Source organism: Asparagus officinalis, chromosome 3 (genome assembly GCF_001876935.1).
Source record: "Asparagus officinalis chromosome 3, Aspof.V1, whole genome shotgun sequence".
Classification (NCBI taxonomy): domain Eukaryota; kingdom Viridiplantae; phylum Streptophyta; class Magnoliopsida; order Asparagales; family Asparagaceae; genus Asparagus; species Asparagus officinalis.
In genome coordinates this window covers 95335984-95408072 of record NC_033796.1, presented here as the reverse complement: position 1 = coordinate 95408072, position 72089 = coordinate 95335984, and the positions used below count along the sequence as shown (strand labels likewise).

The 72089-nt window shown below is 40.1% G+C and overlaps 2 protein-coding genes across 2 annotated transcripts; both read right to left on the bottom strand.

Moving 5' to 3' along the window:
- LOC109835447 lies at positions 21972-22427 on the bottom strand. The gene has a single exon (XM_020403429.1). The coding sequence runs from the start codon at positions 22425-22427 to the stop codon at positions 21972-21974; it is 456 nt and encodes a 151-aa protein (XP_020259018.1).
- Positions 22431-44962, bottom strand: LOC109835446. Its single transcript, XM_020403428.1, has 3 exons — positions 44949-44962; positions 42660-42735; positions 22431-22748 (listed from the first exon to the last, which is right to left on the bottom strand). The coding sequence occupies exons 1-3, from the start codon at positions 44960-44962 to the stop codon at positions 22431-22433; spliced, it is 408 nt and encodes a 135-aa protein (XP_020259017.1).

Sequence of the window (72089 nt, the reverse complement as noted above, 5' to 3'; positions counted from 1 at the left end):
GAGATCCTGTTTTGCGGTCTCTCACTTTTGTGGGTTCTTTGCCTGCGCCGGGGTTAATCCGTGGACCAGCGCGCGATCTTGATCCGGTCGGATCTACATGGTATGACGGGTGCTATTTCACAAAGGAAATAACAGCCGGGGGTACTATTTCACCAAGGAAATAATAGCCTTCTCGGGATCAAAAACCAAGTTTTAATCCGGAGTATTACCGTGTAGATCTCAGATCTGATCTCTATCTCTCGAACTCCTGCCTTGTTTGACGTGGATGCTCGCCAAGAATCAGATCTGAAAATGTCCAAGTCTTCAAAGCTTTGAAAATCCGAAGGTGAGTTCTCAATCCAGCAGAGTTTCGACTCCAAAATTCCAACCTCAAACAATGAGCCATAAGGGTCTAATTATAGGCAATCAAAGCAGATCTGGGCTCAGATCTGGGCCCAGATCTGCCCGTGGCTCGGCCAAGTGGCTCGGCCACTTGTGGTGGTGTCTGTTTTTCGGTTTATCGGTTTATCCGAGCTTCGTCGTTGATCTGAACTCTGATTTGGCAGTCTGGATCCCGATTTGGCAGTAAATCCGCTTCGGTGTTCGAGTTCGAATCCGTTCTACGGTTGGATGACTCGTTGACTCACCGAACCGTTAGCTTGATTCTGCACGCGAGTGGATGTATTCCGTTGTTTGCGTGCTGTTCGTTAACCTCGTCGCCTCGTTAATTCGCTTCGTCGCGTATCACTTGGCTTCGGTGTTGTGGACTAACGATCGCGTTTAGATACGTCACCCGATGGTTCGTTGGTTTGTCGAAATCACGTGCCGAGCTTTGTTAAGGGACCCATAAGCAGTTTTATACGCCTACAGATACCCCCTCCAAAGTATTTTTTGAACTTGAAGTCGATTCTTGATTTTCTGATCTTTAGCTCGTGTTTGTTGGTTCAACATAGAACTGACCATCGATTGTTGGCGTTGAGTCCATATTTGCGACGCGTTGTCCGGCGTAGTGTTGTTGAGTTATCCTTAAGAATATTTTTAGAAAAATATTTTCCAGGAACTGCTCAACAAAAAATAGGGAATAGTTTATACTCGTATACCTTATTGGAGTATTTTCATGTCCGAATGAACCGAACCGGCCTAATAATGACCCAAAAAAGGCAGTAATTAGGCTCAAAAAATCTTCCGACCCTTCCGAATGTGTGGGAGAGGAATGAATAAACAAGGGACTGAACCCTCGGTCGATTTGAAGTCGTTTCGATACTTGGTTCAGCTTCAATTTGAATTCTGGTTCAAATCTGGTTCAAACTGGTTCAACCTGGTTCAAGACTGGTTCAACCTGGTTCAAGGCTGGTTCAGGACTGGTTCAAGACTGGTTCAGACTAATTTATCCTGGTTTGGCCTGGTTCAGCCTGGTTTGACCTGGTTCAGCCTCCTTTGAACTGATTTAGACTGGTCTGGTCTGGTTCAACCTGGTCCGGTCTGGTTCAAGGCTGGTGCAACTATAAAAGAACCTCTTTTTCCCCTCTTTAGGGCCGACCACCATCTCCTCCAATTTTTTTTGATTTCTCTTCCCTCGTGCATCCTTTCCCCTTCAAACCTTCAAATTTGTCTTAGATCTACATTTCCTCTTGATCTTAGACTGAAAAATCCCTCAAAATCTCCATATTTAAAGTTTCTCTCAGGCCCCTCGAGCACGTGGTTCGAGTCTCTTTCAAGATCTAATTTTTTGTCGGATCCTTGAGCTTTTCCTCAGGTAAATCCTCCATAATTTTGGCATATTTCATGTTTAATTTAGTACATGAATTTGTGGGATTGCATATGAGGGTTAGGGCTTGTGATTTGGCGCATCGAGCTCATCTTTCAGGGGGTAAAATTTGGGGATCTGAGGGGTTTAATTATAAAAAAAGAGGGGATAAAATTTTAGGGTTAGAGTTTGTCACCCTAACTAAATTTTTTTCTGTATCTAACCCCTTGATTTACTTTGCAGATCATCATGTCGCATATCCCGCGAGGTCGATCCCCTACTGCGTCGGCTGATGGCGTGCTTCCCTCGTATGCTGGTGAGCTTTTTTCTGGTGTATTTTCAAAATTTGCAAATTAATCCTTTTTCCCCATTTTGTTCTCCTTGGTGAGGCAATTGGGAAGAGCCTTGATTCTCCTTGGTGAGGATCGACGCTTTAAAGATATGTTTTGCTTGGTCAAAACCATATCTCAAAATAAATAAAGGGGGCGTTTTGACGCTGCATTGTGCCTTATAAGGCAGGGATATGTTTTTTTGATATATCCTACCTTATAAGTGCATAATGTGGCCAAATCGTCTCACCCTTTATAAAGTAGTGACTCTATCTTACCCATTCGTAAGATGAGTTCAACTTCCTTTTATAACTGAGACTAACAAACGCTTAATTGCTTGTTTCAAGTGGAATATCCCTCTAGAGCATTCTCATCTCATGCCGTGGACGGAAATCGTGACGAGTATTATTCAACCTCCGATGATTTTTCACCTATTCCGCTTACTCTTCAGTTTGCTCCGAGCACGTCGATAGAGGTTGCCCAAGTGGTGAAGGAAGGTGGACATCGAGCTCTTCGACAGTTGATTACAGATGCGCCTTTTGTGAAGGATGCCAGCTCTGTTCAGCCTCTCAGGAAGACTGACTTTTTATTTGGCGACTCTGTCAAAGATCCTAATGCAGTGTTTATTGATGCCAAGCAGTGGCTTCATAAAAATGGTGGTGGTTTCATATATTTGCCGAAGATTCCTCGACACCGCTTGTTGACTGAGCTCAGGCGTCAGGCTGTGACACGGGAGATGTCGTGGCGCTTGACGGAGGAGCATGAGAGCGTTCATTGTGGCTATATCAATCATCAGGCAGCTCCAGGTTCGAGCAGGAGTCATATCATTAGATTGCGTCCTGGAGTATTGGGGCTGGATGCACCGCCACGTAACCAATTTCTTGCTTCTGCTTCCACTTTGAAGAATCGCCTTGCTGACTTAGGACGGGAGATGCCTGTGGCGCGCCATAGATTCTACGGCTGGGTCCATTCTTTAGACAAGCTTTGGTGGGCTCGTATGACGAAGTACGTCTCAAGCCGATGGAGCGAGGAGTTGCATGCTTGTGATCTATATGCAGCTGTTCGTTCCACCATGTATGGTTTACCCGTCAGCGCTAAGTATTTCTTTGCTTTGTACGAGCTCTATAACCCGGATTCGAACACTTTTCTGACCCGGCAAGGGGAGTTGAGCTTGGCTCTCCATGAGATGCACAGGATTTCTGGTTTGCCCATGGGTCAGATGCTATATCAGGAATACTTTCCCTCCAACCATGAATTGAGTCAGCTGAAGGATCGCATGCCCGACCGCTACGAGACTTTATGGGACCTCACATGTCACTATCATATTGCTTTGGCGCAGTCTGAGCCTTTAGCGAAGAGGACTAAGTCACATGTGAGTCTGAAGCAGTTTGCGTGTTATTTGTTCAGGAATCTAGAGAGCAATTGTGGCGAGGCTATTTGTGAACTGGCAACGCTTACTCCTTCAGAAGTTAATGGTCTGTTGAAGAAGATCGACGCTCACTCTTATACCATTAGCAGTCCCGAGAATGGCTTTCCTGCAGGGAACAAGTTTAAATCGTTCTTATGGCATGCGACCGCATCGATTCAGCCGATGACCCTTTTCGCCGGTTACCTCGCTATCTTGTTAAAGAAGTCCGTGGTTCCGTATCAGTTCGGTGACATTATGCCATTGGAAGTGCTCTACCCAGCAATTCAGCTTGCCTATAAGAAGGAACTTTCGCTTCTTCCGGTGATGGTAGCTAACATTCATCGAGGGCTTCGCCAGATTTCTAGTACCTTCACACAGAAAGAAGATGCACCGTCGGCTAAGATTCCTCTCTCTAAGGTGGAGCTCCCATATACTTATTTGATGGCTTGGTTTGTCCTTCATCGTCCTGATATGATGTCGATACCTAGCACCGTAGACCGCTCTGTTCCCCTACTACAGTTGTTCGAGAATGGCAGGTGGGAGGGGCGAGGATTCCCTAACATCAGAAAGCAGCTACAGGTCCATAAATATTGGGCATTTTCCACTTGCTTTCCGCAGTTCTTCAGCCGATACGGTGAGTGTTTGATTGATGAGGAGAACTCGAGGGCGTATCGAACTCATTTAGATATCGGCTGCTTTAATTGGCTAGTGAACATTAGGCCAGGTTATCTGACCTTCCGGGTGAGGAATCAGTGTTTTATAGAGCCATATCTACGCCTGCGATTCGCCGCCAGTTGGTTATGAATCAGCCTTTATGGTCCTAGGGAATCTACGTCAGCGAGCTTCGGTACTTCGATGGCGGTTTGCGTGGTACGGGCTCCGGGCATGGCTGTGGACCGTGACAGGCTGTACTGGTGCTAAGTTCAGTCTCCCGAGTGCTGAGCGGAAGTTGAATCTCACCTTCTTAAGCTGCAGGTGGCTGTTAGCAGCTAATAAAACTGTCCCCGTAAAGCCGATTGCAGAGCTAGTAGCCGAGGAAGCTTCTCAGGCTAATTCTCGTGTGATTTGGAAAAATGCTCGGTCACAGAGGACACGAAACAAGACTCGTCGGATTGACGAAGAGGGAAAGAAGATCTTCCATTCTGCTGATGAGGCTTCAGGCGGAGATCTTGAAGATGACAAGGACTATTCCGAGCGAGGTTAGCTACCTATTCTTTCCTTCTGTCTTCCAGAATTATTAATCTTGACAGTTGTTTGATGTTTCAGGGACCGCAACTGACAAGGATGAAGAATTTCGTCCTTTTTCCCAGGCGAGACCTTCGATTGTTGTCCCTACTGCCAGGCGGAAGAGATTAGCCCACAAGCCGCATGCAGATTCGCGAGCATCTGAGATGGATTTATCTGGTGATGGTCCTGCTAGCGACGGAGGTAACATCTACCCTATAGATCATCCTCTTGATCATTCAGAGCTTCGACTCATGCTTTTCCATCTCTATGTAGGAGAGCGTGGGGATAGCGAGATGAGTCCTGATCCTGCTCCTCATGATTGTGTATTTTCTGGTGAGCGTGACTCACCATATCAGGTAGAAAAGCCTGCAGAAGCTACCGACGTTTGGGAGACCATCAATGTAGGACCCGATTCAGCGAATCCATGTACATCTACCATTGACAATGTACTCTTTAGATGGCACACAAAGGAGTTGAACGGTCCAGAATTCGTGCATTCCCTAATTGTCTCTATGCTTCTTGATCTTTTAGACAAATTGCAGGAGACAAACGTGGATCTTGGGAATAGAGAGGCTAACTCACCCATAAGAGGTAACTCATTTCCATTGGTCATAGTCTCTTTATTCTTCTTTTGCACTTATATTTTCTTGTGTCAGATTTCTCGACTAATGATTTTGACGAGGAAGGTTTGCTTGTGGACACTCCTATGCTCCACTTCATATATGGTTCTCCTCAGATTGACGACCAATTGCCTGGAGATATGTTTCCTGAGTCTACACTCCCCAAGAATCCCGAGGATGGTTCTTTTGAATGTACGTGCCTCTTCTCAAGTTAATTATAGGACTAGCCAATTTTTGACTAATGCAGCTATAATGTGATGCATCTGAGAATTCTGTTTTGTGTTTGACAAAAGCTTTTGTCGAGACTGATCCTGTTGAGCCGGCTGTGAGACCAACTACACCAGCTGATACATCCACTGCCGTTACACCTCCACTACCCCCAGTGGCTCAAGGGGAAAGAGGTATAAATTAAGCAACTGAGAAATGTCATCTATTCCTCATTAAGGCTTTAGACGAATTTCTCCTTTTTGTGTAGGGCTTTCTTCTCGGCTTCATGTCCTTGTGAAGGAATTGTTATCAGACAACGACCCTGAGAAGATCGTTATCTGTATAGAAGTCTGCTCCTTCTTCTCCTTCGTGAATGCTATGATTGGCAAGCTTTTCCACGGCGGACTTTTCCTTCACCAGTTTAAGCCTTTTCTTGATTCTAGAATAAATTCAATGAGGGATGCAGGATACCCGGATCTGGCGAAGGCTATAGTTGATGACCTTGATTTCTTAGAGCATGAGCTTCAGATGTTTTGCGAGCTCCGGGATGCAGGTGCCTCTTCATTCATTGCTGCCCATTTGGATACTCGCTTACAGACATGGCGCGATACTCGGATTTTTTCTGAGCTCGAGATTCAGGTGCAGCGGGATCGGGTAGACCGAGTTGAGGCCAACCTTGCTATTAGATAATCTTCACTCAACAAGCTTGATTTTTTCATTACCTCTTGTGAGACCAAGATAGACCAGCTCAGAAGAGAACTCCATGAAGAAGAGGAGACTTTGAGTATTCTTCAGATGACGAAGGTACAGGATCAGCAAGCCCACACTGCTTTATCTGATGAGTTGAAATCCCTGAAGAAGAAGTTGGTTGAGACGGAGGAGATTGCTGTGAAGACTTTAGCCTCCACTGAAGAGTCCATCAGAGCTGAGTTGCAGGATGAGCTTAGGCAAGCTTATGATGAGAAGCTGTCTAAGTTTAGTCAGCAGATTTTTAGCCAGATTGTTCGCGGTGAAAGTTGCTTTCATTGAATTCATTGTTCGCGGTGTATCTTTATCTTTATTATGATTCCTCATTCTGTTTGAAATGATTGACCATAATACTCATAGGATTTTTGGCAAACCCTCAGCCTTCAACGGGTTTGATTGGCCTTTACCGACTACCGTTTGAGTCGGGCTAGCATGCGGATTGTCTAAATCCGTTCCGCATGTAACGTTGTGCTAAGAGAGTGAATTCTCTGAGACTTTGTGCTACGACTTCGAATACGTAGACTTCGCCCTTGTTACGGGAATAGGCTACCCGGCGACACATTTTAGGTGATGACTTTAGGATTTTTGGCTAACCCCCAGCCTTCAACGGGTTTGATTGGCCTTTACCGGCTACCGTTTGAGTCGGGCTAGCATGCAGATTGTCTAAATCCATTCCGCATGTAACGTTGTGCTAAGAGAGTGAATTCTCTGAGACTTTGTGCTATCGACTTCGAATACGTAGACTTCGCCATTGTTACGGGAATAAGCTACCCGGCAACACGTGTTAGTTGTTGACTTTATCCCTACTTAGGTTTCGGGATAAAATACCCCAGAATCAAACTCTGGTGTCTTTTTCTACGGAGAAAGACTAAACCGGCAGAGCGTGTTAGGCGCAGACTTATCCCTGCTTAGGATTCGGGATAAACTTCCTAAGATGAATCCTAAATTGATAAATTCTTAGAAAAGGCTGGTGTGGGAAAGGAAGAATTTTATATTCTATTTCCCGGTTTTCTTTTAGGGTGAAGACGAACCCGAATACAAGGAAGGAAGAATTTCATATTCTATTCCTTGATTCTGGAAAGGAAGAATTTTATATTCTATTTCCAGCGCAAAAGAAACTAGAAGTGGGATCTCCACTCCGAGAATCTGGAAAATCTAGATAAACTTACCTTTTATAGGATTGGTTATCTAATCTGAAGATGAGTTTCTCGTTTATCGAAATGAAATTTCAACTTAGGTTATAACCATGAGAAGGCTTAACCAAAGAGAAAAAGAAGGAAGTTCTTTCGTTTATCGAAAGGGGACTCTGAACTGAAAGTGGACCTCTTGTTCATGGAAAGAATCAAGAGGGCCAGAAAGACACTTTTGGTGGACTCACTGTCAATTGAAATTGATTAGTGAGGGATTTTGGTGGTGAAAATGATTTTGGGTTATCCTCTAGAATATTAAGTGTAATATTCTTCAAGGAACTTCCCGGTAAATGGGTTATCCTGAATGTACTAGGGATAGTACTTTTTCAGGAACTTCCCATTTATTGGCATTAATTGCCTGGTGCCTTCTTGAGTAATCAGGCGATATGCACCGTTTGAGTAGACTGTGTCTATCACAAACGGTCCTTCCCATTTGGGTTCAAATTTACCTTTCTTCTTGGAGTTGAGGATTATCGGTCGGCGAGCAGCGAGGACCAGATTTCCTTCCTTGAAGCTTCTCTGTCCAGACTCTTTTGTTAAAAGCCCTAGATTTCTGGCTTGATAAAACTCAATGTGTTGTTGAGCTTCCAAGCGCCTTTCATCCAACATTTCGAGTTCTTCGAGACGTTTCTGATGTTGTTCTTCTGTCGTCATCTCGGTTTCTAGAGCGATCCGAAGGGATGGGATTTGGATTTCCAACGGTAACACAGCTTCACATCCGTATACCAACGAATATGGGGTGGCCCCCGTAGGTGTGCGTATGGTGGTACGATAAGCCCAGAGTGCTTCACCGAGTTTATCGTCCTAGTCTCGTTTATTGGTCTTAACGAGCTTTGACAGGATCTTAATGATCGTCTTGTTAAACACCTCAGCTAATCCATTCGCAGCGGGATAATAAGCTGTTGATGAAACATCTTGAATTTTGAACTTGTCACAAAACCTGACGAAGACGTTACTTATGAACTGTGGACCGTTGTCATGAATGATCCGTCTTGGCACGCCATGTCGGTATATGACATGATGTTTGATGAAATTGATGACGTTGTTCATCTTCACTTCTCTAAGCGGAATTGCTTCAGCCCATTTTGAAAAGTAATCCGTGATTGCGAGAATGAATAGATCACCTTTGACTGAAGGGGGAAAATAGGACCGACAATGTCCATACCCCATGTCTCGAACGACCAAGACGTGGTTGACGTGTGTAAACGCTCTGGTGGTTGGTGCATATAATTTGCATGTACTTGAAAAGCATGACACTCTCGGGCGTATTCGATTGCGTCACGAACCATTGTTGGCCAAAAATATCCCATTCTCCTGATGCGATCATACAGCTTGGGACCAGGTTGATGCGCACCACATTCTCCTTCGTGTGCTTCCTTAAGAACTTCTTCTGCTTCTTTGTTCGAAAGGCATCGGAGTAACAAACAATCGTATCCTCTACGGTATAATGTATGGGTCTCGGTATTATAGAAGAATCTTGGTGCTCTTCGGCGGATTGATTCCCTTTCTTTTACATCCTCGGGCAAAATACCATATTGGACGTAGTCAATGATAGGAAAACGCCAATCTCGGGACTCAGACCCAATTTGAGTTGAATTCACCTCCTTGGCGCTTATGTTTCTATCATCTTCCTCCTCAATATCCATATCGTATATGAGTATGCAGAGCTGATGCGTCCTTACTGTGACTAATAGTTCAGTTTTGGGAGGCTGCGCAAGTGATACCGCTAGTGCTGCCAGTGCATCCGCATAAGCGTTCTGGAGGCGATGGATGTATTCAATAAAGAATTCTTCAAAAGAATCCGCCATTTTGATGTCCTCCTGGTGGTACGGAATCAAGTCTTGGTTCATGACTTCATACTCTCCACGGACTTGGTTGACTATCAATTGAGAATCCCCAAAAGCTTCGAGATATTTGACCCCCAGCTCTTTGGCGAAACTGAGTCCAATGAGAAGCGCGTTGTACTCTGCTACGTTATTGGAACATGGACTAGTCAGTGAGTAAGCCTGAGGCATCACATGCTTCCCTGGGGAAATTAAGACAACTCCAACTCCGGAGGAAACTATAGAACATCCGGGGGTTATTGCCTTATTAACTGCCCTCGAAGCACCATCGAAATATAATTGCCATACTTGTTGGTGCGACGTAGTGTTAACCTCGTGGGTTTCATCCGGCAAATCATCATATACTTCTGCCGTTGCAACGAGAACAGGAGGATTCGTCAGATATGTTTTGATATCTTCGAATGCTTTTTGGCAGGCGTCGTCCCAGATAAATGACACCTCTTTCTTGTTTAGTTTAGAGAATGGTTGGCATTTCCCAGAAAGATTCGAGATGAACCGCCGGATGTAAGCTAAACGTCCTTGCAATCCTCTGAGTTCTCTTAGATTTCTGGGGGGTTACAGTTCATGTATCGCCTTCACCTTATCAGGATCGATATGTATACCTTTGGTGGTGACGACGAATCCAAGGAATTTTCCGCTGGACATTCCAAGGAAGGATTTAGTGGGGTTCATCTTCAATTGATGACTCCGCATGAGATCGAACATCGTCTTCAAGTCCTTGATGTGATCTTTGTTATGGCTTTTTACAACCAAATCATCAACGTAGCACTCGACTGTTTTCCTGAGATGTTCTTGGAAAATCTTAGTCATTGCTCGCTGGTATGTGGCGCCTGCATTCTTTAGACCGAAAGGCATCACCGTGTAGCAAAAGACACCAAGGGGCGTTCTGAACGCTGTATGCTTCTCGTCATCTGGGTGCATCTTGATTTGGTTATATCCTGAAAAACCATCCATAAAAGACATTCTCTCAAATCCACATGTATTGTTGATAATGACATCTGTGATTGGGAGAGGAAAGTCGTCTTTTGGACATGCCGTATTCAGGTCCCTGAAGTCGATGCAGATCCTGATTTTACCGTTCTTCTTCATGACTGGCACAATATTGGCTAACCAATCTGGATGTTGCTCCTCTCGGATAAATCCTGATTCGATCAATTTCTTAACCTCTGCCTCAATGGCTTCCATAATCTGCGGACGAAACCGTCTTTGCTATTATTTGACAGGTTTGGCATCCGACTTGATATAGAGGCGGTGCATTGCCACATTGGGGTCGAGCCCTGGCATGTCTTCATAGTTCCAAGCGAAGACGTCAATGTATTCCCTGATGAGAGCAATTAATTCCTCCTTTTCATTTGAGGGAAGACTATCGCTGATGAATATCGGCTTTGGGTTGGCCTCATCGCCCATGTTAACTTGGATTATTTTATCTTCAGTGGGGGGTTCCCTCTGTTCAAACCTATCACCATACTGCATGTTCAGGTGATGAACCTATGGGTCTTCCCATGTTGGCATTTGATCGTCGTTCTCCATTGTGGAAAGATCAGCTGTAGCCATGTTCGCCATTAGGGCTTTGAATGCTTCCCCCAGACTTGTATCGGAATCCCATTCCGAGGAATCTGACGAGTACCCATTTTTGTATTGCCCAGATGATTGGTTATTGATTAACCAGCAACATTCGTCTTCTGAAGAGGATTCATACCCTAACCCTCGTCCGTATTTATAATATTGGCTAGAATACGGGGACCTCGATCGAAGTATAAACCTTCTCCGAGTGTGAAATCATATCCCTGTTTTTCCATGAGCTTGCGCGCTTCCGGACTATACTTAGATAGATGCTGACCAGGTTTGTCATCATTCTCATCCTCCCTTAAGAAATGATCTGGTAATGGAAAACCCTCTCCTTTACCGTAAATCACTTCTCTTTCACCTCCTATTTTGGTAGGAACGACCAGGGTTGTTCCGAAAGAATGCTGGAGGCGTTTCTTCGCTACATAGGACGATCGAAGCGGCGCATATAAATCGGGATTATCATACAATCCCTTTATTACATCATCAAGAGACAGTGAGTACTCTAAATCGTCATTTATTTCATTATTGGCAAGTTGCCAGTTACAACTGCCATCAGACGATTGATCATCGTCAAGATTGATTACTAAGGGTACAATATCGTTTAAAATAAAACCTCCATTGTAATCAAATCCGGCTTCGGTATCAGCTTCCTCTTCGCTGTCCGTGCCATGGGCCGATGATTCAGTATCGGATTCGTTACCATAAAGGAGAGAATCAGTGAAATAATTCTCATACCCTTTGAATGGTTGCTTATCCGCAACCACTGTCCTAACCTTGTTATCAGTGTCACCATATTTCAAACACTGATGGAGAGTGGAGGGGATTATAATGTTACCATGGATCCAAGGCTGACCCAATAGTAAGTTATATGAAGTCTCGGCATCGATCACATAACATGTGACTTCTGTCTTCAAATCTCCCATTTGACATTTTACTCGGATCTTACCCAAGGGTCTTGACCCGCTAGTATTGAATGCCGAGGAAATGCATCAAGCGAAGCGGCATAATACTCACAGCAGAACCCGGATCCACTTGGATTCGGTTGACTTTGTTGGAGCCAATGTACCAAATGAAATATAGGAGTCAATCGTGGTTTGAATTCTTCGTCTGCATATCCTCTTTGGTGAAGGTAATGCAGGGAAGGTTTTTGGCCGCTATGTTGCAGTGTTGAATTAACTGTCCTGACTCTTCAAGTGCCGGCTTGATCCGAGTAAGGAACACTTCTGAATTGGCCAAGGCTTCTTGCAAGGCTTCCCTTATTTCTTTGGACAACCGTAGCAACTCATACAATGTTATCCGCGCTGGAATGTTAGCCAGTTGAGCCATAATATCGAAGACGTGCGGAGTGTTCGATTTTTCCGGTTTATCTCTTCCAATCGGGCGATTGAAACGAGACTGCTTCAGATTCTGAACCTGCTGGGGCCTCTTTTCTTTCTGTTTATCAACCGGCTATCGTCGAGCTTCTTCAACTGGTCTAGGAGTCATAATCACACCCAGCTCCGTGAGAGTTTTGGCTGGTCCCCGTTTAGTCACCCCCTGCTCAGCTAACTGATCACTAGGTGATGGGTAGTTGAAGTGATACTCATTTCCGCTTCTAGTGGCAAAGACTTCTTGTTCTTCTTCGGAGAGCGGGAAGGTAGGAGCTTCATTACCATCTTCTTCGAAGATCGTGAAGGTAGCATTGCAGGACTTGCCTTTATCCTTTCTGGTCGAGAAAGTCGTCCACTGGTCGTCTTCAATTAGATCAGGATGGACCCAGAGGATTTCGCCGTTTGGGGCTGTGTGTGGCACAAGTCCTTTTCGGCGCTGTCCATGTGGGTCGTCGTTCACTATCTTCATTCCTACTTTGGTGATGCGTTCTGGTTTAAACCATGTTGTGGGCACCGATCCAAAACTGATTGAAACCGCATTTGCTCCAACATTCTTGGACGGTTTCGGGGTTATGACGCCTACATCAATTAACGCCTGGATCTTATCCTTGAGATGGTAGCATGACTTGGTAGGGTGATGGACTGCTCTATGGTATGCGCAATACTTCGGATCCGTCACTTTGCTAGCCCCTTCTTGATCCACGATCGCCGGCAGCTGGATTTTGTTATTATCCAACAGGTACTTAAAGATGTTGGGAACTTCGTCATCTTTGAAGGAGTACACTTTAGGAAATCGTGGCTCCGAAGACTTCTACTTCTGAGTCCGTTGTTGCTATTGCGACCGAGGTTGTTGTGGTGCTTGTTGCTATGGCTGTTGCTGAGGTTTCAATTGGAAAGTTTGATTAGCATCAACTGCATTAGCATGTGCCTTACCTTTCCCTCGTGGGATGAAATTCTGTTGCGGAGCATTCATCGCCTATTGGCCTCTTTCCGCCTTCTTCCTTCTGAGGAATCGCTCGGTTTGCTCTCCTCGGACCTTCAAATCCTTCCATGTTTTGGACGGTGCTGTCCCCATTGCTTCCAACACGTCTAATGCGAGGTTGTTGTGGCAAGTCTGGAGAATGAACTCCTCAGTGATCGGGTCCCGACAGTTCATCGCCTTGTTCCGGAACCTTTTGACGAAGGTATCGACCAATTCTCCGTCTTTTTGTTTCTCGTCAAGCAATGACCCGATGGATATCTCAGTGTCGTCATCGAAGAAGTTAGCGAGGAATTTAGTCTCTATGTCGTCCCAGCTATTCACGCTTCCTGGCTTGAGGCGGCGATACCAATCGAAAGCGGCTCCACGAAGAGTGCCAACGAAGGACCGTACCATCAGAGGCTCATTACCAGAGATAACCCCCAGGTGTGATTTGAAGTAAATCAAATGCTAAGTGGGTGAACCCATTCCATTAAACGGCGTGAAGTTAATTAGATTGAACTTCGCCGGATATGGGATTGATTCCCATTCTCTTGGGTATGGACAAGGAATGCCTGTCTTTTTCATCTCTTGAGCGGAAATTAATGTATTGATTTTGCTCTCGAGGTTTTTAATCTTCACACTTTCACATGTGTTTTCACTAGCATTCTCGTTACCACCCCCTGCATTGACGGGAGGATTATTGGCATTATGAGCTTCATTCGCATTTGTATCCTCACCTTCCTGATTAACCTGGTTACGACGACTTGGTTCGCCTTGCTGGTTTGTCAGTGCTTGGATCTGTTAGTCATGCATTTCTCTCATATTCTGCATGGCCATCTGCATTTCGAACCTGAAGCTCTCCTGTTGTTTAGCCATGGCTTCTTCAAGCATCTTGGCCACTTGTTCCGTACTTATCATAAGTGCCTCGCGGGGTTGTCCCTCGCTGGATACCGTATTATCTGATGCGACTGCAGAGCCGGCATCCGATTCTTCATCTTCCGAAGGTAATCTTGTCCGAACCCTACCGTAAGTTCCTCGTTTGATGGCTCCAGACAGCAGACGGGTTATGCGCCGGGATGCTTCCGGAATCGACTTGGGATTATCCCGTGTCGATGTCCCTTTGCTGGTCATGTTAGTGGTGACCCTTGGAAATTCTCCATCTTCAACCACCGTTCTCCTTCGTCGGAAACGCCTAGGCCTTGGTTTTGGCGTTTCGTTACTGAGTCTTTCGAAAACCAAAACTCTTTCAGGAACTGTCTTGATGCAGTTGCACTCGGACAATACTGCCCGAATGAGTTTAGAACAGGGGCATTGAGTCTCTTGTCCTCGAGGACTCCTTTTTCTGGTTTTACTCGTACCCCCAACACGATAGTACAACTCGTCTGCTTGAAGGTCAGAGTAATCCATCGTGTGTTAGCACGACTTCTCAGGTATAACATTATCACTATCAGATGACAATGTTTCCTTCTGAGGGCAAACTGCCTTCTTAGGGCCTTCAAGAGTCACGCGCCTCGAAACATGCCTTTTTGGGCATGAGTTCTCAGCGGGCTCCTGGAATTCGATGCGTAAATTAGTACGCGCAGCTACCATGAACTCCTTGTCATGTTGAAGGTGGCGGCGACCCCCAGCATGTTGAGTCGTTCGGGGCTTCTTCATCGGGCCCAAGCGTTCTCGAACTGGAGCTTTGCATCGTCCATCGGAAAGTGGACCGAGGCGCTCCAAAACTGACTTCCTTCTTCAGGATGATTCTGCGTGATCTCCCGGAGTAACTATTGGAATTATTGGCGATTTGGAGTGGTTCGCCGGAGGTTGAACTTTTGCTGAAGGCTGCAAAGGTTGCTCTTTAGCCTGAATCACCGCTTCAGACTTTGGCCTCCAGACTTGGCGGGTTGGTGGCGGCTTTTTGGCCACTTCCTTCTGCAGTCTTCTGCGGGCTTTCTGGACTTGAGCCCGTGCTTGCGCTGACAGTGCGTGGCGCTTGCGAATGCGCTCATCAAGTGTCGAACGATTCCATTTGACACGGACCCATTCATTCGTTGGCGGCTTGGAGGAGCTGCCATTCATTGTTTGTTGAGGCTGCTTGCCTCTCCTGTTCTTCAGATCCGCGTTATAGCGGACTCCGTCAGTAGACTCCATCGCTTGCGAGTTGCCGCGCCAGCGTTGACTAAGCCTCTGGCGCTCCTGGAGACACACTACCCTGAGTGCGGAGGAGTGGCCAGAACAGGCCTTGACCTGGTGGGAGCGTGGAGTTCACCCGTATGCAACTGGCATCAATTTGGGTGAGATCCGTTCGTGATCCAACTTCTTCATACCAACAACTTTTCTCCTGCGAGGAGAACTTTGGACTTGGGGGGGAGGGCATGCGGAGCGGATGACAGATACCCTCAAACTTTTTGCTGGCGAATTCATACTCGACCTCCTACTCGACCGGCATTGAGATCCTCCGCTGCAGTTAACGCATCTCGGCAGCGAGATCGTGTGGCTCCCACTGTGGTCGCAGATTGTTCGCGGAAATTACACTCATGATTCCATTGCGTTCTCAAGTATAGTTTCGATTACAAAGATCCGGTCTGTTTATGAATCGTACAACAAAATCAAAAAGAAACTAAAAATTACAACTTTCTTTATGTCGAACGAATGCGCGAGATCCTGTTTTGCGGCTTCTCTCGCTTTTGTGGTTCTTTGCCCGCCGGGGTTAATCTCGTGGACCACGCGCCGATCTTCATCGGTTTGAGTCTACACGGTATGACGGGTGCTATTCACAAAGGAATATAACCACCGGGAGCGTACTATTTCACCAAGAAATAATAGCCTTCTCGCGAGATCAAAACAAGTTTTGATCCGGAGTATACCGTGTGGATCTCAGATCTGATCTCACATCTCTCGAAACTCTGCCTGTTTGACGTGGATGCTAGCCCAAGCAATCAGATGAAAGATGCCAAGTCGATTCAAAGCGTTCGAAATCGAACAAGTGGAGTTCTCAATCCGAGCACCAGTATTCGGCCCTCCAAAGTTCCAACCAAACAATGACGCATAGGGTCATTATATAGGCACATCAAAGCCGATCTGGGCTCAGATCTGGCCCAGATCTGCCGTGATCGGCCAAGTGGCTCGGCCCACTTAGGCGTCGCCTGCCGAGCCACACAAGTGCTCGGCCGGCCCCAAGTGGCTCGGCCACCGAGCCAGTGGTCCGCTCCGAGCCACAATTGGTGGCTCGGAGGTTGGCCGAGCACCTAGAGTGGCCGAGGCACCTGAGGTGCCCCACGGCTCGCCAATGAGCTGTGGCTCGGAGGTGCCGACCACCACAAGTGGCTCGGCCGAGCCACCACTTGGTGGCCGCCTCGGCCACCGAAGCCACCTCTGGTGCTCGGTGAGCCGCCTGAATAGCTCGGTCTTGGCCGAGCTCTCCCGGGTGTGCCGTTGTGTCCGTTTCTACGGTTTTGCGGTTTATCCGAGCTTCGTCGTTGATCTGAACTCTGATTTGGCAGTCTGGATCCCGATTTGGTAGTAAATCCGCTTCGGTGTTCGAGTTCGAATCCGTTCTACAGTTGGATGACTCGTTGACTCACCGAACCGTTAGCTTGATTCTGCACACGAGTGGATGTATTCCGTTGTTTGTGTGCGGTTCGTTAACCTCGTCGCCTCATTAATTCACTTCGTCGCGTGTCACTTGGCTTCGGTGTTGTGGACTAACGATCGCGTTTAGATACGTCACCCGATGGTTCGTTGGTTTGTCGAAATCACCGTGCCGAGCTGTGTTAAGGGACCCATAGGCAGTTTTATACGCCTACATCGTTGGTTTGTCGAAATCACCGTGCCGAGCTGTGTTAAGGGACCCATAGGCAGTTTTATACGCCTACAAAACCCGAAAGCTATTGGATGCTGCTTGAGACGCGAGGCAAGATATCTACCCCGGGATTCTTAAAATCCTACTATTTCCTCTTACTCAAAGATTGATAGAGTTTAGTAAGAGGTATAGCTCTCTTGTTTTTTCTTATGAAAATTTAATTTTAATTAGCCTTTCATGAAGAGAGAGAGCTCATATTTATAGAGTGAAATGTGTTCATGACATGAATGACTCATCCTATGAGTCATGCAATGAATCATCAGAAATTAATGATTAATCAAGTGAGTCATGCAATGAATCATCTTATAAATCATTACATTTCAAAACCATGTGCTAATAAACCAAATGCTCAAACCATACCACTAAGTGACTCATCTCATGACTCATTATACATGGTATGTGTATTTCATAAATGAGAATATCAAATTATTATTACTAATACAGTATTTTATAAATACGATATATAATATTATTCCAATCTTTAACTAATTAGTCAGTATATGACCAAATAAATCAAGAGTTGACCAAAAGTCAACCGTTGACCAAAAAGTCATCTGTTGACCAAAAAGTCAACTAGTTGACTAAAAGTTAACTTTACGGGTAAAATACTAGAATTCATTTTCTAAGCACATAGCATTCTGATTTTACCGATATACATAACCGTTTATGTGTATCCGGTAAAAAAATCATATATGTGTATCAATCATACGCATCACTCTATAAATTGTGTTTCATAGGATTCAAGTACGCGCTTGGTGTGACTCTAGGGCCCAACTCAAAAACTTAGTAGTGGATCATATCCACAAGTACAACAGAGGTGCTAGCTGCACATGAAGACTATCCGGGTATGAGTTGTGATAAAGGTCTACAAGATGCTTATCCAATTTTATCAAGACCACTCAGTGATAATGCCGTACAGTCCGATCTCTTCGTCAAGACATCTCAAACTATTGAGCCTAGGGAATGGAAAATTGTCAAACCCTAATTGCTCAATTAGTGTTTGTTGATATTAAACTCATAACCTATAAGATCAAACTGACACTTAGTTTATCTTATTTACCTCGGCCAAGGATTTCTAGGTTATAGTTATATCAAACAATCTTATGACATTAACCCCCTATACCGGGAGAGACGAATCTCATATTGGCATCTTAATATCTACTTATGCCTCGGGATGTACCCAACAAGAACCGTTATGCCTAACTCGATGAGAACTGTGATTAGGTAAAAGTCTAAGTACACCTATACTGACATGTAAGATATTGCACTCATTCCTCAGGTCAAGAGACTACTATATACTATATCACTTGAGAACTTCTATTTGACAGTTAAGTATAATTACCAACTAGATGTTCTCAGTGAGTCGTTCAGTCAACTCATTCATTAATGAGTCACCTGTATACTATATATTGATGTCTCACATTAATGATCCAAGAGATGGATTATCATCCTACCAAAGGAGAAATTGAGTATACACTAGTCTTTCCAAAGTGATGATGTCTCATTTCAACACTTCATTGACTAGGAACATTTTAGAATATACGTTAACGATAAATCAGATCTCTTCATTACGATCATATCCGAAATGTCTGATAGTCTGGTATCATTCTAAGGACTTTATCTGTATGAAAATACCAGATAAATCTGACCAAAATAGCATACTATTATTTTGAACAAGGATGTTATATTCATATAGGTCCTGTTACAATATACAATTATTGCCTGCAGGGCACATATATCTAACAAACTCCCACTTACACTAAGGCCAATCATTATAGTATCTAATACCCAATAGCTCAACAAGTTTTTCAAATTGTGTACGAGCAATTGCCTTTGTGATTGGATCTGCTATATTATCTTTTATGTCTACTCTTTCAATCTTGATCTCTTAGCGGTCAACTATCTCCCTGATCAAGTGATACTTCCTCAGAATATGTCTGGACTTATGGTGAGATTGGGGTTCCTTTGTCAGAGCTATTGTAGCATTATTATCACAGTATAAAGGTACTGGATCTTTAATGGTGGAAATAACTTCCAGCTCTGAAAGGAACTTCCTCATCCAGACAGCTTCTTTGGCTGCATCATTTGCTGCAATGTATTCGGCTTCCATAGTAGAGTCTGCTACTGTGTCCTGTTTGGAACTTTTCCAACTGACAGCTCCTCTATTGAGGGTAAAAACATATCCTAAAACAGATTTACTATCATCGATATCGCTCTAAAAGCTTGAGTTAGAAAAAGCCTCTATTTGTAGGTCACTTTTACCGTATATCAAAAATAACTCTTTAGTCCTTTTCAGGTACTTAAGTATATTTTTGACTGCTTTCCAGTGGAGATTGGTATCTACTTACCATACTAAGTGAATAAGCGATATCCGGTCTAGTACATAACATGGCATACATGATTGATCCTACTACCGAGACATAAGAAATTAGACTCATGCGATTCCTCTCTTCATCAGTCTGGGGAGACATCTTTTTAGAGAGGGAGATTCCAGGAGATGCAAGTACGAAACCTTTCTTGGAATTTTCCATGCTAAACCGTTTTTGCACTTTGCCAATGTATCTAGATTGAGATAATCCTAATATCCATTTAGATCTATCTCTATAAATCTGAATACCCAGTATACATGATGCTTCATCCAAATCTTTCATGGAAAATCTTTTTGATAGCCAAATTTTTACCGCTTGTAATGATGGTATGTCATTACCGATTAAGAGTATATTATCTACATACAAAATAAGAAACGATACTATACTCCCAATTATCCTTTTATACACACATGGTTCATCTGGATTTTTGATGAAACCAAACTCTTTGATAGCATCATCAAAACAGATGTTCCATCTCCGTGACGCTTGCTTCAGTCCATAAATGGATTTAAGCAACCTACATGCTTTTCCACTGCTCCCACTGACTACAAATCCCTCTGGTTGAGACATATATATGCACTCTTCTAAATCACCATTTAGAAGTGCAGTTTTGACATCCATTTGCCAGATCTCGTAGTCATAGTGAGTAGCTATAGCAAGTAGGATCCGAATAGATTTTAGTATAGCCACTGGAGAAAAGGTTTCATCGTAGTCCAAACCATGTCTTTGACGAAAACCTTTAGCTACCAGTCTAGCTTTAAAAGTCTCTACTTTCCCATCTACACCCATCTTTTTCTTAAACAACAATTTGCAACCTATGGGTATCACCCCTTTAGGAGTATTATCTAAGATCCATACTTTATTGGTGTACATAGAGTCTATTTCGGATTTCATTGTATCATGCCAAGCAACAGAGTCCCTACTTTGAGAGGCTTGCTGATAACTCAATGGTTCGTTATTATCTATGACGTGATCTAACATGCTACCTTCAATGAGAAAATCATATTGTCTCTTAGGTGCATGAGATCGCCACGGATACCTGTGGAGTGGTTGAGGTTCTTCTTGTATAACTGAATTTGCTAGTTCTACTAAATTATTAGTATTAATTTATATCTCTGAAATTTCTTCCAGTTGTATCATGCTCCTACTAATTTCTTTTTCAATCCAAGAAGGTAGCATACCGAGAAACAATTATCTTTTGTTCATCGATGTGGTAGAATTGATATCCATGGGAATTCCTTGTCGATGTGGTAGAATTGATATCCATGGGAATTCCTTGGATATCCTACAAGTTTACACAATACTGAACGTACCTCTAACTTTTTAGGATCTTGCTTTTTTATATAAGCATGACATCCCCAAATCTTAATATAATTAAGATGTGGTTTTATCCTATACCATATCTCATATGGAGGTTTAGGCACTGCTTTATTTGGAACCCTATTCAGTAAGTATGCTGTTGTTTCCAACGCATACCCCCAGAATAAAAAAGATAACTCAGCGTTACTCATCATAGAACGTACCATATCTAATACGGTACGATTCCTCCTTTCTGACCCGCCGTTAAGCTGTGGTGTAAAGGGTGGAGTAACCTGAGAGAGAATCCCATTATCTTTTAAAAAACCCAAGAATTCCAAGCTTAAGTATTCACCTCCTCGATCCGATCGAAGAATTTTAACTTTCTTACTCGTTTGGTTCTCTACTTTATTTTTATACTCGATAAATTTCTCAAATGCTTCAGACTTGTGTTTCATTAAAAACACATGTCCAAATCTTGAAAAATCATCAGTAAAAGTAATAAAGTTGGAGTAGCCACCTCTATCCATTGTAGACATAGAACCACATACATCACTATGTATCAGTCCTAAGAGTTCTGTAACTCTTGCTCCAGTTCTCGTAAATGGAGTCTTGGTCATTTTGCCTTTAAGACATGACTTGCAAGTATCATAAGACTCAAAGTCAAACGGATCTAAATATCCATGTTTATGTAGCTTGGCAAGTCTTTCTTTATTAATATGACCAAGTCTACAATGCCATAAGAAAGCATCGTTCATAACTGAGTGCTTTCTTTTATTAGCGTGATGAGTATTCAGAATTGTATTTTGATTAAGAATATAGATGCCATTACACAATGTTCAATAAGCAATCAACTTTTGATTATATATGATATTCATAACATTGTTCTCCAACTTGAACATATATCCATCTTTATCTAATAAAGATATGGATATTATATTACACATCATAGTTGGTACAAAATAGCAGCTATTCAAAATCAAAATGTTTCCATTTGGTAAAGCTAGATGAAAATCCCCAACTACAACTGCTGCAACTATTGCACCATTATCAACTTGTAGGGTCATCTCTCCAGCATCAAGCTTTCTATAACTTCTCAACCCCTGTAACAAATTACAGATGTGAGATCCTAATCCGGTATCTAATACCCAAGATGTAGGATTTAAGAAAAACAATTCTGAGTAACCAACGCACCTGAAGATGAAGCAACAACTTGCTTCTTCTTGATGAGTGAGGCTAGAAATTCAGGACAGTTTCTTTTCTAGTGTCTTGACTTGTGACAATGGAAGCATTCTACAGTCGTCATTTTTGCCTTCCCTTTGTCCTTCTTGACAACCTTCTTAACACCTTTCTTTGGTTTAGTAGTTTTCTTCATTCCCTTTTTCTTGGTAACCAGTTTGCTAGAAGTGGAAGAATATTTTCCTATAACCAAGGCTGCTGTTTGTCCCTTTTTCATAGAACTCTCCTCCCGTCTTAACAAATTAAGTAAGGCAGGAAGAGTGGGCTCCAGATCCATCATCCAGATCTGTGATATGAATCGGGAGTAGGCTGGTGTTAAGGACCGCAGAACAATATCTGTATTTCTATCTGCATCTAGGCATGCATTTAAAAGTTCAAGCTCATTGATATAGGCGATCATTTTGAGGACGTGGTCCCCAACAGAAGATCCCATAGTCATTTTCATCTGGAACAAATTCCTAGACGTCGCGTACTTCATCTGTCACGGTTGCTCGCCATACAGCTCTTCTGTATTACGGAATATGGATCTAACATCCATATTCTCATGTTGCCTCTGATGGACCAAATCCATAGAGGCAATTGTGAGACATTGAGCAAGTGAATAATCTCTATCCCACTTTATGCAGATTTCATTATCTGCTACAGTGGGTTCTGGGCCGAGAACGGGTTCCGGCGTTGTGAGGACATATGCTACTTTGTCATAAATTAGGGAAATTTTAACATTCCTCAACCAGTCTTTGTAGTTAGGACCGGTTAACTTATTCTGTTCTAGTATGAGTTTTAAGCCAGACATAATGGCCTGAAAGAGAGAAAAAAATATTTTAGCAAATGTTCAATATGTTCAATACATAAAATAGATTTGGTTCATTTTTATCTAAGTTATGCCTCCCACTATTTTTCGAGTCCCTCAAAATCTTTATAAGAGGTGATCGGAAAACAATCCCTTGTTTTCAAGTAGGATCAAGATCCAATTATCATTGAATGTATCAACCTTGACGATGGCCAACAAATCGATATACTCAATAATTGGTAGATAATTTTTGTCTTTTACATTCTTGTAATTCTTGATATGATTTTGCCCCTAGTCTTTTATGACCTTGACGATGACCAACAAATCATAAAATGCTAGTTAAGTTTGGACCCATCATTTCTTGACCGGCTTAAATTTAACTTATGCATACTCTTGATGAAGGCCAACAAAGTTGCATAACCAACTTAAGCTATCCTTATATCTTATATACAGATGAATACTACTTAGCCATAGAATAATATTACCTTGACGATAGCCAACAAACAAAGTATTTATAAGCTTAGTAGTATTCAACTGAAATGATGGAGGGCTACAGACGATTTCATAAATCTTTTACCGTAATCAAACTTGATATAGTTTAAAGATGCTTTATATTTATACTTGCAACAATTAAACTAGCCAGGTAAGTACAAGATTGGTGGGAGGGTTCCGAGATATTCACCGGGAATATTCATCGGACCTTAATTAAGTAACCACCGCTCTTTAAGACTATAGCGCGAAAGATTGGGCATCACCTCTAATCTTAAGTTGGGCATCACCCGATGAGCTATATCTCATAATTACTTTCCTAGACACTAGTTAAAAGTTTGTTCTAAATACATCTCTTTTAACTGCTTTAGGTTTATTTATCTTTCACACTAACGCTATGTTAATGTCGGTCTCACCACTCTATGGTTAATAAACTCCTATTGCCATGTCTCACAAAGTTTAAAAATGAGTTTTTATAACAAAAACTATTCTCTAGTGAGATAGAGATATAAACTTTACAGAATATAGTACCCAATTGTATTAACATCTACAATTGGGGCACAACCAACATATCATTATATGTAATGTAAAATTTATATAGAATGGTAGTGGACAACTAAAGAAAATAAAATGCAACTATACTAATTACATTTTAGCAAGCCATATGCAACTCCTTGCGGTGCTTGCTCCCTTGCAAACTCTGTATTATTACAATCATATAAACATAGGACGTGCAAGCCCCATTTATAATGGAAAAACCATCTCGTAGGATGGGTAATAATATTGCATTAAATGTAAAGAAAAAGCTATAAATAAAATAACTAAACTAAGCAACCATAACCCCCCACACCCGAACAAGGGCCTATACCCGTAGGCGTAGCCCATGATCGATGAGCAAGTGCCTAAACCTGTAGGCATAGGCCATGCTCGGGGAGGGAAGAGATTGTAAATAATTATTACATTTCTAACTTTATTACATAAATACAAAACATGCAAGAGAATAGTTGTCCACTACCATCCATAAACATAACATCCACGCAAGATGATAAATCATATAACATAATCAATATTAAGAAATATGCAGCTATCTAGTTATGCAACATATTGGAAACTAGATAGCATAAGGATTATCCAAACTCAAATATGACTAAGAAGCTTCTAACATACAACTACACTAGTTGTAATTAATTATTTTACAATTTATACAAGTGTTGTTTTACTCCTAAAAACTTATGAACCAAAAATCATATTTTCGAATGAACAACTTGTATAACTTATTACAAAATAACTTGAATTAATTAACTAGTTTCATCTAAACTAGAAATTAGAAGCAAGAATAAGGTCCTCCATGAGTTAGATGTACATGTTAAGATTCAATTAGATGGAACCATATCTCTGATATCATGAAGGAAATCGTGCTATGTCTACATGCATAATACACAGCGGAAGACATGTATGAAAAAAAATTACTAAGCATGTAGAGAGTATGAAATATTCATATGGACCGTCTAATTAAATCTAACATGATTCTTATTGTTAAGAGAGCATACAAGGTTTGAAAGTCATACTTTTGTAACGTGATTCGATAGTGAATCGGACAACCTTTAGCTTGCTCTCTTTGATGCAGAAAACTCCTCGTAGTGGATCTCCAACTCTTTAAGTAAACCCGAAAGCTATTTGATGCTGTTTGAGATGCGAGGCAAGATATCCACCCTGGGGTTCTTAAAATCCTACTACTTCCTCTTACTCAAAGATTGCTAGAGTTTAGTAAGAGGTATAGCTCTCTTGTTTTCTCTTATGGAAATTTAATTTTCATTAGCCTTTCATGAAGAGAGAGAGCTCATATTTATAGAGTGAAATGTGTTCATGACATAAATGACTCATCCTATGAGTCATGCAATGAATCATCAAAAATTAATGATTAATCAAGTGAGTCATGCAATAAATCATCTTATGAATCATTACATTTCAAAACCATGTGCTAATAAACCATGTGCTCAAACCATACCACTAAGTGACTCATCTCATAACTCATTATACATGGTATGTGTATTTCATAAATGAGAATACCAAATTATTATTACTAATACAGTATTTCATAAATATGGTATATAATATTATTCCAATCTTTAACTAATTAGTCACTATATGACCAAATAAATCAAGAGTTGACCAAAAGTCAACTGTTGACAAAAAAGTCAACTAGTTGACTAAAAGTTAACTTTATAGGAAAAAATACTAGAATTCATTTCCTAAGCACATAGCATTTCGATTTTACCGATATACATAACCGTTTATATGTATCCGATAAAAAAAAAAATCATATATGCGTATCAATCATACGCATCACCCTATAAATTGTGTTTCATAGGATTCAAGTACGCGCTTGGTGTGACTCTAGGGCCCAACTCAAAACTCGGTAGTGGATCAAATCCACAAGTACAACAGAGGTACTAGCTGTATATGAAGACTATCCGTGTATGAGTTGTGATAAAGGTCTATAAGATACTTATCCAATTTTATCAGGACCACTCAGTGATAATGTTGTACAGTCCGATCTCTTCGTCAAACCATGTCAAACTATTGAGCATAGGGTATGAAAAACTGTTAAACCCTAATTGCTCAATTAATGTTTGTTGATATTAAACTCATAACCTATAAGATCAAACTGACACTCAGTTTATCTTATTTACCTCGGCCAAGGATTTCTAGGTTATAGTTATATCAAACAATCTTATGACATTAACCCCCTATACTGGGAGAGACGAATCCCATATTGGCATCTTAATATCTACTTATGCATCGGGATATACCCAACAAGAACCGTTATGCATAACTCGATGAGAACTGTGGTTAGGTAAAAGTCTAAGTACACCTATACTGACATGTAAGATATTGCACTCATGTCTCAGGTCGAGAGACTACTATGTACTATATCACTTGAGAACTTCTATTTAACAATTAAGTATAATTACCAACTAGATGTTCTCAGTGAGTCGTTCAGTCAACTCATTCATTAATGAGTCACCTGTATACTATATATTGATGTCTCACATCAATGACCCAAGAGATGGATCATCATCCTACCAAAGGAGAAATAGAGTATACACTAGTCTTCCCAAAGTGATGATGTCTCATTTCAACACTTCATTGACTAGGAACATTTTAGAATATACATTAATGATAAATTAGATCTCTTTATTACGATCATATCCGAAATGTCTGATAGTCTGGTATCATTCTAAGTACTTTATCTATATGAAAATACTAGATAAATCTGACCAAAATAGCATACTATTATTTTGAACAAGGATGTTACATTTATATAGGTCCTGTTATAATATACAATTATTACCTACAGGGTACCTATATGTAACACATAGATCTCCTCATCGGCTTTCCAACGCATCTTGAACCACGTAATTCTGGGTTCGGACGGCAAAGATACGACAAAAACAGACGGGATGCATGAAAATAAGCCCTGAGCCAAACCAAGGCACCCAAAGGTGTCTCGACCAAGCCGAGACACCCAATGGTATCTGCAACCTGAAAAAGCTGATTTTGGCAGTTTAAAACTGTTTTTCGATTGTTAACTGCCTGGATTTGTTTCAACTGATCTGATATCATCCAAGAACGTGGTTAAGTGGTTACAACTGAGGATAAGAGGAAATCGACTGTTCTTATCCGAAAATAGGGGTCCCAAAGCCTATAAATATAGCCCCAGGGCCTTTATTTTTTCAGATCTGGAATTCTCGAGCGTTGGCGAAGCCCTGTTGAACTGAGGACTGAAGAGCCACGAATTTTAGAGAGGAGGAGGAGATATTAGCGAATTCTTTGGCATAAAGAAGAGGAGTTCGTCAGATCTGCAGCCTGGTTCTTTTCCTTAAGATCGCCCCGTTGCGGTGATCTCGAGAAGAGTGGTTATCTCACTGTTGCCGAGATAATTACTTCGGTTTCTTGATTCCTTTGCGAATCAATGAAGCTCCGGATCTGATCTGATCGTTTAGTGGTCTACAGATACTAACTTCCCCGTCACAGGCGAAGATCTCACACAAGCAGCGGGCGATAAACACCCGTTGTGCTGTTTGACGAGAGTTGTACTTTTTTTTTCATTGTGTAAAGGTCATATAAAAAGACTAACTTTTGTTTTTATTGTAACGTTTGAAGTTGTAATGAACAAAGCAATGAACAAATCGACTTTCTCCCCAAACACTATCTACATAATATCAATTGCCCCGGAGAGCATTCTATGGCCTAGTACCCAAATGATATTATGAGATCTACAAGGAAGTGTTCATTGTAGCACTGTACATTGTTGTGGCACCCAGTGTAGACAGTTAAAGTAAACAAGCTCTCTCCTGAACCAATACTCAATATAGATAACACGAGTCTTATACTTGAGCCCAACATGAGTCCAAGGAAGTGAACATCCATAGGATAAACACTTCAGATAGGCCTAAATAGGAGCCATGGTGAATCTCACCCAAGTCACAACGAAGCTCTCCCAAGTTATGGTGAAGCTTGCCCAAAATTGCAATGAAGCTTGCTATCAAGACCAAGTCAAAGTGAAGCTTTAGGTGAAGTTCACCCATAATGAGCTCCACCCAAATAGTTCATGTGGGTCACGTCACCTAGATTCTGGAGAAGTTCTCTAGAACAAATTTCACCCATGACTGTTATCAGTGCACTTCACTCAGAGCCATTTTAAGAACCATTTTTTGGAAATAGCTCACTCCCATTATCTCCTAAGGTAATGATTACTAATTCACATTTATTGGCCACTAACCCTCTCACTTAGCCTATAATAGGAGGGGGAGATTACTCATTTTTGGCACTTTGATCATTTTGAATCCCAACCTTGATAATCTTGAGAGATTTTGAATTTTGGCAAAAAAACATCAGCAACTCTCTAAAATCACTATGAAGACTGATCGTCATGGTAAGACCATCAACGGAGTATGAGAACAACACTCCATTCGCACACAAAAAAGAACCCATCTTTAAACAAAATTTTCTTTGTTTCAAAGTCTTTAGATTATATTTTTTAGTTTTATTATAAATTTCAAAGACCTGAAACAAGATGGAAACCCTGCTGAGGACTATCTTTTTCATCCGAAGAGAAAATCATGTTGTAGTTCGACACTAAGGCCTTAGAGTCTATTACTAAGTCGCTAGTCATTGAATTTGATCAAGCAAAGTTCAAGGAATTTGTTTCTTCTGAGAAGAGGGGGGTGGCTATAAATTAAAATCTACTATAAACCTCATCGCAATATGAGATCGAGTTCAAACGCAACTCCATTGGCCCATGTCTAGAGCTCTATGAAGAGCCTCAACTTAGCCCAGAGCGATCTTCGCTCGCAGCAAAGCGATCTTCGCTCGTAGCAAAGCGAGCTTCGCCCGTAGCAAAGCGAGCTTCGCCCAAAGCCAGGATTCAGTGACCCTCACCTCAGGTGAAAGTCAGGGTGTTCAAACATCCTTTCAATTTTGACTTAAATTCACAACCCCTCTTGTGGTTCGCTTCAAAGCGTCTCACGATGCTTGTTAAGCTTCTCTAAAAGAAGTTAGGAATAGGGGCTATCCTCCATCTAAAATCCCATAAGGAAAAATTATCACCATTGGTTATTTTCCCTCTTAATCACAAGCATTAACTTGTGATAAAGACTCAATTGACCATGTCAATCGTAGGTCAAAACAACGTCATAGATGATATTCATTTGCCAAAAGCCAAGTAGGTGAAGTTGCTCTCAAGAAGAGCAACCACTGTTTTAGCTAACATGAAGCTTTTTCTAATTTAAGGGGGTTTCTTTCTCTGAAGAGGGCGTGCCAAAGTTAGCGTTGCGCAACCCTAAAGAAAATTACCATGATATTCAAATAAATTGCCAATGCAAGTCCCCACTTGTAAAAGAATCAGTATTTCTCAACCTAGTTCCAAAGCCTTCATAGGCTAGGAATAAATGGCAATGACGTTCCAAAAAGAACAAAAGTAATTTCTAAGAGCTCACAATCAATATGCCCAGTGTAACTAGGGAGGAAGATGAAGAAGAGTAAGATAGTCCTTCTGATCCAAGATATTCTCCAGGCATAAGGAGTATTCTTCCGGAGACCAACGATGTGTTTTGACATACCAGATTAAGGCAAGGAGTTATAGTTCCTTTTGATTATTAATTCCTACGAATGCATGCTCCACAAGTTTCATCACAAGTGGTCTAACCTACTACTAGCAATGCTAACTTTGCCATAGCATCTAATGCAACTCCTAGCTCAAGAAGAGTGGGGATGGATTGCAGACATGGCAGAGAGAGGCCTATGATTACTTTTCTCACCAAATGAAAGCCCAAAAGAAAGCATCTAACGAACATTTTGAGTGACTTGAAACATGCTGCAATATTTATTACGCGTCTCTCAACCCCCCAAAGATAATTCGAAGGGGAAGCTACCTATTAATGTTTTCTTTGAGAAAAAGTCATTGAATCAAGACAATACTCATTCATCTCATTTAGAATCTGGGGAATCTAGCTAGTTCACCAAAGGCAAAACACAAGGCAAAGATCCTTGAAAGCCTCCATAATCAGCTCAACTATCTCACACAGTGAACAGAGTTGAAGAAAGTTAATATCACCTATCCTATTGAGTGGGATTTGGTCCTCTATTCAATGAAGTACAAGCCACTGACATTACATATATTCAATTTTAAAGGATTGCCCAATATCAACACATCTATTATTTCCATCAAAAAATAAGGAATGTGGTAGGGAATGATGCCATCAAGGCGTAACTTTTCATTAGCATTCTCAAGGGGGTAGACTTTGATTGGTTCCAAAAGTTGACCGAAAGTTCTATCAAGTCATGGGATGATTTGAAGTCTCAATTTCTATCCCAGTTCTATGAAGAGTAATGCGATATGACCATAGCTAAGCTTTTCTCAGCAAAGCAAAGAGGAGTGACTCGGTCAGAGACTATAATGAACGGTTTCATATTGATATTGCGATGCCATGATATGTTATTGCCATGTTACTCTAAACTTATCAGCAGAATTTCCTAAGTCGTATTGAAGCTCACATATGTGCTATTAAAGCTAACTCATGGAAAGACTTAACGGAGTAGGCGGAGATTGCCATAAAAACTGCTGAAAGTTTCAACAAATTCGATCCCCATTTAAATTGAAAAGGGGATAAGAACAAGCATAGGCAGTTATCCCAGTTGAAAAGGAGACATTTACTGACTAGGTTAAAAAACCTGACAAACAAAAGAAAGATTCTCAAAAGAATACCTAATGAAGGTATTCTTTCAAGGACGAACAAAAAAATCACTATCTTCCAAGTGCTAAACAAGGGCAACCGGCTCAAGCTTTAAGAAGCATGATGCCTTGAATAAGTTGGAAAAATTGTTGACCTAATTATTGCCTCTATCATAGGATGTTAGGACACTAGATGAAAAATTATTATATCCTTAAGGATGAAATACAGAAGTTCATTGACTCAGAGATCCTCGATCTTTAACCTGAGCAGAAGAAAGTTACTACCAACATGGTGATCCTTCAATATGGCTCTATGCCTAAAATTCAGGTTCAAAATAGAGTTACACCCATTCCTACTTCAAGAATGGATTTGGTCAATCATGATCAGTAAGGTCGATAGAGTCAAGACTTTTGTCCCTCTCACAACCCACAAGGGAGAGATGATGTAGGTTTGACCTTCTCCAAGATGAGCATTAGACTTCTCTCAAGCTAATGCCCCATGTTAAGATTAAGGGAAAGATGAAGTCTTGTAATACTATATCCACAATTATATGTGAGGAATCTTTGCAGGTCTCCTCAATGATGGATTTGGAGGAAAAGAATGTGGCCATAATAGCACAACTGGAGCAGACTCCACCAAAAGGAACAATATCTAATAAGGTTACTCGAAGAATTATGATCAATCGGGACCTTCCAAGCAGCCAAAAACCTCTAAACAGAAGTAAATGTAGTTTGATAAAGCATTAAACCGTCCACTGGACTCAAAGTTCTATTTCAATATGACATATTGGCTTAATTGGCTACCATCCTGTGACACCCCACTTTAGTCCCACATGAACTAGTGTAAAGAAATATTAGTGGCTTAAATAGAGAAGCCCAAGGTCCAAGAATAACTACTACTATTATTTTGACAGTGAACTTTAGCCAACATCGAGTTGTTCTTGGTGGGTCCCATGGTTTGCACATGCCAACGGGCCCGTGAACTCAGGGTGTGATAAATGGTATCAGAGCAGTTGCTAGTCAGAAGTGTGGAGCTAAGTGCTATACAAAACTAAGTGCTACACTGTGTGGATGCGGTGGGAGCCACCTCTAGAGCTCGTAGGAGCCACTTCTAGAGTCCATATTACCTGGCAGTGATACTGAGAGGTGCCAATTGTCATGTCGTGAAGACGAGGACGTCATCTTTATAAGGTGGGGTGATTGTAACACTCCCACTTTAGTCCCACATGGACTAGTGTGAAGAAATATTAGTAGCTTAAATAGAGAAGCCCAAGGTCCAAGAATAACTAGTGCTAGCATTTTGGCAGTGGACTTTAGCCAACATCGAGTTACTTTTGGTAGGTCCCACGGCTTGCACGTGCCAACGAGCCCGTGGGCACGGGACGTGATACACCCTATCTCACATAACCTTGCATAAACTTCTAGTTTGTTCGAGCATATGAGGGATGCGTTGATGGATAGTGAGGCATTTATTGCCTATATCCCCAAAGTTCCCCAAGTCAATGATAGAAGGCAATGCTATCAACGTCATCAACAGAACCCTTGCATCACCTTCACTTTGGAAGTCATGCATATCAAGGACCATTATTACAATTGACCACTCTAACACATAGGATATGTTGGTTCAACCAAAGTTGAGCGGGTCCATATTGATCCAAGACCTTCCTTGAGCATCATCTCTTGGAGGCTCCTTAGCTTTCTGGATATTCCACTATACAAGTTGTCAGGAACAACCATTACCATCTTCGGATTCAATTCTAGTAGTAGCTAGTCACTGACAAGATTTCTCTCAAGTACTAGCTGGCGATTTAAAGACTGAGGTAACATGCTACGTCATTGAAATAGAAACATTTTATAACCTACTTCTAGGATGACCATGGATCTATTCTAATATAATCATCCTATTGTAGGCATCAAAAATTGCATATAGGGTATCACATATAAGCTCAAGTTGAAAGGAAGGCGATAAACGTAATCATATGAGTTACAGGGAATCACCCGATGCTAAAGGACGACTAAGGAGCCAAATCAATAATGGAAATCATAATCTGACAACCCCTACAAACCAAGTAAAGGTTGACATCTCACTTAATCAGATGAGACGACACCTCCTGTGTCGACTCAAAAGAAATTCGACATCTCAATCAACCAGACGAGATGTCACCTCTTGTGTCAACTCGAAAGGCGGTCAACGTCTCAACCAGACAAGATGACACCTCCATGTCTACTCGAAAGGCATTGGCAGTCGACTCGAAGTTTGAGACAAGATCCAAGATGAGATCTCCTTCGCGTCGACTCAAAAGGTGTTGGCAGTCGACTCAAAGTCTGAGCCGAGACCTGAGACGAGACCTATTTTGTGTCGACTCGAAAGGCGTTGGTAGTCGAATCGAAGACCCGAGACGAGGTCTCCTTTGCATCAAATCGAAAGGCATTGGTAGTCGATTCAAAGTTCTAGATGAGATCCCTTCATGTTTACTCGAGAGGTGGTGATAGGCGACTTGAAATCCGAGACGAGACGACAATTCGAAGTCGAGATGATATCAGTGTCTACTAGATGAAGATGACAATTCCTATGTTGACTCGAATGGCAAACTGAGATGACACCTCATGTGTCGACTTGAAGGCCGACATATCAAGATGATACATGAGATGATATCCCCTCCATGCCGACTCTAAAGGCGGCTTTGTCTGAGACACTAGCAAGTGTCTCAACAAAAGACCAATCTCCGAAGCTAAGTCCCTTCGTGCCGACTCGAAAGGTGGTGTCAGTCGACATGCCTTGAGTCGACTCGAAAGCTTCCTATCTCGTCAAACGACTCCCAATATTGCAAGGAACTAAAGAGAAGATTCAATGATCTTTGCGGTGCTTTGATAAAAGTTAATGAATCTCTTTAACTCAAAAAATCAACTAAGGAATGCCCAAGAAGTGCATCACACAAGTTCCAAGGCACAAAATGTGTCTCAGAAACTATGAGAAGACTCATAGTTTTCGAGACAGTTGTGGCCATCTCGGAAGCGATGAAGGCAAATTATAGTTTCTGAAATACTTATGGCTATCTCAGAAGCTATGAAGGTAAATCATAGTTTCCGAAATACTTGCAACTGTCTCAGAAACTAGAGTGGACTTGGTGACGGTTTTCTCGAGTTTTGGACGATCCACGTGGCTTCATAACTGTTGGGGACCATCCATAATCATGGGGGAGACGTTACAAGGAAAAATCACACTAATAACTGCTGAAATAATAGTATTAAAGCATAGTGGGAACGATTACAAAATGGACAGGAATGAACCCTGCTTCTGAGACAACCGTGACTGCCTTGGAAATAGGGATTTTGTCGACTTGTTTTGTTTCAACTTTAGACTTTAGTTATAGTTCTTATGGGTTATAAATACCTTCCTAGGACCATTATTGAGAGAGAAAGGAGAGCATTATTGATCAGAATAGAGTAGAGATTCGAGCGTTCTAAGCAAGGGAGAGAGAGAGAGAGAGTCTTCATCACGTGCAAGCCTTTCAGATCTCTTGTGATTCCTTGAGATCTAAGCTTTAACTTAATCTCGAGAAGAGTGTTTTATCTTACTTTTCTAAGATATTCACTTCTGTCTTTGTTTCTAAAATGAAACATCGACCTTAAACATTCTTCACGGTTCAACTTAGATCTATGATTTGGTCGTCCATGGGCTAACGTACCCTAACATAGACAAAGATCTCACGTAAGCAGCGAACGATAAACATTCCTGCATGTGTTTCTAGGAAGTTTTTTGTTTATAACAAGAAGTCTTATAAAAAGATTTGTTTCTCAGAATTCATTGTATTCAATAAATGAGTTGTAATGAGTTTAATAAATAAACTAATTTTCGACATAAACACGCTGGTGATCACAGTGGGATCCAATGGTCTCGCTACCGAGACCGTCGTGTCGCAGCCAATGAAGATCCTGGTTGAATCCACGGTTGAGTATGAATTCGACCAAGCAAAGCTTGATGAGTATCTATCATCCTCATCCTCAAGATCTTCCTCGCATCACAAATGTAAGAAGATTTCATCTTCGAAGAAGGTTTTCTAGTCTTCAACTCCAATGAAGGCTACGGGTGAAGACTCTCGACCGATTATTGTTGAGGCTACCCCTCACAACGCTTCTCTGGCAATCAACAAGGCCAAGACCTATGCTCACAAGGACTCCTCTCTAGTTAAGGAGTCATTGAATCAAAGCTCACCAGCACCAATGAAGTGGGCTCGTCAGAGACAACGTCAACATCGCGTTCGTCAAATGGCTAAGGCCTTAGAACAAGTCAACGGGGTTCGCTACTACGCGGATCTAGAGTCGAGCAAACAACAAGTGGTCCATTTGCCTCAACGACAAACCACTCGTATATCTGCTAAGTTAACGATGGAGGAATGGGTTCTCGTTAAAAGAGCCCGTTCGACCCTTAAAGAGCGCATTCAAAAGCGTTGTGCAAACGCAGCTCGTGGTCGTTCCCTTTTTCAACAATCACAAGAAGGGAGGAAAGAAATGGTGTCCAAAGAATCATATAGAATTCGCAAAGTTTTGATCCTAAAATCTGAACTTACATGAGACTCAGAATTGTGCAATACTTCCTTCAACCTAGACACTTGCGAGTGTCTCGGACAAAGGGACCTTATCTGAGAAACTAGCAGCTGTCTTAGTAAAGGGAGCCATATCCGAGACATACGTAAGTGTCTCGGACAAAGGCCATCTCCCAAGGGCTCTCCTTCGACTCCGTCGATGTCTACTCCTCGTTCGTCTACTGCAACCACATCTGCTACTCCACCAATGAAGCCTTGGGTCAGTCCTAACCTGTTAAAGTTCAAAATCATGATGGCAGATCGCCTTGGTCCATTGCATGAGGATCGATGCAAATATTCAATCAAAGAACGCTTGGGTCCGGTGAACAAATCTCAAGTAACTCTTTAGACTGGGTATCGCACGTGTTATCCCACTAAGTCAAAGCAATCCTAGGCTGAGAAAGCTCATGTAACCACCTGCTTGGGGTGCGTGTTGAAACCCAGGATCCCATTAAGAGTCCACACTCACAAGAGGGTGGGTCTAAAGATAACGTCATACCCAGGGAGTCAAACCAATAGCCGATAGGTTGCTCCGATCATCATACTGATGAGTTGTACTATCAGACTAGGGGTGTGAATAAGTCTCAAAAGAGGACTGTTCAAGAAATGAGCCCTCATTGCTCATGTGAAAGGCTCATCAGAGCAGTATTGTCTGAATGTAGCTTCTCTAAAGCCTCACCACCAAGAGTCTCTGTATTCCAAAGACTTTCTATTGAAACGTCAAAGCCCAAGCCGAGGCATTTTTGCAAGAGAAGATCTGCTGTTCAAGATGATGAGCTTCCAGAGGTCACCATTAATATGACAGATAGAGGAAAACAACATTCAATCAATTCTGACCCTAATTTTTCTCTAGGAGGAAGAGTTGATCAGGGGCTCTCTCATAGAATGTCATGGCTACAGCTAAGGGCCACTAGACGTAGAGATTATAGAAGAATGCACCAAGGGTTGTCTTCAGAAGAGGAGCTCTCAGATACTTATTCTGCAGGTGCCCTGACGACATAATGTCCAGTGTAGGACATGCTAGAGAGGTATTCACCATAACACCTGATTAATTAGCTCAAATGTTGCAAGAAGCTCTAACTAAGCAGCGAGAAGAAATCAGAGCTGAGATGAGAATGGAGATGGAGTTGACTATGTAATAGATGAGAGATTTGCAAACTCAACAATCTCGTCAGCAGCCTGAGTCAAGTTAGCAGGCTGAGTCTAGCCGGCATAATACTGCTTCGGTTGGAACGAATATAGTCGACAGTGATTCAGAGGTAGATGAGCACATCTTGGTTGATCCTCCTCCAAATGAAAATAATGCTAGGGGTGGTCCAATTGAATCTCCTTAACATCCCCTAAAGAAAAGTACAGGTGAGGACAAGAAAATGAAAGAGCTTGAGAACAAAGTTAACGCTTTGATGTCAGCTCAAGAAGTAAAGAAGACTGGCATTCCGTGCCCATATCCGAGAGAGTGGAAATTAATCCCGTATCCAACAAAGTTCAATCTAATTAACTACATGTCATTTGATGGGAGAGGCTCGCCAACCCAGCATTTAATCTACTTCAAGTCTCAGTTGGGTATGATCTCAGGTAATGAGCTCTTGATGATTCGGTTATTCGTAGGGACCCTTCATAGGGTCACCTTCGACGTCTCAAACCAGGGAGCGTCAACTGCTGGGATGATATCAAAAATCTATTCCTCAGTAACTCTTCGATGATGGCACCAAAATATCAATTGGAGCTCTGGTGGATGAGAAACAGAAGGATGGGGAGTCAGTTGATAGCTTTATCAAACGCTTCCGTAACAAGGTAATGAATTACAAGGATCCTGTCATAAAGGAGTTCATCTTGCAGACATGCTACAACAATCTCTCCATTAATTTCCTGGAAGCCCTGAGGGTCATGCCATCCAAAACCTGGAAGGAGTTAAAACTACGTGGTGAACAGGCCGAACGCTTCCTCAAAAGAAAGAAGGCTGAGAGAGGCCAAGCGACAGTGTCTGCAACTGCTGTTGACGTTAATCAAACATTACAATAACAATTATAGCAACAATCACCACAACAATCGCCTCAAACACAACGGTACTCCTTCAAGGACGATAATGTTTCAGCCATCTTCAAGTATCTCCTGAACAACAACAAAATTGAACTACCATCTATTAAAAATTAGGAGGAAGCCAACAAGAATTCAGACCTAAAATACCGTGAGTACCACATGAGGACTCTTCATCCTACTAAGGCTTGCGTCATTCTCAAAAACAGAATCCAAGTCTTGATTGATACCGTCATCATAACAGCGAAACAAACCAAATGAGAACGGCAAGTACTCCAAAGAGTATACGAGTATAAACTGCTTCTCCAAAACTCCAAAGAGTATAAGAGTACAAACAGCTTCTCCCTTTCCTCCGACGGGTATACGATGTTAAACTACTTCCCTTATTTTCAACAACGAGAAATTCCTGGAGAATACTACTCTTAATATTCTTAAGGATAACCCAACAATGTGACTGAATACAATTGGATTCAGGTTCGCCAAAGAGCTGGGGGTGGAATACCTCAATACATTCTAATGGGAAGTTCCAGAAGAATACTACACATGGTATTCTTAAGGATAACCCAAAACTGATTATTCAAGGTAAAAACCAATCATTGGAATAATTTATTCTTATTCATGATTAAGAATCTCCCACTATGGCTATTTAATCATTTCCAAGATGATTAAAACCCTCCTACTGTGACTGTCGGAGCACTCTTTCGTAGAGATGAGATTCAACGACTACATGTGGTCAATCTTTCCTCAGGAAACTCTCAGGGTATAATTTTGAAGTGCTTAATAATTCATGGTCCTCCACTACAAAATCCCTCACTGATCAAATTAATTGGCGATGGGTCCGCCAAAATTCTTTATGGTTAAAATCCTTCAAACTCACACTGTGTCTAATCTTTAACACTCTCACTGTTGAAGTTCTGACACAACATCCAAAATTTTAATCTGCTGATCCATGATAATCATCGAACTCCCTTCGTGTCAATATCTTATCACTTGACACCAAAAACCCCCAATGAGTGTTTTGTACAAATCAACATTCTCATTGTTATTTGTACCCGCACTCATACTACCCATTTGGTCAAACCTTTAAATAGTTAGGACCAAAGCCAAAATCATCTCTCGATTCCTTCCATGAACGAGAGGTCCACTTTCAAATTGAATGATCAAACCTTTAAATAGTTAGGATCGTCACAAACTCCCATTTGGTCAAACCTTTAAATAGTTAGGGCCAAAGCTAAAATCCCCTCTTGATTCCTTTCATGAATGAGAGGTTCACTTTCAAATTGAATGATCAAACCTTTAAACAGTTAGAGTCATCTCAAACTCTCATTTGATCAAACCTTTAAATAGTTAGGGCCAAAGCTAAAATCCCCTCTTGATTCCTTCCATGAATAAGAGGTCTACTTTCAAATTGAGCGATCAAACCTTTAAACAGTTAGGGTCATTTCAAACTTTCATTTGGTCAAACATTTAAACAGTTAGGACCAAAGCTAAAATCCTCTCTCGATTCCTTCCATGAACAAGAGGTCCACTTTTAAATTGAATGATCAAACTTTTAAATAATTAGGGTCGTCTCAAATTGCTCATTTGGTCAAACCTTTAAATAGTTAGAGCCAAAGCTAAAATACCCTCTTGATTCTTTCCATGAATGAGAGGTCTACTTTCAAATTGAACGATCAAACCTTAAACAATTAGGGTTATCTCAAACTGCTCATTTGGTCAAACCTTTAAACAGTTAGGGCCAAAGCCAAAATTCCCTCTCGATTCCTTCCATGAATAAGATGTTCACTTTTAAATTGAATGATCAAATCTTTAAACAGTTAGGGTCGTCTCAAATTCCCACATGATCAAACCTTTAAACAGTTAGGGTCGTCTCAAATTCCCACTTGATCAAATCTTTAAACAGTTAGGGCCAAAGCCAAAATCCCCTCCTCTACTCAAATTGGACGATCAAACATTCTACAGTTAGGGTCGTTTTAAAATTCCCGCTTGGTAAAATCTTCAAACAGTTAGGGCTGAAATCAGAATTTTATCTCGATAAATAAGAAATTTATCTTCAGATTTGGGTAACTAATCCTATAAAAGTTAGGGTTATCCGGATCTTTTTAATTCTCAAAGTGGAGATCTCACTCTTAGTTTCACCTTTAGGATTCTCAAAGTGGAGATCCCATCTGAGTTTCTTTCACAGTAAGGGATAGAGTATAAAATTCTTCTTCTCCAGCATCGGATTCGTCTTTGCCCCAAGAGAAGACCTTAACATAGAATATAAAATTCTTCCTCTCTAGCACCGAGTTTATCATTTCCCCAAGAGAAGACACAATCTAACAAAAATCCCATGCCTTACATGCGTGGAGGATATTATCTTGATCCTTAATTAGAGATAAACCTACGTCTAACACGCGTTGTCGGGTGGTGCGTTCTCGTGAAAATGACAAAGTTTATATATGCGATATCATAGCACTAAGTCTAAAAGAGTTCATTCTTTTAGCACAACGTTACATGCTAGCCCGACTCAAACGATAATCGATAATGACTCATCAAATCTGTTGATGGCTGAGGGTTTACCAAAATCCTATAATGAACAGCTTGTGATGATGGATTCGCTCTTCTAACTCGAAGAGCTTCTCTTCATAAAGCTTGTACAAGCTTCATCTTCAATCGGCTTTATCAGTTGGTCTCGTGACTCGAGCGCCTAGGGTAGCTTCAGAGATAGTAGCTGTATCAACATCTGCATCTGGTCCTACAATCAAATTGTTGGGAATTAGGCATCCCGAATAATAGTTTTTAATTTTTTATAAGGAAGCGTGTGATCCTAGCCCAAAACCTGCCCTAGACCTATCCATATCAACTCCCAGGGAGGCTCTAGGCCCTGTAAAAATTTGTAGCCATTGGCCCTTAGGAATCACCCTGGAGTACTAATTTTCTTTAACATATCTGATTATTAATAGATTGCAACTAGAACTACAATGCTACAGATCTAACATTACAAGTTTAGATCTTTACCTTTATTCCTTCGTTGGTTAAGAAACCACGGCCGAGGAAGATGTACTTGCTGCCTTGAGTCTTCACGCCTATGATCAACGATTGCCCTCCATGTGAGTAGTGGGACTCCGATCAACACGTCAAGATCAACTTCTCCTTGACTGAAACCACCAAGGAAATCTCTCTCTCTTTCTTGTTTTAGTTTTCTCAAAAACCTAGTCTTCTTCAACCTCTTAACCGAGAGAGAGGTGAGATCGTATTTATAAAACCAAGGGTATGGAAACCACTACTATGTTTGCTTCTACTGTTACGAGTAGTTGTACAGATTCCCGCAACCAGACTGCTAGCTGACTCAAGGGGATATACTCCTACCGAGGGTGGATTCCATCTTAACATAGGAGTTCCTAATACCTTGAACTTAGTTACCCAATGCACCGAGGTATAGGCCTCTTTGCCACAGTCATTAGTACATCAAAGCAGCATAAGTCCAATGTTTGAGTTCGCCTCATGTCTCAAGATTAATAGTTGTTTCATCCATAATAGGGAATGAGATTATACATGTTTTGATGTTGACAGAGTTTTAAGAGCTCTACCCCTATTTATAGTAAACATCAGTGAATGATGTTAGACCGGGGGGGGGGGGGTGATTAGGGTCTTATGCTAATCTAATCCTGATTAAAAGCCAATTAAAAACTTTATTAATTAATTTGTTCTTGCAAGAAATATATGAATGACTTATGAGCATGTATGTAAGAAAAAATAAGCACAAATAAAATGTACGCCAAGCAAACACCAACAAACGATATGATTACGGAGTTTGGTCCCCACGACCTACATCTACGCTCCTCACCTCGAGGAGATCTCCACTATCACAATCCGGTTTGGAAGCTGGAGCTTCTACACACTCAGTTTACAAGTTTACCGAAAACTCTCTCACCACAAACACTATGCAATCACACTTTACACACTAAGTATAGGAACCTAGCCCGTGTCCTCCTCCTCAAGTGCTCGGATGCAACCTCTCCCTAGGTTCGTCAACCGACGCCACTCCTATTGGATTTGACCCCGTCTCTCGCCTCGCACTTCTCTCGGTGTACAAGTGTATTACAAGTGATACTCACAAATAAAGGTTAAATACAATGGTTTGTTCTCAACAACAAAAGAGAACGCAAATGAAGCTCACACTCACTAAATCACACACCACAACCCATAATATATAGTATGGAATATTAAGCTCAATACACAGTGTGTGATAACAGTGAATGAAAATATGTAACTCAATAAATATAGCTAAGATATGAAAATAAAATTATAAGCTATATGAAAAGATGAGTTAGGAAAAACTTCTCAATAAACAAGAAGAACAGTAGAGGATGATGAGGATAGAATCCTCAGTTGAAATGAAAGGCCTCTTCTTGTTGTAGCAGACTTCTTTTAAAACAGATGATCAGAATCAACTTAAACAGCTCTTTAAACACACTTAAGATTTTGTTAAAACAAAACTTGGTTATTGAAAGAGAAGAACAATGGGGTATTTATACCCACTCAAAATATCAGCCAAAACCAACTTGAAAAGACCAAAATAGCCTCAGACAATCAAATCAGAAAATAGCCGTTGGAAAGCAATTATGAGTTTGACGGTCGACCTTGGAAATCTTGCGGTCGACCGCGAAGCACAAAAGCACAGAAAAAGAGATTTAGAAGCTGGCAGTCGACCGTGACGGTCGACCGTGAAAGTCTCTAGATGGAGCCACGATCGACCGTCACGATCGACCGCGATCCAATAAAAGGCAGACTATGAAAGTTAACCACTAGCGGTCGACCATGGCGGTCGACCGCAAACTGATATATGCTGAAAACCTGTTTTGGGCTGATTTTGAAAATACTTTAAAAATATCAAATTAATTCCAAAAATAGTAAAACTTTGGGGAAAGTTTCTAAATGATAAAATAAACATGTTTGAAAAGGAATTTTTGGAAATGCAATTTTCGTTTGTGAAAACTCACTATTTTTGAAAAGTGTTCATAAAACTTGTTTTTCGTGAATATGAAAATTAAGATATGACTTGTAAATACGTATATATATATATATCATGCATACATTATATATATATATAATAAAGTATGAATGAGCTGTAAACATGAAATAAAAACTATTGTAACAAAGTTTGATGAAAAATCATTTATATGATAGAAAACGTTAAATCTGTGTTAAGTGTTCATATATTGAGCTTAAATACAAACATATAATATATGTAAGTAAACTACTCTTATACCTAGGTGAATGCACATGCATGAACTTGAATCTTCAACTCTTAATTGTCGTGTGTTGAATTGCCTAAAAAGAGAAGAACCAAACAACGAGAACTAGAAAACATATTAGCTATAAATTATTTGACAAATCATCATCAAAACTATAGGACCAACAATATTCAGTAACACTAATTGAACACAATAGTATGTCAGCTATGAGAAACCCTCTCAAATGGTTGAGATAGACCATCCTCCAATTAGGAGCTGAACATACTACAATCATAACCTGACAGGTAGCCAAAACCTGACAGTGACTGCGAAAGTATTAAGACAATTGTACCTCTATGACTTCTATCTCCTTGAGTGTCCCACACTTAGTAGTTATAGACCAATAGTCTAAGGGCTCTTTAGCACATCTATAATCATATAGAAAAAATGTAATATGCAATATCAAAATGTTATCATTCAGATACAAGTGTGTAGTGAAAATTGGTTTGAGGGCATACCAAACCCAACACAAATCTCGTACAAAGAGCTCAAACTGACGAGCCTCCGATGTATTTTTAGCTTGATCTTCCCATACTCTGATATGTATACGAGTATAAACTGCACCTTTTTGAACCTTTAATAGGTACATAGGGTTAAACTGATTCCCAAAAAACTCTAAGGAGTACATGAGTATAAACTAATTCTCCCTGGTCTAACACCTTAAGAGCTTAAACTGTATAGACATCAGTTACGTATGAGTATAAACTGTGTTCACGTTACAATGAAGGTTGACGTCAGTTAACACATCGACAACTTTGCGAAAATAAGATACAGATCAATTCCAAGACCAAGGATAATCCTTGGGAGTGCAATCATAATTCAGATATGAATTCCCGACCAAGATGATCAGTTCATCGTCCACTCAACGACACGAGCTAATTCACAAATCAGCACAACAACTTCACTTCAAGATTTTAACAATGGTCAAATGATAAACGTAGCACCAAAATTTTTTAAGCTATTTAATAAAATACTGAATTGATTAAAAGATGGAGAAGTCAATGAATTGAAGTATGTGTATCATATCCAAAGTATTCCAGCCTCCTTTATGAAAGAATGAGGCTGAACACTCTAGAGGGGGTATTTGTAGACATCAAAAATTGCCTATAGGGTATCACATATAAGCTCAAGTTGAAAGGAAGGTGATAAACGCTATTATCTGAGTTACAGGGAATCACCCAATGCCAAAGGACGACTAAGGAGCCAAATCAACAATGGAATCACAATCCGACAACCCCTACAAACCGAGTAAAGGTCGACGTCTCAATCAATCAGACGAGACGACACCTCCTGTGTTGAGTCAAAAGAAATTTGACATCTCAATCAACCAGACGAAATGACACCTCTTGTGTTGACTTGAAAGGTGGTCAACGTCTCAACCAGACAAGATGACACCTCCATGACAACTCGAAAGGTGTTGGCGATCAACTCAAATTTCAAGACGAGACTCGAGACAAGATCTCCTTCGCATCAACTTGAAAGGTGTTAGCAGTCGACTTGAAGTCTGAGCCGACACCCGAGACGAGACCTATTTCATGTCGACTCGAAAGGCGTTGGCAGTCGACTCATAGACCCAAGATGAGATTTCCTTTGCATCGACTCAAAAGGCATTGGCAGTTGACTCAAAGTCCTAGATGAGATCCCTTCACGTTGACTCAAGAGGAGGTGATAGCCGACTTGAAATCCGAGACGAGATGATAGTTTGAAATTAAGACGAGATCAGCGTTGACTAGATGAAGATGATAATTCATATGTCAACTTGAATGGCGAACTAAGATGATACCTCATGTGTCAACTTGAAGGCCGACATCTCAAGATGATACCTGAGACGAGACCCCCTCCATGCCGACTCGAAAGGCGGCTTTTTCCGAGACACTAGAAAGTGTCTCGGCAGAAGACCAATCTTTGAAGCCAAGTCCCTTTTGTATCTACTCGAAAGGCGGTGTCGGTTGACACGCCTTAAGTCGACTTGAAAGCTTCCTATCTCACCAAACGACTCCCAATATTACAAGGAACTAAAGAGAAGATTCAACGATCATTGCGATGCTTTGACAAAAGTTAATGAATCTCTTTAACTCAAAAAATCAACTAAGGAATGCCCAAGAAGCGTATCACACAAGTTTCAATGCACAAAACTTGTCTCAAAAACTATGAGAAGACTCATAGTTTCCGAGATAGTTGCGGCTATCTCGGAAGCGATGAAGGCAAATCATAGTTTTCGAAACACTTACGACTGTCTCAGAAGCTATGAAGGCAAATCATAGTTTTCGAAACACTTGCGACTGTCTTAGAAACTAGAGTGGATTTGGTGATGATTTTCTCGAGTTTTGGGTGATCCACGTAGCTTCATAACTGTTGGGGACCATCCATAATCACAGGGGAGATGTTACAAGCGAAAATCACACCAATAACTGCTAAAATAATGACATTAAAGCATAGTGGGAATGGTTACAAAATAGAAAGGAACGAACCCTGTTTTCGAGACAGCCGCAACTATCTCAGAAATAGGGATTTTGTCGACTTGTTTTGTTTCAACTTCAGACTTCAGACTTCAGTTACGATTCTTATGAGTTGTAAATACCTTCCTAGGACCATTACTGAGAGAGAAAGGAGAACATTATTGATCAGAATAGAGCAGAGATTTGAGCGTTTTAAGTAAGGGAGAGAGAGAGTCTTCATCACGTGCAAGCCTTTCAGAGCTCTTGTGATTCATTGAGATCTAAGCTTTGACTTAATCTCAAGAAGAGTGTTTTATTTTACTTTGCTAAGATATTCACTTCTGTCTTTGTTTCTAAAATGAAACATTGACCTTAAGCCTTCTTCACGGTTCAACTTAGATCTATGATTTGGTCGTCCACGGACTAATGCACCCCCGACACAGGCAAAGATCCCACGCAAACAACAAACAATAAACATTTCTGCATGTGTTTCTAGGAAGTTGTTTGTTTATAACGAGAAGTCTTATAAAAAGATTTATTTCTCAGAATTCATTGTATTCGATAAACGAGTTGTAATAAGCTCAATAAATAAACTAATTTCTGACGCAAACACTTACCGATACTTTATCAGTGCTTTAGGTATGTCGATAAGTAGGGGGTAGTTAAAAAGGTCTACGCCGATAAGCATCCCTTTAAGGGAGAGGAGAACTACTTTACCGACTCTCTTCTTTATGATGAAAACACACAATCAAGGTAATCATTCTAGAAGATCTCTTCAAAAAGATCTCCATAGTGGTAATAAGGTGGATAGTGAACCTGACCAAGATAAATATCTCATTTGGGAGATGGAACCCCTTGTAATTGTCCTAGAAGATCTTTGTACAGGCTAGCTTGTCAAAATTCACGGCGACTAGATTCTTAATGATAATGTAGAATTTGCTTATGATTGTTCTTTTGGCTCTGAGCATGAAAACTCAGAGGTCGATGCTTGTCTTTCTAGGTTAGCTTTGGAATTGTCTTTATATATACCCATAAAAGGGTCATATATAACTCACCAACAGCCGACAACTCAGACACGTAGACAGAACTAGGACTTGAGAATTTACCAAGTCATTCTTTAGATACATCTGATTTGGACTCCGATGTTAGTATTGTACCATGTTCAAAGAGTTCACGATCAATATGGTTTCATATAGCTAAACCAAAAAAGCTTAACAAACTAGGAGTGTTTGAGATCCGGAGAATGACCCAAGGGTAAAATAGCTTAGGGCTCAATGGGAATTGTGCTTTGAATTACACGAACCACCCACCGAAGATAGGATGACCCAAGTCAATATAAACAATGAAGACAATCACAAACCCATCTTCATCAACGAGAGTTTATTATCCACTGAGAAGGAAGAATTCATATCTCTCATTCAAGAATACATTGATGTCTTTGCTTGAAGCTACGAAGACATGTCCGGACTGGATTTGAGTGTAGTTATGCATCTTCTCAATATTAACCACGGCATCAAGCCGGTCAAATAACAACAATGACACTTCCAACCTAAGTTGATGGAGCAAATTGAGATAAAAATATACAAACTTATAGAGTGAGGTCTCATCCATGAAGAGCAACACTCAAACTAGTTGGTCAATATTGTCATTGTGACAAAGAAGAATTGGATGATTAGATTCTACATTATTTTAGAGATCTCAACTTGGCTTTTCCAAAAGATTAGTTCCCTCTCTCTATCACAGATATCATGATTGATAATATTGTGGGTTTGAGAATATGTTGTTCATGGATGTTTTTTCTTGATATAATCAAGTTAAGATGCATCCGGATGATGAGAAGCGCACATCCTTCAGAACATCCTTGGGTATACACTATTATACAATAATATCCCTTTGGTCTAAAGAACACTGGAGCCACCTACCAATGAGCAATGAGCATGATCTTTTGCGAGCACTTACACAAGAAAGTTAAATGCTACAATGCCGACCTCGCGATCAAAAGTCATCGCAAAAAAGATCATCTCTTGAGAATAGTGTTTCACATCATGCAAAAGCATCAACTCAAGATAAACCCAACTAAGTGTTTTTAGGGATACATGTGGACTCAAAGAAAGCCAAAGCCATCCATGATATGCCACCTTCAAGAAATCTCAAGAAACTTAGAGGTTTATAAGGGCGTCTAGCCTACATCTACAGATTCATAGCTAATCTGTTGAGAAAATACCAACCATTTTAAAGGTTGATAAAGAGAGGAGTTGTTAGATATAGGTGCCCTGCAGACAATAATTATATATTGTAACAGGACCTATATGAATATAACATCCTTATTCAAAATGATAGTATACAATTTTGGTCAGTATTTATTTGATATTTTAATATAGATAAAGTCCTTAGAATGATACTAGACTACCAGATATTTCGGATATGATCATAATGAAGAGATCTGATTTGTCACAAATGTATATTCTTAAATGTTCCTAGTCGATGAAGTGTTAAAATGAGACTTCATCACTTTGAGAAGACTAGTGTGTACTCTATTTCTCCTTTGGTAGGATGATGATCAATCTCTTAGATCATTGATGTGATACATCAAGATATAGTATACACGTGACTCATTAGTGAATGAGTTGACTGAATGACTCACTAAGAACGTCTATTTAATAATTATACTTAACTATCAAATAGAAGTTCTAAAGTGATATAGTACAAAGTAGTCTTTTGACCTGAGGCATCAGTGCAATATCTTACATGTCAGTATAGGTATACTTAGACTTTTACCTAATCACAGTTCTCATTGAGTTATGTATAACGGTTCTTATTAGGTGCATCCCGAGACATAAGTAGATATTGAGATGCCAAAATAAGATTCCTCTCTCCAAGTATAAGGGGGTTGATGTCATAAGATTATTTGATATAACTATAGCCTGGAAATCCTTGGCCAAGGTAAATATATAACTATAGCCTGGAAATCCTTGGCCAAGGTAAATAAGATAAACTGAGTGTCAGTTTGATCTTAAAGGTTATGAGTTTAATATCCTTGGCCAAGGTAAATAAGATAAACTGAGTGTCAGTTTGATCTTAAAGGTTATGAGTTTAATATCAACTAACAATAATCCAGCTATTAGGGTTTGACAGTTTTCCATACCCTAGGCTCTATAGTTTGACATGGTTTGACGAAGAGACCAGACTGTATGGTATTATCATTGAGTAGTCCTGATAAAATTGTGTAAGCATCCTGCAGTCATTTATCATAACTTATACACGGGTAGTCTTTATGTGTAGCTAGCACCTCTGTTGTACTTATGGATATGATCCACTGCCGAGTCTTAAGTTGGTCCCTAGATTCACACCAAGCGCATACTTGAATCCTATGAACTACAATTTATAAAGTTAATGCATATGATTGATACACATATATGATTTTCACCGGATACACATAAACGATTATATGTATCGGTAAAATCAGAATGCTATGTGCGTAAGAAATAAATTCCGATATTTTTCCCATAAAGTTAATTTTTAGTCAACTGGTTGACTTTTTGGTCAACAGATGACTTTTGGTCAACTCATTGATTTTTTTGGTCATATGATGACTTATTAGTTAATGATTTGAAAAATTACGCAATACCGTATTTATGAAACACCGTATTGATGTGGTATTTTTATTTATAAAATATACACTTCATTATACCTTGATTAATGAGTCATGAGATGAGTTATTAAGGTGGTATGGTTTGGGCACATGGTTTTAGCATATAGTTTTGATTTTTCATGACTCTTTGCATGACTCATGAGATGAGTCATTGCATGACTCATGAAAAGAATCATTACATTTGGATGACTCATGGCATGACTCATGAGATGAGTGATGACATATCTCACTCTATATATATGAGCTCTCTTTCTTATGGAAAGGTTAATGACAAATTAGCTAAGTGGTTTTTTCCATAAGAGAATAAAAGTGAGCTATCCTCTTACTAAACTCTAGCAATATTTGAGTAAGAGAAAGTGGTAGGATTTTATAGTACCCCGGGGTGGATATCTTGCCTTGTGTCTTAAGAAGACTCCGATTTTATTAAGCTCATTTGGAAACTTGGAGATACACTACAAGGAGGTTTACAACAACAAGGAGACAGAGCTAGGGGTTGTTTGATCTACCATCGAATCACGCTACGAAAATAAGCCTTCAAAGCTCTTGGTTGCTCTCTTTTTTTAGGTATCATGTTAGACTTAATTAGGATAGTCCTAGCTTGTTTTTCATGCTCTCTACATGCTTAGTATTATTATACATATAGTCTTCTGTTTCGTATTTTGCATGTATTTAGCAAGAATTTTCAACATGGTGTCAGAGACATAGTTCCATCTAATTGAATCTTTACATGTATATCTAACCCATAGAGGACTTTGTACTTGCTTCTAATTACTAGTTTAATTAAAAGATGTTTTAATGAAATTAGTTAATTAATACAAGTTGTTTTGTAATTAGTTATACTAGTTGTTGATTCAAAAATATTATTTTTGATTCATAAGTTTTTAAGAGTAAAAACACTTATATAAATTGCAAAACACTTATTTACAACTAGTGTAGTTGTATGTTAGAAGCATGATAGTCCTATTTGAGTTAGGATAATCCCTATGTTATATAGTTTTTCAATTTGTTGCATAACTAGATAGATGCATATTTCTTAATATTGATTAAGTTATATGCTTTATATCATCTTGCGTGGTTGTTATGTTTATGGATGATAATGAAAAACGATTCTCTTACATTTATTGTATTGATGTAATATAGCTAGAAATATAATATTATTTATGACATCTTTCCTCCCCGAGCATGGGCTACGCCTACGGGTTTTGGCACTTGTTCATCGATCATGGGCTACGCCTACGGATATAGGCCCTGTTCGGGTGTGTGTGTGTGGGGGGGGTATGGTTGTTTAGTTTAGGTTTTTTATTTATAGCTTTTATTTTACATTCAAAGCAATATTATTACCCATCCCACGAGATGGTTTTTTCATTATAAATGAGGCTTGCACGTCCTATGTATATGTGATTGTAATAATACAGGATTTGTAAGGGAGCTAGCATTGCAAGGGGTTGCAAATTGCTTACTAAAATGTAATTAGTGTAGTTGCATTTTTATTCCTTTAGTTGTCCACTACCATTTCATATTGCTTTTACATATATATCAATGTTGGTTATGCACCAATTGTAGATGTCGATACAATTGGGTGTTATATTTTGTAAAGTTAATATCTCTATCTCACTAGAGAAATAGTTTTTTTTTATTATAAAAAAACTCATTTTAAACTTTGTGAGACATGTCAATAAGAGTTTATTGACCATAGAGTGGTGAGACCGACATTAACATAGCGTTAGTGTGAAAGTTAAATAAACCTAAAGCAGTTAAAAGTAATGTATTTAGAATGAACTTTTAACTAGTGTCAAGAAAAGTAATTAAGAGATATAGCTCATAGGGTGATGCCAAACTTAAGATTAGGAGTGATGCTCAACCTTTCGCGCTATAGTCTTAAAGAGAGGTGGTTACTTAATTAAGGTCTGATGAATATTCTCGGTGAATATCTTGGAACCCTCCCACCAATATTGTACTTACTTGGCTAGTTTAATTGTTGCAAGTATAAATATAGAGCATCTTTAATCTATATCAATTTTGATTACGGTAAAAGATTTATGAAATCATCCGTAGCCCTCCATGATTTTAGTTGAATACTACTAAGCTTATAAATACTTTGTTTGTTGGCTATCGTCAAGACAATACTATTCTATGGCTAAGTAGTATTCATCTGTATATAAGATATAAGGATAGCTTAAGTTGGTTATGCAACTTTATTAGCCTTCGTCAATGTGACGCCCCTGGGTTCACACAAGGCTGCAGTCCAAGGTGAAACTAAGAATGTCAAACCTGTCATGCACCACACCGTGCAATAACATGTTTCACCATCACAATTAACATCTATCTAGTAGAGTCAACAACTGGTGTAGGTACAAAACAGGTAAAAGATAATACAAGGAATACTGATGAAATGATAATAGTCACATAAATATCTCATCATCCAACGTACAGAAATACATAGTCAAGATCTGAGTAGATAAACTGGAATACTCAACAAGTCTCAAATACAAATATCTGACGAAAAGGAAATAAGGCACATAGCCTTTACAACTTCTAGAACAAGACTCTCAAATGTCTAAACAAAAATCTACTGTGGAACTCTAGAAGAAAATATATAACTAAATAGACGGCGGAGGCTAAAATGCATCCCCATCAACCTGCGACTCTCCGGGCTCCTGGCTCGTTACCTGAAAGGGGGAGGGACAACGAGCGTCAAAGCGCTAGCGAGTAACATCACAACCAACCCCAAGGGAAAAGGGCTCGTTGTATAAGAAAATACAGATAATATATAATAGATCTAAAATCATTGATCCTACTAAAGAGGGTTTTAGTATTTAGAAATTTACAACACGAGCATAGGTACGTCGAGCGAAATAATCCAAACAAGGAAACCCTCATGTATATACCTTGTATCTCAAATTGCAAATCTCTAAACACCAAACCCGAGATTCTAGTACAGTAACAATAATAAAAGAAATACGACAAAACACCAGAGTATAAATACAGTGCTGTGACATAGCCAACATGAGTATCATGTTATTACTTACATGAATATCATATCAAAATCTACATAAGTGTCATGTCAAACTCACATGAGTGACATGTCAGAAAGCGATTAAGTGTCCAAAACATAGACTATATAAATTAAACGTCCAACCCATAGACTGCGTGAAGTAAACGTCCAACTCATAAACTGAATATAACCGTTGTCCAACGCATAGACCGGATGTGACCGATGTCCAACGCATGGACCGGATATGACCGTTGTCCAACGCATGGACCGGATGGTAATGCATATCCAGCACGAGGATTAAATAGCAATGCATGTCCAACACGAGGACTAAGTGGGAAGGGTGTCCAACATGAGGACTAAAAGGTAATGCTTGTCCAACACGAGGACTGAGAAATTGTGCAAATGTCACTGAGATATATAGACAAATCTACTTATATCAATCCACACTCAAATCAGTGTGCAAGTCCCCAATTTATACCCTCAGGTCATCTATCATACATGGATACATAGTTAGACTAAAACCAATGTCAGATAATCCAGTCAAACCCTCGAACATGAGTGAAATACTCAAAAATACACAAAACAGGGGTTTTACAACAGACAGTGCGGCGGTCGACCGCACCGGTCGAGAAATACTCAAAAATACACAAAACAGGGGTTTTACAACAGACAGTGCGGCGGTCGACCGCACCGGTCGACCGCACTCTGATACGCGACTGGCGGTCGACCACTGCGGCTTCGCGGTCGACCGACAGAACGTCGCGGTCTACTGACAGAGCGTCGCGATCGACCGACAGAGCGTCACGGTCGACCGCAGCCCTAAAGCGAGACCAGCGGTCGACCGCTCCGGTCGACCGCCAAGCGGACAGAACGCCAAATCTGGGTTGTCTATCAGCTCAAACCTGAAACAATAATTGATATTCGTACGATAACAGAGTTTTAATGATTCAAAAGATCATACGTGAAGAACTAAACAACATAATCCCAGAGCTTGAAAATCTACATTTCGCATATTCTAAATCCCATGAGAAAACAAACCCAAAACGTTTTAATAACTGGAAAAATTGGATTTTAACTCTTGTTTAGGGAAATTTTAGATCTAGATCTTTTATAAAAACAGAACGTTGCGTGAATTTTTATTAATCTGAAACCTCTGATTCTTGTTAACCATATTAATATGAGAGTTCATTGTTATACAAAAATACCATTTTGGCTCATGAAAACTCATAAGATCCAAAAGAAAATATAGAAAATAGGGGTGAGGGATTGGGCGAGATGATACTCGCCTTAGATGCTGACAAAAGCCCTGAAGATGATCCTCCTTCGATCTATCCTGCGAAAATCCCCTGAAAATCCTCCGAACTCCTCAAATCGCCAGATCCAGCTAGGGTTTTGAGAGAAGAGAGATAGGGGCTAGGGTTTTAGGTCTGAGATGAAGAGAGGCTCTCCTGGGTTGAATTAGTATATATACTAATTCTCTAACCCGACCCGAAACTCAATAAGACCAAAACAAAAACCGTAAAAACCCAAACCTAAAAACTCTTTGACCACTGTGCGGTCGACCGACGCGGTCGACCGCCACGGTCGACCGCGTCGGTCAACCGCGCAGCGGTAAAATGTCTGCTGCTAGGCATTTTACATGCTGGCCTTAACACTCGATATCTCTCACTTATATACACCTGTTGGGTTCCCAAACACTGATAAATATATACATCTTATATATATATGGTTATTTATCACAAAAGAAAGATTTATTACTATTTATTCACACAATTTCATTATAAAATTTCGGGGTTTTACAGTCAAGAGTATGCATAAGTTAAATTTAAGTCGGTTAAGAAATGATGGGTCCAAACTTAACTAGCTTTTTATGATTTGTTGGCCATCGTCAAGGTCATAAAAGACTAGGGGCAAAATCATATCAAGAATTTTAAGAATGTAAAAGATAAAAATTGTCTACCAATTATTGAGTATATCGATTTGTTAGCCATCGTCAAGGTTGATACATTCAATGATAATTGGATCTTGATCCCACTTGAAAACAAGGGGTTGTTTTTCGATCACCTCTTATAAAGGTTTTGAGGGACTCAAAAAATAGTGGGAGGCATAACTTAGATTAAAAAAAATAAACCAAATCTATTTTATGTATTAAACATCTACTAAAATATTTTTTTCTCTCTCTTTCAGGCCATCATGTCTGGCTTAAAACTCATACTAGAACATAACAAGTTAATCGGTCCTAACTACAAAGACTAGTTGAGGAATATTAAAATTACCCTAACTTATGACAAAGTAGCATATGTCCTCACAACGCCAGAACCCGTTCTAGGCCCAGAATCCACTATAGCGGACAATGAAATCCGCATAAAGTGGGATAGAGATTGTTCACTTGCTCAATGCCTCACAATTGCCTCTATGGATTTGGTCCCTCAGAGGCAACATGAGAATATGGATGTCAGATCCATATTTTGTAATAATGAAGAACTGTATGGTGAACAACCGCGAAAAATGAAGTACGCGGCATCTAGAAATTTGTTCTAGACAAAAATGAATGTGGGATCTTCTGTTGGGGCACGTCCTCAAAATGATCGCCTATGTCAATAAGCTTCAACTTTTGAACGCAGGCCTAGATGCAGATAGATATACAGATATCGTTCTGTAGTCCTTGACGCTAGCCTACTCCCAATTCATATCATAGTTCTTGATGATGGATCTGAAGCCTACTCTTCTTGTCCTGCTTAATTTGTTAGGACAGGAGGAAAGTTCTATGAAAAAGGGACAAACAGCAGCCTTGGTTATAGGAAAATCTTCTTCCACTTCTAGCAAACTGGTTGCCAAGAAAAAGGGAATGAAGAAAGCTACTAAACCAAAGAAAGGTATTAAGAAGGCTGCCAAGAAGGACAAAGGAAAGGCAAAAATGATGACTGCAGAAGGCTTCCATTGTCACAAGTCAGGACACTAGAAAAGGAACTGTCCTGAATTTCTAGCCTCACTCAACAAGAAGAAGCAAGTCGTTGCTTCATCTTCAGGTGCGTTGGTTACTCAAAATTGTTTTTCTATAAATCCTACATCTTGGGAATCCTACAAGATCAATTCGTTCTTTTTTCTCTGACAGATGGTCAAAACTTCATCTGGGTTCGAATCCTACTGAGAGGTCCACTAGAGATCAAAAATTTTTGAAGAAAAAACAAGATGTTTCTTTTGTCCCTTCCAGGCGATCGGAAAATAAAGAAATAGTATTAGATACCAGATAAGGATCTCACATCTGTAATTTGTTACAGGGGCTGAGAAGTTATTGAAAGCTTGGTGCTGGAGAGATGACCCTACAAGTTAGTAATGGTGTAATAGTTGCAGCAGATGCGGTTGGGGATTTTTATCTAGCTTTACCAAATGGAAATATTTTTATTTTGAATAGCTGTTATTTTATACCAACTATGATGTGTAATATAATATCCATATCTTTATTAGATAAAGATGGATATATGTTCAAGTTGGAGAACAATATTATGAATATCGTATATAATCAAAAGTTGATTGCTTTTGGAACATTGTGTAATAGCATCTATATTCTTAATTAAAACACAATTATGAATACTCATCACACTAATAAAAGAAAGTACTCAGTTATGAACGATGCTTTCTTATGGCATTATAGACTTGGTCATATTAATAAAGAAAGACTTGGCGAGCTACATAAGTATGGATATTTAGATCCATTTGACTTTAAGTCTTATGATACTTGCAAGTCTTTTCTTAAAGGTAAAATGACCAAGACTCTATTTATGGGAACTGGAGCAAGAGTTACAAAACTCTTAGGACTGATACATAGTGATGTATGTGGTCCTATGTCTATAATGGCCAGAGGTGACTTCTCCTACTTTATTACTTTTACTGATGATTTTCAAGATTTGGACATGTGTTTTTGATGAAACACAAGTCTGAAGCATTTGAGAAATTTATCGAGTACAAATGAAGTAGAGAACCAAACGAGCAAGAAAGTTAAAATTCTTCGATCGGATCGAGGAGGCGAATAGTTAAGCTCGGAATTCTTGGGTTTTTTTAAAAAGAGAATGAGATTCTCTCTCAGGTTACTCCATCCTTTATACCACAGCTTAATGGCGTGTCAGAAAGGAGGAATCATACCCTATTAGATATAGTAGTTCCATAACGAGTAACACTGAGTTACCTTTTTTATTCTGGGGGTATGCGTTGGAAACAGCAGCACACTTGCGGTATAGGGTTCCAACTAAACCAGTGCCTAAACCTCCGTATGAGATATGGAGTGGGAAGAAACCACATCTTAATTATATCAAGATTTGGGGATGTTATGCTTATGTAAAAAAAGCAAGATCCCAAAAAGTTAGAGGCACGCTCGGTGTTGTATAAATTTGTAGGATATCCAAAGAATTCCACTAGATATCAATTCTACCACATCGATGAACAAAAGATAATTGTTTTTCGGTATGCTACCTTCTTGGAGAAGGAATTTCTTGGAAAAGAAATTAGTGGGAGCATGGTAGAACTGGATGAAATTTCAGAGATACAAATCAATACTGATAATTTAGTAGAACCAGAAAATCCAGTTGTACCAGAAGAACCTCAACCCCTCCGCAGATATCCAAGGCGATCTCATGCACCTAAGAGACAATATGATTTTCTCGTTGAAAGTAGCATGTTAGATCACATCATAGATGATGATGAACCTTTGAGTTATCAGCAAGCCTCTCAGAGTAGGGACTCTATTGCTTGGCATGATGCAATGAAAGCCAAAATAGACTCTACGTACACCAACAAAGTATGGATCTTAGACAATACTCTTAAAGGGGTGATACCCATAGGTTGCAAATAGTTGTTTAAGAAAAAGTTGGGTGTAGATGGGAATTTAGAGACTTTTAAAGCTAGACTGGTAGCTAAAGGTTTTTGTCAAAGACCTAGTTTGGACTACGATAAAATCTTTTCTCCAGTGGCTATGCTAAAGTCTATTCAGATCCTACTTGCTATACCTACTCACTATGACTACGAGATCTAGAAAATTGCGTCAAAACTGCATTTCTAAATGGCGATTTAGAAGAGTGCATATATATGTCTCAACCAGAGGGATTTACAGTCAATGGGAGCAGTGGAAAAGCATGTAGGTTGCTTAAAGCCATTTATGGACTGAAGCAAGCATCGCAGAGATAGAACATCTATTTTGATGATGCTATCAAAGAATTTTGTTTCATCAAAAATCCAGATGAACCATGTGTGTATAAAAGGATAATTGGGAGTATAGTATCGTTTCTTATTTTGTATGTAGACGATATACTTTTAATCGGTAATAACATACTGTCATTACAAGCGGTTAAAATTTAGCTATCAAAAAGATTTTTCATGAAAGATTTGGGTAAAACATCTTGTGTAATGGGTATTCAGATCTATAGAGATAGATCTAAAAAGATATTAGGATTATCCTAATCTAGATACATTGACAAAGTGCTAAAGCGATTTAGTATGGAAAATTCCAAGAAAGGTTTTGTACCTACATCTCCTGGAATCTCGCTCTCTAAAAAGATATCTCCCCAGACTGATGAAGAGAGGAAACACATGAGTCTAATTCCTTATGCCTCGGCAGTAGGATTGATCATGTATGTCATGTTATGTACTAAACCGGATATTGCTTATTCACTCAGTTTGATAATTAGATATCAATCTAATCATGGAGAAGAGCACTAGAAAGCGGTCAAAAATATACTTAAGTACCTGAAAATGACTAAAGAGTTATTTTAATATACAGTAAAAGTGACCTCCAAATGGAGGCTTTTTCTGACTCTAGCTTTCAGAGCGATATCGATGATAGTAAATCTGTTTCAGGATATATTTTTATCCTCAATAAAGGGGCTGTCAATTGGAAAAGTTTCATGCAGGACACAGTAGCAGACTCTACTATGGAAGCCAAATACATTGCGACAAATGATACAGCCAAAGAAGCTGTCTGGATGAGGAAGTTTATCTCAGAGCTGGAAGTTATTCCCACCATTAAAGATCTAGTACCTTTATATTGTGATAGTAATGCTACAATAGCTCTGACAAAGGAACCCCGGTCTCACCATAAGTCCAGACACATTCTGAGAAAGTATCACTTGATCAGAGAGATAGTTGATCGCCAAGAGATCAAGATTGAAAAAGTAGACACAAAAGATAATATAGCAGATCCATTCACAAAGGCAATTGCTCGTACATAATTTGAAAAACTTGTTGAGCTATTGCGTATTAGATACTACAATTATTGACCTTAGTGCAAGTGGGAGTTTGTTAGATATAGGTGCCTGACAAGCAATAATTATATATTATAACAGGACCTATATAAATAAAACATCCTTATTCAAAATGATAGTATACTATTTTGGTCAGTATTTATCTGATATTTTAATATAGATAAAGTCCTTAGAATGATACTAGACTATTAGACATTTCGGATATGATCATAATGAAGAGATCTGATTTGTCACAAACGTATATTCTTAAATATTCCTAGTCGATGAAGTGTTGAAATGGTGCTTTATCACTTTGGGAAGACTAGTGTATACTCTATTTCTCCTTTGGTAGGATGATGATCCATCTCTTGGATCTTTGATGTGATACATCAAGATATAGTATACAGGTGACTCATTAGTGAATGAGTTGATTGAATGACTAACTGAGAACGTCTAGTTGGTAATTATACTTAACTGTCAAATAGAAGTTCTAAAGTGATATAGTACAAAGTAGTTTCTTGACCTAAGGCATCAGTGCAATATTTTACATGTTAGTATATGTGTACTTAGACTTTTACCTAACCACGGTTCTCATTGAGTTTTGCATAACGATTCTTGTTAGGTGCATCCCGAGACATAAGTAGATATTGAGATGCCAAGATGGGATTCGTCTCTCCCAGTATAAGGGGGTTGATGTCATAAGATTATTTGATATAACTATAGCCTGGAAATCCTTAGCCAAGGTAAATAAGATAAACTGAGTATCAGTTTGATCTTAAAGGTTATGAGTTTAATATCAACAAAAACTAATCCAGCTATTAGGGTTTGACAGTTTTCCATACCCTAGGCTCTATAGTTTAACATGGTTTGACGAAGAGACCAGACTATACGGTATTATCACTGAGTGGTCCTGATAAAATTGTGTAAGCATCTTGTAGACATTTATCATAACTTATACCCGGGTAGTCTTCATGTGCAGCTAGCACTTCTGTTGTACTTATGGATATGATCCACTACCGAGTTTTAAGTTGGGTCCTAGAGTCACACCAAGCGCGTACTTGAATCCTATGAAATACAATTTATAGAGTTAATGCATATGATTTATACGTATATATGATTTTTACCAGATACACATAAACGGTTTTATGTATCGGTAAAATCAGAATGCTATGTGCTTAAGAAATAAATTCCGGTATTTTCTCCATAAAGTTAACATTTAGTCAATTGGTTGACTTTTTGGTCAACAGTTGACTTTTGGTCAACTCATTGATTTTTTTGGTCATATGATGACTTATTAGTTAATAATTGGAAAAATTACGCAATACCGTATTTATGAAACACCGTATCGATGTGGTATTTTTATTTATAAAATACACACTTTATTATACCTTGATTAATGAGTCATGAGATGAGTCATTAAGATGGTATGGTTTGTGCACATAGTTTTAGCATATTGTTTTGATTTTTCATGACTCTTTGCATGACTCATGAGATGAGTCATTGCATGATTCATGAAAGGAATCATTATATTTAGATGACTCATGGCATGACTCATGAGATGAGTCATGACATATCTCACTCTATATATATGAGCTCTCTTTCTTATAGAAAGGTTAATAAAAAAATGGCTAAGTGGTTTTTTCCATAAGAGAATAAAAGTGAGCTATCCGCTTACTAAACTCTAGCAATATTTGAGTAAGAGGAAGTAGTAGGATTTTATAGTATCCTAAGGTGGATATCTTGTCTTGTGCCTCAAGATGATACGAGTTGCCATGCGAGCACCCTTTGGTCGCGGAATTACCAAAAGGTGGGTTGAGAAGAAGACAACTAAAACACAAGAGCACCCTTTGGTCGCGGAATTACCAAAAGGTGGGTTGAGAAGAAGACAACTAAAACACAAGACAATTCAATATGGCAAAGGAAAATACCTTCTTCTAGATTATGAAGAACAAAAGATTAAAATCTCTTCCTCACAATCTCACAATAATCGAGAACAACCTCTCAATCCTCTCTAAACCCTAATACAAAGATTATAATCTCTTTATGATCTAAGATCATAAAACTCATGTTTAGAAACCCTAAACAACCCTTTATATAGGTGTACAAACGTGTATGACAATCTGGTAAATAACCAAGCCCAAAACCAACAGGAATTCATGTGAACAGAAACCCAAATGAATCAGGAAACTGTCGATGAGTCGACTCATGACTGAGATGAGTCGACTCGTCCGAAACTGGACAAAACATAAAAACCAGCAATGAGTCGACTCATAACTGAGATGAGTCGACTCATGACACATGGGTCAACTCATAAGCCCGCAGGTCGACTGGTCAGAGACTTTTGGCAAAACGGCTGGGTTTCGTGAGTCGACTCATGACAGGCGTGAGTCGACTCAACCTGATGAGTCGACTCATGTACATGTATAAGTCGACTCACGAACTGAAAACTGGATTCTTTGAATCTGCTGCTCGTCGTCACGTTCCACGCTTCCTCCTGCGTTCTACTGTACTGTTTTACACCCCTATTCTCATGCTATTATGAGAATCATCTATCCTCAAGCTCCCATGAGGATCGCTAAGCTCTGAAGAGAAGATACACCCGTATCATAGGTCCCCTCTTTAGGAACTTGAAGTCCTGTTCAAGTTAGAACTTTTGCTGAGGAAACTCTCGAGCTCCTCCATCTTTTCTGCACCATCTGGCCTTGCTAGGAATCCGGTCTCGACGTCCGATCGGAAACAACTCATTCGACTCGCGTCTTGTCGTAGTCACCGTTCGCTCTAAGTTGCAATCCTTTATTGATGGCTTTTCTGGAAGTCTAATGCACAGCGAGATAAACTTATTGCTTGCATTCACTAGTCTCTTCGCTTGCGTCACTGTCCCCAAACTTGTCTCCCTCGGAAGAGATGCCGAACGAAATCTGAACTTTTCACCATCTTTAGTGAAGGTGTACTTCTGAGCCCGCCTCTCGTAAATTGCATATCTATCCCATAAGTACGGATTGCCCAGTATAATCTGACAAACATCCAATGGAATAACGTCGCATGTGACCTCGTCAATATACGACTCGTGGAGCGCAAATTTGACAGTGCATTGATCAACTACACTCAGTTTCTCCTCCTTCTAAATCCACCCTAATGGATAGGGCTTCGGATGCTTGACCGTCTTCAGACCCTGCGCTATCATGTATGCTTTCTTCTCCTCTTTCTTCTTCAACCCTTTCGGCTTCAGATGGGGGTACTTCTCCTAGCAACAATCAGCCACGTGCCCTGTCTGCTTGCAGTGATTGCATGTCAATCCTGTCTTCCCCGAATCACCCTTCTTTTTCTCTTCCTTATGTTGAGATCCACTAGACTTGCCTCCCGACTGTTTGGAATCACCCTTCATTTCGTTGCCCTTCTTCTGTTTGCCCTTAATGGCAATTGCCTTCACGCTCGCCTCTGTAATCGTCTCGACCGTGAACAGCTTCATCTCCTTTCGGATATAATCATTCAGACCATCCATATATTTCATGAAAATGGAGTATTCATCCGTTGCGATGTTTAGAACCATCGCCTGCTGCTGGAACTCCATCATGTACTCTTGAACGGTCTGATTGAATCTTTGGCGCAAGCCGTATCACTTGTACCAACACTCTTCGAGGAACCTCACAGGATAGAACTGCTTCCTCAGTAGCTCCTTGAATTTGTTCCACGACACCATCTTTTTTTCCTATTTGCAATAGGATTTCCACCACGTCAACGCGTGCCCTGAAAGCTTCAAAGTCACGAACACAATCTTCTTTTTTGACGAATAGCCATAAAGAGTAAAATACGTCTCCATCCGCTTGATCCAGTCATCAAGCCTCTTAACGTCAACACTCCCATCATAAACAGGAATCTCTACCTTGAAGTCAATCTTCAGGTTCTGATAAGAATTCTTACCCCCTTGATGCAATGCAGCCTTAACGGTCTCCTCCTCCTCGTCGGAATCTGAATCTACTCTTTCCACATCGGACTCAACAATTTTCTTTGAAGAAGATTCACCTTGTTTGTCACCTCCATGGATAAGACTAACAAGTTGTGTGAGAGTCGAACCTATCATCTCGATCTGCTTCTCCAATGCATCAATCCTCGTAGAATTATCTTCTTCAGCCATCTTCTTCCTCCTTAAGACCTGGACTCCTTCTAATGAAATAAGGATCTCGCCAAGCTTCTTGTATTGCGATCGAGTAAGGACTATACACAGGATTCCCCCTTCACCGGATCTGATGCTCTGATACCAACTTAATACGAGTTGCCGTGCGAGCACCATTTGGTCGCGGAATTACCAAAAGGTGGGTTGAGAAGAAGACAACTAAAACACAACGTGCGAGCACCATTTGGTCGCGGAATTACCAAAAGGTGGGTTGAGAAGAAGACAACTAAAACACAAGACAATTCAATATGGCGAAGGAAAATACCTTCTTCTAGATTATGAAGAACAAAAGATTACAATCTCTCCCTCACAATCTCACTAGAATCGAGAACAACCTCTCAATCCTCTCTAAACCCTAATACAAAGATTAGAATCTCTCTATGATCTAAGATCATAAAACTCCTATTTAGAAACCCTAAACAACCCTTTATATATGTGTACAAATGTGGATGGTAATCTGGTAAATAACCAAGCCTAAAACCAACAGGAATTCATGTGAACAGAAACCCAAACAAATCAGGAAACTATCGATGAGTCGACTCATAACTGAGATGAGTCGACTCGTCCGAAACTGGACAAAACACAAAAACCAGCAATGAGTCGACTCATAACTGAGATGAGTCGACTCGTGACACATGGGTCGACTCATAAGCCCGTAGGTCGTCTGGTCAGAGACTTTTGGCAAAATGGCTGGGTTTCATGAGTCGACTCATGACAGGCGTGAGTCGACTCAACCTGATGAGTCGACTCATGTACATGTATGAGTCGACTCACGAGCTAAAAACTAGATTCTTTGAATCTGCTACTCGTCATCTTGTTCCATGCTTCCTCCTGCGTTCTACTGTACTATTTTACACCCCTATTCTCATGCTATTATGAGAATCATCTATCCTCAAGCTCTCATAAGGATCGCTAAGCTCCGAAGAGAAGATACACCCGTATCACAAGAAGACTCCGATTTTATCAAGCTCATTTGAAGACTTGGAGATCCACTACAAGGAGGTTTACAACAACAATGGTAAAGAGATAGGGGTTGTTCGATCTACCATCGAATCACGCTACGAAAGTAAGCCTTCAAAGTTCTTGGTTGCTCTTTTTTTTAAGGATCATGTTAGATTTAATTAGGATGGTTCTAGATTGTTTATCATGCTCTCTACATGCTTAGTATTATTATACATGTAGTCGTCCGTTGTGTATTTTGCATGTATTTAGCACGAATTTCTAACAGGAGTTTCATTCATTTGGGAGGATGCTTGTTAAAAAGCCTACGACGAGAATAAAGAACATCTCATGAAGCAGCTTGTTCTAACTTCTTCGATATTAGGCAAGCCATTCCTAATCTATGTTAGGGCCATGGACTACTCTCTGAGAAATGCTTGCTTAGAAGAATGATGATGGTCATAAACAACATATCTACTACTTGAGCCAAACCATGATTGGTGCCAAGTGTCGATACAAATCAGTTAAAAAGGAGTGCCTAGCTCTGGCATTTGATGTCCAAAAGATGAGATACTATTTAACTAACCAATCATCCATGTTAATTTGAAAGTCAACCCTTTGCAGGTACTCATGACAAAGCTAGGGTCTCTAAACTCTAGGTTTGTGAAATGAACCATATTGCTCTCCTAGTATGATATGACATTTGTACTTTAGAAAGCAGTTATATGACATGCAATTGTAGATTTCCTCATAGATCATTCTATCTCTGAGTCTTCCAAGCTCTACAAGGATATTCTATATGAGATGTTCAAGTCAAATGTCGTCTCAGACCATAAAGTCTACAAACTTTACTTTGATGGCGCATCACGACAGGGACATGAAGGAACTATTATTGTAGGCATCATGGTAGTGCCCATCGCTTCCCATGGTCATGTCCTTCCCAAGCTTATACATTGACATAACCATGCTCTGATAATGTGGCTGAGTACAATTCCCTCATAACCAGCTTACAACTCGCTGTAGATATGATCCTGAAGTATCTTGAGGCTTATGGCGATTCCAAACTACTCATCAACCAAATTAAGGGGGAATATGAGGTTCAATACATGATCTCTTATGCTATCATGAAACGGTATTGAATCATGATAATTCTTTTGTAGGCTTCGATATCAATTATGTAGCTCGTTTAAAGAATACTTATGTCGACACTTTTGCAACAGTCATGGGTAATTTAGCCTTATCTTCCAAGTCTACAAAGCACATTATGGTAGCCAACCACTAGCTATGCTATCCTAACTAGATCCTAGAGGCTAGTAAGATCCATACTACAATTGGGGTTTTGATCCCAATGATTGGCGGTACTTGATACTCGACTACACCTCAGTTGACATATTGTTGTAGATGGTTAAACTATATTTTTACTTAGGCTAATGTTTAGCTTGGATCCAAGAAGTAAAAACCTATGGGCTAAACACTTTGAAGGGCCCAAACTCGAGCCCGTAATAGGCTACAGCGAAGTTCACTTAACGAAGCATGCGAACCTCACCACACAGCCCATCTTGACTCGACTCGGCCAAATTAAGAATGGGTCAACTCCCAAATAGCTTTATTAAACCTCGCCATGTAACTTATCTCGACTTGACCCAACCAAGGTGAGAACGGGTCGAGTCACACTTCACACCATCATTCGAGTCAAAAGGCATCAATTGTTGGCCAAATTATGAGTTGAATTATGTGCTAAATTTAAACTCACAAACAAAGTTTGCCAACCATTAAACTTCTCTCATAACAACCCAAGTGGGCCATGTTATCCACAACTCCAAAGAACGCTTACCAACATCTATGTGAGCCTCGCCTAAACGTCTCTAGCGGGCTTCACCCAAACGTCTTCAATGAGCTTCGCCGAGTCAGTGAACCCAGGTAAATATCCGTTTGAGGGCTATTTTCAAGGGAATAACTATTTTCAACTATCTCCTATTTTAATGGCTACTTAATCCACAATTAAAGGCCATTAACTCTCTCTCTTTTAGCCTATAAAAGGAGGGGAGATTGCTCATTTTGAGGGGCAGATCATATATAGATCAACACACACACACATAAAAAGAGAGATCATTAGTCTTGCACCTATGGTTCTATTGAGCAGAGGTGCTAAGAGAAGATTGAGATATCTTCCAAGCAACTAAGTTCTCATCAATCAGCAAAAGACCCATCGTCTTAGTCAGTGCATCAATGGAACATAAGATCAGTATTTCCATCGACACACAGAAAGAACCCCCAGGAAATATAAATTTTCCTTAGTTTATTGCAAGTCTTGCAATTGTAATTTATATCAATTGCAATACAAAAGACCCGAAACAACTGTCTAATGATCCTAAATAAGCAATCTCCACCAAAAGAAGTGTGCCCCACTTATTTAATGACTCTACCACCATATTATACCATAGATCATTTGATAGTGTATTAGTTATATGTCTTTCATCAAGCAAAACCCAAGAAGTGCTTAAAGAAGCTCACGATAGTACATGTGGAGATCATCAACCTGGACCCAAACTCAAGGATCGACTCCATTGTCTGGTAGCCCATGATGATTGCAAACGTAATGGCTTACGCCAAGTGATATGATGCATATCAATTCCATGTAGACCTCTTACACTAACCCTAGAAGAACTACATCTGATCGTTGCCTCATGGTCATTTAAGATGTGTGGAATGGACATTATTGGACTGGTTAACCATCCACTAAATGCCACCTAGTCATCTTGGCCATCACTGATTATTTCTCCAAGTAGGCAGAAGCCATCCCACTCAAAGAGGTTAAAATAAGCAATGTGCTTAAGTTCCTGAAACACCACATCATTTATAGGTCGGTGTCCCCCAGAGGATCGTACACGATAATGGTCCTCAATTTATCACTCATACATTCTTTAAATTCTATAATAAGTTTAGAATTCAGGATGTCACTTCTATGCTAAAAAATCTGGCTGCTAACGGTCTGGCCAAAGCATTCAACAAGGCGATCATTAAAATTTTAAAGAAGTTCATCTCTTTCAACAAAAGAGATTGGGATGAGAAACTCAGAGACTATCTTTGGGCTTATCAAACAATGATCCACACTTCCTTTCTCCTTGGTATACAGATGTGAAGCTATGGTACCACTGAAGATGCAAATTCTATCATTAAGAATCATTCCCACGGCGTAGATGATGACTGAAGAGCATCATGAAATGCGTCTTCAAGAATTAGAGGCGCTAGACGAGTTGAGACTCAAAGCTCTACAATGAACTAAGATATACCACTTTCGAATATCAATAGCCTTCAATAGGAGAGTCAAGGAATGATCCTTTAAAAAAGGAGACCTAGTCTTACCTATTCGTCAACCCATTATCATGACACAAGATTAATGGTAAATTTCTTCCCAAATTGTAAGAACCATTTGTAGTAGAGACAGTCTCCTCAAATGAGACATACCGTCTGATCAATCCAAATGGTAGTAGGCTTATGACACTAATTAATGTGAAATTTCTCAAGAAACAATACCCTTGAATTGAGTTTTTCCATCTCCCCATGGAATTATCAATTACATTTAAAAAATTTCCCAGCGAGTGATCATGTTAACATCATACCTCTTCTTGACTCTGGGTATATTTTGCCACTATCATGTTAACATTATACTTCTAAATAGTTTGCACTTCTTTGGACATGATTGGTTAACACCACGTCTGTGTTATTCCCTTCCTCTAAAATTAATTGGTTAACATTACACCTCTATCAATCTTCGTACTTTTAAATTAACATTACACTTCTAAACGGTAGTTGTCCCTTAGACTCTCTTAAATTCGACTGGTTGACATTACATCCCTATTGGTCATTTCATTTGACACAAACATTACACCACTACCTTAGTACTATTACGCTGACACTTCACCTCTGAACAATACCCATTTTACAAATCTAATATGTTAATATCACACCTCTGTCAGTTTATCCCATCGACTTGTTAACATTACACCTCCCTCGACTCTTCTTTCTATATTGACGAGTTGAATCCCACAACTCTATCACTCTTCCCTCAGAGTGTTTGAAGATTCTAGACTTTGTACGATATGTTCCTTCATTTGATTTTAAAATCAAAAGGCAAATTCTTTATTGCTACCAAAATAAACTAAATTATTACAAATAGTTTGGTTTAAAATCAAAAGATGCAACATAAAGGTAGGCCGAATATTTGACGAAACAAAGAGCTGATGTTCTCAATACATTTGGTCATTCTAGCCTCATTATGTCAATGGCCCCCTTCATAGGTTGTTTTCTCAGAGCTTCCAGATCGCCTGGAATTGCTTGAGCTTCAACTGCATCCAATCAAGCATGCTCCATCCTCAAGCACTTTGTCCTTTGAGCAAGAATTTTATAGATCAAGCTTTGAGCTCCTCCTATTATTTCTAAGCCTCATCCAACCTGGTCTGTGCCTTAGTTATGGTAGCCTTAGCCTCATCAATGATGACCTACCTATTTGAAATAGCATTAGTGATTTTTACGCTCTCGCCATTGATTGCAGTAATGCGAATAGTCAACTCCTTTAGACTTTGGTTGACCTTTATTATCTCTTTCCGAGTTGCCTCTTCAAGCTTATGACAGTGCACCAGAAGACATTGGTATTTGAGATCTGCAACAACAATGACATTGGCCTCACCAAGAGTTTGCAACTCTAGAAAGTGGAGTTCCACTCAGTCAAGCATTCTCTGATAAAGCTAGGCATGCTCAGTTCTAGCAGTTAATGCACGAATGTCGAGCTGACCTTACAACAAGCATTTAGTAGGGGCAAATAAACCCTTACCATCAGTAAGAGCCTTCTCAACACTCTGACTAAATAGCTTCATTAGGCTTTAAATCAAAATTTGGATCTATGACTCAGTTGAATCATCAAAGTTCGAAGATGAAGGAATGTCAATTGCCGCTTGCCTTAATGAGCTCACCTCATTCACAACGGTCAAGATCTCCATTGTGGCAAGAGGAGCAGCTAAAGCCACCAAAAGCTAGGCCTTAGCTGACATAAAGAACAATGCAAGAAAAGCCAATATGCCGGAAACATCAACGAGAGTGGGCGAAGATTGAGTTGGCACAACTAAAGGCTTAGAAGGCCATAAGACCATCGTTGTCGTTGTAGTCATGACCACATGCTCATAACTAGCGGCGACAATTTCAACTTTGGCTGACTTCTCAGCCGCAGATGAAGATCCACTCTATCGTTCAACTTGGGGTTTATATTTAAGAACAATCCTTGGTTCATCTTCTTTGGGGAACTCAGAAGTTATCGTGTCACCTGCAGGCTTAACAACAGGAGAAGGTGAAGAAGTCATACTCGTAATGATTTCCAGTTCAAGATCAATATCTACAAAATGAAAGAGATGAGTATTAGTCATCAAACTAAAATGATTACATCATTCTTATAAATGAAATCATACTGGGATGTGGGAAGATCTGCCCACGTCATCTCCACATTCGAATTCATCAAGATCAGTTATATAAAAATTGGTCTCATAATCAACCCTTTACTGATTTGAATCCATCAAATCAACCTGTACAGATGCTTTATATGTGACAAAAAGCACATGATTTTAGAATGCATATTCCTCAAAACAAAATGATGGCAAATTAGGAAAGCAGCCTTATACTTAGCTATTGGTCCATGGGTTAGAGCCTCAAGAGAAATCTCCTTCACTAGAGATTCTAAGCATCAACGCTTAGCTATTTTTGAGGGCACAGAGGCTATCTCGGTCCTTCCCATAAGTATCTCCTCCTATCGCTTCACGATGGGCCGATGGTTCTCATATGTTAATGCGGATAGGTCTACATGGTGGTGACTTCTCATCATCCTCGTGTTCGCCTCACCCTACCTCAACAAGATATTTATAGTGTCCTATGCTTTACTCTTGGATCCTTTACTAGAAGCTTTTTTTACTTCTGAATGACCCACTTGACTCCGGTCCTATTGATCTTGAACTATGGGCTATCGACGTTTACCACACTACACCATTTAGGCTCGCGGTTCACCCGCGAGCCAAATAGCAAAGTTCTTTACAAAATCCTAAAGTCATATAGCAGTTAGGGGTTTTGTACGGCGAAGTAAACTTTGCACCAGTACATGTAGTTATGAAGTGATACTAAGCACGGACTCCATCTACTAGACTCCTCAAGCGCAGTAGCCTAGTATTAGGATTACGAAGATAAAGTTGGTCATACCTGAACTATCATGCAAAATGGTAGGGGAGATAGGGCTCAATGTAGCACTCTATCCTGTTCAATCAAGTGACGAGATGGCTAGGATTGATATTTACTAACCAGTTGAAATAACCACTAGTTAGACAGGCAAACCCCTCAGCTCTAAGACCACTGTTGAACTCATTACCAAGTTTAATCACGTTGATGTCAGAGAAGTTGTAGTAGTAGAGGTGCTATTAGTCTTATTCCCAACAATTTGGTGAATCCCTATGGCATACTTAATTATCCATTTTGAGGTCTTATATCACTAAAGTAACAAGACCCCCTCCTCATATCTAGTGGCAGCTAACATAAGAGAAAAGCAGTGGTGTGTATACCATACCATTAGATATGTACATGACAGCTCTGCCCTCAGATTAGGCACCTCTTCCTTCCCCAATCATCCTTGTAGTTCAAATACTCTATTGTGGACTCCCCCAATCTATGAGGAATGCATTGACCATGGCTGGAAGCAAGGCTAAATTGTACCCATTAGCAAGCAAGACTACTATGTGCAAAACCAGATTGAAAGGAAACCCACAAGTAAAGCTTGAGTAGAATAGGCTCTTTGGCCTGGTGCTAGAAACTCTCAACTGTGTCCTCTGCTCTAAACCCACACTTGTTTGAGCTGACAGTGTGGATTTCAGACAATGCTTGAAAATCTAAGTCTCCACTTCAAGACTAGAACTAAGTGGGAGAGGGTCCACTTTTCCTTTCTTGCTCATGGTTTTGAATAGGCATTCAACCCAAGGAGCATGAACAACATAAAGGCCATGAACCGCACCCATAACTGTCTAATAGTAGATATGAATAGGGTTGTGCATGGCTCGATCCAGATTAAAAAAAACCGACCGAACCGACTGAAAATTACCAGTTCGGGTTGCAAACTTTTCAACCCAAACTGCTCAAACTGACCACATCACTAATAACACTATAATTTTTAAACCATACTTATTAGAAACCATACCTGACTAGTTCACTAAAATCCCTCAAATATCAATACCTAAACCCTTAATCCAAGCCCGCAGCCGCACTTCCTCTATTTGTCCACAGTTCCGCACTCCGCACTCTCTCACTCCCTCTCTCTCTGCACTTTGCAGCGCACCGGCGTAGGCACAGACCGCAGGCACAGCACCGCATGCGTAGCTTCTCTCATTAACTCTGACTCACCGACGTTGCCTACGACTAGCCGAATTTCCTTCAGCTGCCGACTCAAATTTCCTTCACTCGCCGCTAAGTAGCCACTCATCATCATCTTCATGGCCGAGGCCAAACCATCTCCTCGGGATCCATCTCCTACTTTGGGGACACCTGCACATGTAGTTGTGGTATAAACTAAAAACCTTAATTTTGAATCTATGTTTTTTAGTTCTTGATGCATGCTACTAAATTGTAAATTAGTGAGAAATAATTGGTTTAGTTAGATTTTACAATTAAAATTAGATTTTCAAGGCTACAAATTAGATCATAAAAAATACACATTCTCACAAATTAGTGAGTGCTAAGTCATTGACACACAAAGACTGAAAGATACACTAGCACCATATCCACTAGGTTTTTGACTGGTCTTGGATTCTTGGGTCTTTGTATATGTTAAAATAGCTTCTCTCCTTCATGTAGCTTATAGATGTATTTGTTTTGTTTTAAGTTGTAGTTGATTGTTGCTTCCCTTGTGATGTTTCCCCTTCTTTATCACTTTATCTTGATTAGATTAGTGCTTTTTTTCAAAATCCTTGCATGTTAGTACCTGTATAAGTTGTGAATAAATAAAAAGAAAATGTTGTATAATAGACATGAATAAATTTGTCTACAACATTTGAATGCATCTTTATTAGAACCGAACAAACCGAACCGAACCGCACCGAACCAACTTGCAATAGTTCGGTTCGGTTTTGAATAATGGGTGGTTTGGTTCTATTGCTCAAAATTTGATAGAAGCCAAACTGACCGACCGTTTGCAAAGCCCTAGATATGAACAAGGCAGACCGACTCCCAAAACATTTCGACAACATGAGCATACTAAGCCACACTCCCCAACTCGGCAGTTGTGGTGAAGAATTCTTCATATAGTCGCTCCCCTATCGGTAATCATCACACTTCATACATCTCACGCATGTCTATTCCAATCTCCCCTATAGGAGTGAAGAAAATGTTAGTGTCGACATTATACAGTTGAAGAATACTGTATAATACTAGTGTGTAGATCTCAACTCTATATTGAGAAGCTCGCACAATAGAATAAAATCATAGCCCCATTAATATGTCTTCAAAAGTGGTGAGGAAAAACTCAACCATCCTAACACAACACTTCAACTTGGTATCCATGAGCCATCTCAGAATCTGGCATCCTCATCTAGGTATTGCCTATTAATTGACCCTAGAAGAAGACCACTGGAATCCTATTTGTTAGAGCAATCTCCTTAGTCGACAATAGAAGAAGACCAACAATATTGAGACCATAGCATCCTTCTTTGAAGAAGCCTCTCTCTTGCTTCAAATTTCCCAACATTACTTTGTCCTGCTTATAAGTGATAGATAATGACATTAAATGGGGAACAACTATGTGTTGCAGAAATATGAAGCCTAAGCTCTACCCTGAATTCAAGAACAAACCATGTAGAGATTAAACATATAGGGAGGAACAGTTCTGTAAAAACTTTATTCTTCCATTGATCACAAATCCTTCTTCTTACGAACAATTTCATGTTCTTCAATCGACAAGACAAGCAAGTTTCTATTCCTTGAACTTCGAGATGGTTGAGGAATAGAAGGAAAACAAGCAAACAAGAAAAGGTATCTAGTCCGAGGAAGACAGACGATACCTAATCACTCCCTAAGTCCTCACTTGCAAAACCTAGTACCTCTTTGAATCCTCACTCGTGGAACTCTAACGATCCTTCTTCAAGTGCCATCTAAGCCTCCGAATAGTCCTATATTATGAGACACTCAAAACTCACACATCCCTATTGCAATTTACTTCACACCAATTTTTTGACTTGTTCTCAAGAACTTGCTTGAGACAAGCCTTCTTGA

Coding starts and splice junctions, on each gene's coding strand:
- LOC109835447 (XM_020403429.1), bottom strand. CDS start 22,427: ATGAAGTACGCGACGTCTAGGAATTTGTTCCAGATGAAAATGACTATG.
- LOC109835446 (XM_020403428.1), bottom strand. Junction 22,749..42,659: donor AGGAGATAGAAGTCATAGAG/GTACAATTGTCT, acceptor TCTCTCTTTCAG/GCCATTATGTCTGGCTTAAA.